At 33.6% G+C, this 60,948-nt stretch overlaps 6 protein-coding genes across 7 annotated transcripts; 2 read left to right on the plus strand and 4 right to left on the minus strand.

Moving 5' to 3' along the window:
* Window positions 1-3,906: 3,906 nt before the first annotated feature.
* Window positions 3,907-9,012, minus strand: LOC132266681 (gamma carbonic anhydrase 1, mitochondrial). The gene is made up of 5 exons (XM_059767641.1): window positions 8,750-9,012; window positions 7,074-7,217; window positions 5,440-5,565; window positions 5,188-5,339; window positions 3,907-4,538 (listed from the first exon to the last, which is right to left on the minus strand). The coding sequence occupies exons 1-5, from the start codon at window positions 8,862-8,864 to the stop codon at window positions 4,260-4,262; spliced, it is 816 nt and encodes a 271-aa protein (XP_059623624.1). The 5' UTR covers window positions 8,865-9,012; the 3' UTR covers window positions 3,907-4,259.
* A 7,382-nt stretch (window positions 9,013-16,394) lies between these two features.
* LOC132316347 (F-box protein At5g07610-like) lies at window positions 16,395-17,651 on the plus strand. Its single transcript, XM_059814840.1, has one exon. The coding sequence runs from the start codon at window positions 16,395-16,397 to the stop codon at window positions 17,649-17,651; it is 1,257 nt and encodes a 418-aa protein (XP_059670823.1).
* A 3,324-nt stretch (window positions 17,652-20,975) lies between these two features.
* On the minus strand, window positions 20,976-30,238 carry LOC132266682 (uncharacterized). The gene is made up of 11 exons (XM_059767642.1): window positions 27,444-30,238; window positions 27,056-27,166; window positions 26,921-26,953; window positions 25,370-25,547; window positions 25,104-25,285; window positions 22,852-22,988; window positions 22,674-22,769; window positions 21,873-21,942; window positions 21,709-21,783; window positions 21,575-21,620; window positions 20,976-21,417 (listed from the first exon to the last, which is right to left on the minus strand). The coding sequence occupies exons 1-11, from the start codon at window positions 28,875-28,877 to the stop codon at window positions 21,353-21,355; spliced, it is 2,427 nt and encodes an 808-aa protein (XP_059623625.1). The 5' UTR covers window positions 28,878-30,238; the 3' UTR covers window positions 20,976-21,352.
* Window positions 30,239-30,429: 191 nt separating this feature from the next.
* On the minus strand, window positions 30,430-37,941 carry LOC132266683 (pheophytinase, chloroplastic). Of its 2 annotated transcripts, XM_059767643.1 has the most exons (7): window positions 37,739-37,940; window positions 37,546-37,647; window positions 35,864-36,002; window positions 35,290-35,460; window positions 32,537-32,777; window positions 31,553-31,644; window positions 30,430-30,903 (listed from the first exon to the last, which is right to left on the minus strand). In XM_059767643.1, exons 1-7 carry the CDS (start codon window positions 37,839-37,841, stop codon window positions 30,630-30,632), a joined length of 1,122 nt encoding a protein of 373 aa, XP_059623626.1. In that variant the 5' UTR covers window positions 37,842-37,940; the 3' UTR covers window positions 30,430-30,629. The 2 variants fall into 2 exon arrangements, with proteins under 2 accessions (XP_059623626.1, XP_059623628.1); XM_059767645.1 differs by lacking the exon at window positions 35,290-35,460 and having other exon boundaries at window positions 37,739-37,941.
* Window positions 37,942-42,308: 4,367 nt separating this feature from the next.
* Window positions 42,309-46,176, plus strand: LOC132266684 (uncharacterized). The gene is made up of 4 exons (XM_059767646.1): window positions 42,309-43,082; window positions 43,525-43,627; window positions 45,311-45,513; window positions 45,724-46,176. Exons 1-4 carry the CDS (start codon window positions 42,436-42,438, stop codon window positions 45,986-45,988), a joined length of 1,218 nt encoding a protein of 405 aa, XP_059623629.1. The 5' UTR covers window positions 42,309-42,435; the 3' UTR covers window positions 45,989-46,176.
* A 5,186-nt stretch (window positions 46,177-51,362) lies between these two features.
* On the minus strand, window positions 51,363-54,666 carry LOC132316348 (WAT1-related protein At1g25270-like). The gene is made up of 6 exons (XM_059814841.1): window positions 54,509-54,666; window positions 52,955-53,071; window positions 52,593-52,833; window positions 52,071-52,253; window positions 51,826-51,977; window positions 51,363-51,486 (listed from the first exon to the last, which is right to left on the minus strand). The coding sequence occupies exons 1-6, from the start codon at window positions 54,664-54,666 to the stop codon at window positions 51,363-51,365; spliced, it is 975 nt and encodes a 324-aa protein (XP_059670824.1).
* Between the last annotated feature and the right edge of the window lie 6,282 nt (window positions 54,667-60,948).

A 60,948-nucleotide genomic window follows, 5' to 3' on the forward strand; every position in this document is an offset into this window, starting at 1 on the left:
AGAGAAAGAAATGATAGCCCAACAGATAGCACTACAGACAGAAATTTGTCCAATATGCAAGAATTCTACAGAAAAAACAGATTCGCCACAATGTACAGATAAAGGCAGCCCCAGCATCCAAGAAAAACAGATTCTCAATAGTGTATAGATAAAAACAAATCCACCGAAAGCAGATTCTCAACAATAAAAGTTGATAAGACTCGTCAGAAGTAGACCTCAATAGTTCAGCAATAATTCAAGCTATCTTATCTCTAAAACATACATCTTGCATCTCAATCGTCTATGTAGCATCTTCAATCTCAGCCAAAAATTCATCCCTCTCTTCTTCTATAAAAGGAGCCTCTCTGCTCAAGAAAAGATTATCAAGTTTTAGAGCAATCAAGCTAAGAGCCCTCAAGCATTCCAGCCTTTATAGTTTCCCAGTGTATTTTCTTTATTTTAGAGTGTTCTCTTTTTGTAAAATATTGTGTGAGAGTGTATCCATGTACAAACAGTGTGTATCTATGTATATATTTCTTATGAAATAAATCATCCAGTTTGCTTTTATTCCAAAAATTTCTTTATCCCTATTTAGTATTTTAAGTACTTTCGGGCAAAAGACTTCTATCGACAAAAAGATCAAATATATAGGTTTTATTTAGCCAGACAGTGTAGATCCTAAAATTTTCTTGAATTCAACCAATACAAGCAGCCTTAGTTTTAATTTAACAATTTCTTCTGTGAGTTAACTCGAACTGTTGGCTTGTTGGCCCGTTCTTTGCCGGTGTTCAGGCGTTTCTACGGGGCGTTATCAAAGCGTTATCAGGTTCGACAGTCATTTATGTGATTTAATTCTTATTTTATCTCTATATTATTTGCATGCTTCTATCCGGTTAGCTTCAACTTAATTTTGGTATTAGAGCTATACTGTTTGGTTAAATTTAATTTATATATAAGATCTTTTGTCTAAAGGAATCTCTAAGTCTATATTAATCTACTGTGAAATTTTAATTACATATTTAATAGTTTGTTCACAAAGCTTTTGCAAGTTTATTTCAAACTCTAAGGTCAATATAAAATAAAAGTATTACTTTGGGTCTTTAATTATAATATAGTTTGTTGTGTGGTACAAAGCATAAAGTGGAATTTATTTTAGAGAAATATTTTGGTGGTCCATCCAATTATTGAAACTTTAAGACCTTGTCCCCATTATATTGTAGTATTTGGGCCTTAAGCCCATGTATTGGTAAAAATCCCTATTTTTTATATCAACCCATGAACAGAAAAATAATAACACTAGATTGAACTCAAATCTCTTTCATGTTAATTGAACTCAAATCTCCCCTAAAATCAAGTATGTAATCAACGATACTGTTGATGTTCATCCCAAAAGTATTTTATTTGCATAAGCAAAAAGTATGGCAATTAACATGCAAAAAAAGCATGATAGGTCATCGGCATATGGATTTCTCTAACAACTAAGTATTTTCTACCATTTGAATGCTGCAACAGCACACCAAAGATTCGCTTGGAAGGATTACAATTTAGATGGAAATTTTAGTTACTAAACAAATTGAACTAGTTCAACTTTTTCTTCAATGAGTTGGACATGATTGTAACCCCAATTAAACCGGTTCAAGTTTTTTCTTGAACTAATTGGACGTGATTGTAATCTCAATTAAATTGATTCAAGTTTTTTATAAACAAGTTTATCTGTGCTAGAGATTTGCAAAAATTAGTTCCTGATTAATTTTTGACTCTCCAAAAGGTTAGACTTGTGAGACAAGTTAGGTTCCTTTGTGTGCCAACCCTAATAAGACTTTAGGGTGTGTGATGGTGTGAGTCACAAGGTAATCGGTGTGCAAAACCATGTAAGATTGACAATGGTATGAGAATTGTGAGTGTCTTAATTGTTGATTGATTTTGTGTCTACACAATAGATGGTAAGTTGAGAGTTTGAAAGGAAATCTCCATTATATTCCTTTATATTGGAATTTATTTGAGTGAATCATATACATCTTGTCTTCTTGTGATTAATGTTTTTCCCTTTTGATTGTGATTATTTCTGTCATCCATTTTTTTTGGAATTCCACCTGTCTGGCACATTTGAAATGCCTCAAAAGAATATTCTATGGAGATTGATATGAACTGCCGACCAGCCTAAAATTTGGAAGTGTTCTCCCCAGAACTTTTGATCCGACTTGTTTCACAGAGTTGTGCCAAAATTTACTGTCATCCCCTACTCCTATTATTCAATTTTTTAATGATTTTATCAATATTTATGAACTGATCAATATTGTTGAACTGACCAAATTGCTACTCTAGGCCTCAAATACTGTTAAAATTAAGACGTGAGAGAGAAATAAATCTATATATAAATGTATAGGCAAAAGACTCTTCAGATTAGTTAAACTAGTGTTCAATTCTCTTAAATTCAAAGAGATCCCAACGGCCTGTTTGAATTTGATTTTTTGCCCCAATTATCAGCATTTGCTAACTACTCTTTGCTTTCTTCCCATATCTCAACAATATTGTCACACTTAACGTTTCACTTCAATTTACACTATAAAATTTTATCATTTTCATCTCATCAAAGAAAAGTATAGTACATTAAATATATAAAGTTGATGGTCATCCTAACACTGTGTTATTTGAATATGCGAAAAAAAACATGACAATTAACCGAACAAACTTTTAGATATATACTTCTTGCTAAAAATGGAGAAATTATGAAACTTGCATTTTGAAATTTGGTTATGACCACTTTGACCATCAATTCATAGTTGATTTGGTGTGATATTCCCTTCAAGTATGTGTTTTGAGTGAGATGAATTTTAAATGAACAGTGTTGTCACAAATTTGGTACAGTTGTGACGATACTGTCCATTTCAAATTTGTGACGGCATTTGCACTTTAACAATTAATAAACATCTGGCAAAGTACACGTGGTCTTGGCCGTGTAGCTGATTTGAACGCTCGACCTTTCTAGAAGGTGGAAGAGATCTCTCTTAGAGATACTTCTACATGAGTATTTTTTTCATGTCAACAGACTCAACTGTTAGTATGTTATATCATCACAGTTGAGACAATTATCATTTCATCTATCATCATCACACTCGAACCCTTGTGTCCTGCAGGCACTATTTTGTTATATGGAGAACAGCATCATGTCCACTCTGCTGCTGCGCCATTAGAGCCTAGAGGAGACAAGTCCCAAGCACACCTTCGACTGTTCGCAACTGTCGATAGCAATTCTTTTAAATTTCAATCATAACAGGTACCCTAAATGTTCCTGGCAATTGCCAAGGCCTATTCCTTTCATGAGTGAAGGGCATTGTTGCAGAACAGCATCTACTGCAGCCATGTTGAATAGAACCTAAATCAATTTGTGTCTAGCTAGAATGCATAGTATATACGTTTCGCTATTATATCTATAAGTTAATGCAAAACACAAACGAAATATAATCAATATGATTGTCGATCTTCTGTAGGTTTAAACTGAGAAAGACCCATCCATTACATTCACAGTAGGCTGTGTTGTAAGAACAAAAAATGAGAGCAGACCGGCAATTAAAGGTTTTCCTTAAAACAGAAGCGTTAGCAAGAAAATCAATCAGTAACATAATCGGAGCAGTGGATAATGTACTATCAAGTAAAGGGTTACCTTATACTTGAGTCCAGTCTGTCAGCAGTATATTTCTTCACTGTTTTTATCCTTAGAAGAGAGACATCCACAACCATGACAAACCTCGGTCAGCTATCTATCTTTTTGAAATACCATTCGGGAGTCTCTTTACATTTTAATTTTTACTCTTAAATGATTACAAAAATTAGTTTGTTTCAGCGAGAAGCCAATCCACCATAAACTGGTGGCCAAGCAGGGACATAGGAGTGAATAGATTAAAGCTGTTCGTAAGGAAATAGAAATGCTCCGAAAAAACTCTGATTTCACATTCTTATTTCTGGTCATACATATCAAAGCACTTGAGCTGTAGTACAGATCTATTAGACCTTTCTGGATGACTAAAACATGCAAATATGTGTTCTACTCTTAACATAAAATTACCTCAAGAAACGAGATGGAAGTGTCTGACAACGAAAGAGGAGCCAAGCCATATGCCAGAAATGCATACAATAATTAGATCTTTTATATTTTGTCCTGGCCCCCCCATATATTATTAGAAACGGATAGCAGCCGTTCTCCATAAATCAAAACATAGCAACAAATATCCATTATCATCAGATCCGAAGAGGAAATACCTAACATGGAAACTCTCCCTTTAAGAAGCCTTTGGTGCTTTATCTCGTAGGACATTATCAGGAAGTATAAGCTCCGGAGGTGTTTCACGGACAACACCCAGCATTGAATCGTAGTCCTCATCTCGCCGCGCAAACTTCTTGCGGAGCACCTTCTCGAACTCGATCTCATCAAAACTCTTGGCATTTTCAGCTGCATGAACCTGAGCTAAGTTGGTATAATTTGTGGCTGACTGGGAGATGAAGGCCAACTCTTCTTCTGTGAGCTTCCTCAGGAACTTTGCTGGATTGCCTCCCCACACCTGTGTTTAAAAATCACTTATTAGACAACTAAATATAATCCATTTGCCCATTTCAAGTCAGATACAAACACACATCCACATTTAATAAGACTTTGTTCGACCCAAATCCCAACAGTCATTTTACTAGGATATTAACTTCAGCAACTATGCCATCAAAGACCAGTAATAAACTAGCAAGGTGGCCAAAAATGAAGTCTTGGATTTTTCAAAACCCTAGAAAATACTCAAATCTCCAAGAAGTTATTCACCCTGGCCAAAGATATTTGTAATTTGGTTCTGAATTTCTTCAATGGAAGGGATGCAGAAGACACAAACAGAAAGTAGTAGTACAAATTTTTGAAGCCTAACACTTGAATAAATCTATTCAATGAGAACCTTTTCAGCACAATACCTTCATGAATGACATAAAAAAGAGTAAAAACCATTAAATAAGAAAACCCATATATCACATAGTTTGCTATGCTTTAGCAATATGGCCCGAATATATCACATTATATATATGTGTATGTATACCATATCTGTATATATCAAAACCAAATTTCATTTTGATTCATGTGAAAACAAGATACTGAAAATATTTGTAACTCTCTAAATATAGAGGCATGCGGGTAAAATGAACACCCAAAAGTCATGTATGTGTTTTATAAACCTCTCCGCAGGGGATCCTGGTATTCTGCCTCACAAGGGCTCCAGCAGCAACCATAGCATGTTTCTCAACAAAAACCCCATCAAGCAAGGTTGCTCCCATACCAACAAATGCCTCATCCTCAACAGTGCATCCATGCAAAACGGCACTATGACCTGTGCAGTTCAACTTAAAGATTGTAATGCAAGATGCATACTAAAAATTCACTCAAAGACCAAATCAACGTCAGTTAAAACTCGACTGAGAGTCACTCACCCACAGTAACATTGTCACCAATAATAGTTGGCAAAACCTTCCCAGCTAGATTAGATTTGGCTACATGAACAAGAGAATTGTCTTGTATATTTGTTCCAGATCCGATACTGATGCTGTTAACATCACCTGCATCGCAGCAGTCACATTCAGACAAAGAACAATATATGAAAGCACATGCATGTAGCAGCAATTTTTTTGTTTTCTCCTATGTTGTTCAAGGTGTTTTAGGGGGAAGGAGGGGGGAGAGGTGACATATAGTTGCAATCATCTGGAGAAAGAATTTGAGGGAAAAAGAAAAAAAAATTGCAAATACTGGGTGCAGCATCATTTCATTTGAACAGCTAATTTATTTTATTTTATTTTATTTTATTTTCCAGAAGCAAATAATTCAATTAAATAGTGAGTATACCACAATCCATATGTATCAAATCCAAAACCAAACAGGCCACATATCAGCCTCAGCTAAACAAAGAAAATAAGATTAGAATAATGCAAGCGTTCTGCATAGTGGCCATCACTGCAACCTCTGCCCCCAACATAGTACTATTTTCATGGTTTTGCCACATTTTCGGCATCCAGCACATAACTATAACTTCAAGAGTCTTCAACCATCTTCTTTTGTTGTTTATGACATTCCATCTCCTCTCTCTTTGTTACTGTTAAAATACCAGGACCATTCGGGATAATTTAAATACCCACTCCTTTTTCTTATTCATAGCTCCAGGCCCTCTCTCTAATCATATAGCAAGCTCCCCTTCATATTGAATTCTCTTGGCATCATTTTGCCATCACCAATTAAATGTCTAAACTATAGAAGAGGATGGTCAGGTTTCATAGATTCTCATCTATGATACCTTCCGAAAATACACACACAGATTGAGATCTTTCAGTTCACAACTTCAGAATATGCAATTGCACGTAGAATTCCTTGCAGAAGGTTATATGCAGAAAAAATTAAGAATATTGCTGTCTAGGTTGCGTTATAGACTGTAGTGAAGTAATCAATTACTAGAACCAAACTAAGCTTCTTATTGCGATTGAAGCATAATTGACTGTCTGTTTCACCATTACCAGGGACAGCAGCACGCTGCATTATATAAACTGGGTTTAAAGAGAAGATTACATTTTGCAGAAGGTTCTAGTTGCAGGAGTTAATCAAAATTGTGTAGCATAATTTGAAGAAGTATCCCCAAACCATGAACTAAGGCCTCTTAAAAACAACTTTAATCATCACCCTGCCCAAAGCCCACCTATCCTGCCCCCTGCCTACAACAAAAAGTTTCCCACTTCATTTCCATGACAAATCCTTGATTCAAAATTTACAGTTCTAGAACCCAATTCATACACTTTGATTCTTAGAATCTCAGTGAGCTCTGAAGTTTGACGCCCAATTGTCATCCTACAATTTCTAAAACCATCATGCTTATATTTTTCATGTCATGGAAATAAGAAACTCATAATCCGCATAATATTATAAATAAGTGATTCAAAGATTTGAGATTGCACTTCAGTCATTTAAAAACATCATTGTGAAAAATAAAAAATAAACTCAAAAGCTGAACTGCTGCTGATGGGCTGGAAGTTAAATAGGAGTTCTAAAAGACATTACCAAGCTTGACTTTGGTGCAGTTTACCTCTCAAAACACATCCATACCAAATAGAAGAACCTCGTCCCACCAAAACATCCCCAATGATAGAAGCACTAGGAGCCACAAATGCATCCTTATCAACAACAGGAGCTTTATCAAATATGTTCATGAGTGTCCGATGCCTTGACACTAAATAAAAGAAATAATAGTTAGAAGAATAATACATTAAAATAGATTCCCAGCATGTTATAAAACAAATTAACAAGTGTGATCAATAAACAAGAAACAACATAATATCCAATTCAACATAAAGAACATTAACAGGAAAATTATGATTAATGATGCAAAAGTAGATTTAAGAAAAAAGGTTGGCACAAAAGAGGATGCAATTATATATATATATATACACACACACACACATATATATTTGGTTACACCAGTGTTCCTAACCATCTTGAGGAATCCGGCAGCTTAATTGAGAATACTAAGAACTTTCATTCAATAAATGAAAAATTTGTTGATAGAATTGGTTCATGTAGAAATTTTTGCATAACACAAAATTTAAATCTCTTAGTGAAGAAAAAAAATATGAATCACCCAGTGTCCAGATTTTTCACCAAAATTGCCAGTAGTCTTGCTCCATAAAGATTCTTTGGTTACAACATAGCTTTTAAGAAACATACCAACAAAATCAAAGTCCAATAGTACAAAATTAGAAAATCCCTTTTTGAAGAATCCTACAAGCATATTGAGAATACAAACAACCTTTAACGCAATAAAAGAAAAACTTTAGACAATATATTCCATTGACATACAGTATATTTTTCCATAAAAGAAAATATCATTCTACCAGTGGTCTGCTTCTTCACAACAATCACCAGGCAATCTAGCTCCCTATTAGTTCCTCTAACTATGATCTTTATATAAACAAATAAACACAATTCGAAGTTCAGAAATCCTGAAGTAGTGAAACTCCAAATTTTTTTTCTATTCAATCAAATGGAGACTTTAAAAAATAATAATAATAATAGTCAGTAAATCCTAGCTTAAGCAATGCTAAGGTACAACAATGTAAGGTCACTGATATTTGTCAAGATTTAACAGCTCTGAAATTTCTATGAACAATCAAGTTGCGTATGTAAATTAAAATACTTTCTCAATATGATGACAAACTCCAAAAGCAATGATTTTTACCAATAAAGCATTCGTCCATTCCATAGTTGAAACTACACATTCACAGTATCTCTCATTATCGGTGCATTAACCACCAGAAAAAGATGCATACACAAAAACATGTTTTCATTCTAGTCCTCTTGTAACTAGCAAGATTAAGGATTAATAACAAAATTAGCAAGATTAAGGATTAATAACAACACTCCAATACCATTGCCTGGTAAATATATAAAAAATGACTCATCTTCCCAAACTATGAAACTAATACATACATAAACACACACACACACACATATATATATATGCATATATGGAGTGCATACAATGAAACAACAGGAATATGAGATTTTATCGAAGACCAATTCAAAATGTTTCGCATTAATGTGTATAAGACTTAATTACTGAACCCTAAAATGTTAATAATATATGATGTTTTGATGTGGAAAAACTGAAAAATCAGAATATGTATTTCTAGGGTTGAAAATGATGGGGATCATTGCGAGGATCTATGAAGGTTTAGACATAGAGGAAGAAGGTTGCTAACATACGCTGTTCTTGGAAGTAGTAGTTGCCTTGGAAGCGGCAGCCGAGACGATCAAGGGCTTGGCCGGTTTCGCGGATCCAGAATCCGACGGTGTAGATTGCTCTTCCCAACGTTCCCATCTTTTGAGCTTCAATTCCACAAACTGTTTCTTCCGAAATCGAACTGTGATTTTAGAGAGAGAAAGTGAGAGAGAGAGAGAGAGAGAGGTGTTCAGTTTATAGCTGCGAAGGTAAAGCAATAGGGGGAGAAGAGAGTGTGGAGACCACAGCATAGAGAGAGAGAGAGAGCGAGGAGAGAGAGAAATGGCCAGGTGTAAAACGAATGGGTTGTACAGTGGTAACTCTATACTGTGAAAGTAGTTCTCTACAGTAACTTTTACCATGATACCTGAAGAAATAACAAATCACTTCTTAACACGTGTCTAGTAGTTTTTTTTTTTTTTTTTTCAAAAATAGAAATGATACAAAATTGTCAGGGATTTCAATTTGGGGGACACGAAATCCAACTCAAGTCCAACGTAGTGTTTGAAGAAATTTGCATAGTTTCCAATTTTTGTTTGAAGAAAATAATGAATGCCTGAGGTTTTTGTCAATTTTCTTTTTTATTTAGAAAAAAAAAAGAAGAAAAATCAATTTAGGGTACATCCATTTTTTACTCAATTTAAGAAAAATATTTCTCAATTAAACTCAAAAATAACTTGTAAACTTGAATTTGTGTAAAGAGATTTAAACATATGACATTTGTCGTAATACATAGACATTCACCATTCATTAATTGTGTAAATACGTTTTGATCCGAAAAAAAAAAAAAAAAAAAACATAAACATTGACACGAGAATGTGTAAAGTTGACAAAATCTATACTCATGTATAGATTAAATTTTTTTTTTTTAAAGTACAAGCTCCTTGTATTTGAATTCATACCCATGTATGATTAATTTGGCAAATACTAAATATTTCTCACTATTTCAAAATTATGAAAGGAAGATGTTCAAAAATTAATTTCTCCTAGAAAATTTTCCACCCTGTGGACAAATTCTCACCAATAAAGCAAGAAAATCAAAATTATGAATCTCAACCCAACAAAAAGGGAATTTTGAACATCTTTTAGCTGCAATTCTAGTTCAAGTGTTTAGAGCAGTCACTTTGTTCTACAGTACTAGTAATATAGATCAACTATATATCAAGTCCACTCTTCCTAGCTTTTGCCATGTAATGAATGACTTTTATAAATGTCTAAAGTTTATCCAGAGTAATTTAAGTCACGTCAAACAAATGTATTAACTTTTTAAATTTTTTTTTTTTTGCAAATCAAGGGATTCGAATACAGGCACACCCGCTTGGAGAGCTGGACGTCTCTATCAACTACGTCACTGGATAATGCTTAATGCATTAACTACTGTAACAACATTTTCTTCCAGCTTATCATTTCAAAACTTCCAAATGCATCAGATGTTGTTCAGACAGGCTACAATTACTAATTGGTCACAGCAACATTCAAATTAAGGGTTAAACTGAGTCACTGCCTCAAGCTTTTTAACAACATAAGAAGCATAGAAATTCCTGCAACAGGAAACATTCCCAACAACTTGCGACAGGTTTGATGACACTTGTATGTTGCGGACACCCCTTTAATCATGTATCCACGTGTTGAACAAAACTGTGAGCATCGAAAGAGTGTACAGAGCAAACAACATCTAGACAGTGCATGGACTTATTCTATAGCAGCTGCAACGGACTTGTTCTCAATCTTTTTCACTGAGAGAACAAATAAATATATAAGGTTATGTGTGTACCTCTAGTAAGCTCCACGCACCCCAAAATGAGGGGAACAAATCTGGGTAAATTAGCTTTTTTATTTACTGAGACTGTTCATGTGTATGAAAAAAAGTAATGAACATTTAAGGATGTTAAGGGATACAATCCAGGAAGAAGCGGCGGATCTCAGCAAGGCGGTGTGGAGGAAGATCTTTGATGTCCTTGTAATGGCGGAAAGCAGGGTCATCAGCACACACTGCTATTATTTTGTCATCCTTTTCACCCTACAAAATAATTCAGTATACCAGTTAGTAAATAACAATTCCTATTCCAGAGGGTATTAAATCGAACATTGAACGAAAAATGGGAGAAATTTGATCATAGACTAAAATAGCCTGTTAGTGAATTTCAAAAGATCAAATATCAGAAACTTCACATTTCTTTTTACTGTGCAGATTCATGAAGTTAATTATAATGTCACTGACCTCTGATCAACCGTCATCAGCTACTTCGCTTCCGTATTTTTCTGTTTCTCTATTTACTTTTTGATGGAGAACGAGCTATGATTTTTCGAGGTTCCTATATTTGATACAATATAGGAACCTCGAGGAAGAAAAAAAAAAAAAAAAAAAAAAAAAAAAAAAAAAGTCACCTAACCTTTCTGTTTCTCTATTTACTTTTTGATGGAGAACGAGTTATGATTTTCGGAGGTTCCACCTAACCCTAGCTTGCCTGAGTTTTCCATTCCCACATCGGCCCCTAAACACTAATATTTCTTCAAAGAGGTAAAGAAATGTCGACTGACACAAAATTTAAGCAGCAGAATTAAATGCCTTTAGCTGATCAATCATAGGCATCGAATCCAATGGCACAAGCACGGAGGAAAGAACCAGGTAATACAGGTTCCTATTGCAAGATGGACAATCCAAATGTCAACATCATAAATTTAGCTGAAATGAGATCTAATATTACTTTCATTATGGTGAGATTTAGTGCACTAAAAGGAAGCTACCTGCATCAGTAATAACACGAAATACATTCCCAATTCTATGAACATTGTGTAAACAATATAGAGAAAGTGAGAAACAAGTGCAGAGGAAAATTACAGGACGTCCGGGTTAATCTTATGTCGTTTTCATGTCATGCCAGCGATGAGCACTAACATGTCAATGTGACATAGACGAAAGTGGATTCTGTCGTTGAGGAGCATAATTTTATGAGCAAATCCCCATAATCTTAACGAAGTCGGAGTACTAATTTTAGAGGAAAATCATAAGAAGGCATTTGAAAGACAATCTACAATTCTACATGTGCAGACTAGTTGATGATTAAATGGATTACAAGAGCCTTGCGGGAAAAATTTAAAAAAAAAATAGAAAAAAAATATCAGATCAACTCTATCTATCCTCGGTCAAATATAGAATTAAATGTTATCTATGATTTTCAAATCAATAAGGAAGAATCTATATAAAGCAAAAACCCAGTATAGAAGAAAAAGCCTTACATGGAAGAATTTATATGAATAAAGATTACTATATAGAAAAAAAGTCTTGTATGGAACATAATGATAATGGTGAATAAAACGTGACGGACAAGAAATTTCTCTTGAATATTTACTGTGCATTGTTTTTATTATTTTTATCGACTGTTCTGCTTTTATTCTTCAATTTATTATAATTGTCGAATTTTTGAACCTACAATATGAGTGCATAAGTGTGTGTGAGAGAGCGAGTTTGCGCATATTTGGGCGTAGAATGACCATATAACAATGGGTTTACAAACAAATTTAGCAAAAGCATTATAAACACACACACACGTATATATATATACACACACACACACAAAAGTCATCAGCAGCAACTTTGTATTGAAATGGAAGAATATGGGGGACTACCAGACATGAACATCTAGGGTTTAACATTTCAAAATCGAATAAATTGAATAAAACGAAACAGAGTTCGCATATAACTTGCCTTCAAAGAATAGACAATAACTCAGCAGTTTCGCTGTGATGCAGGCTCTAGCTAATAGGATTGAACATATATAAAACTGTATGCATAAATGGATGTATATCAGTATATCATGTATATATAAGAAAGTTGGCTATGGCTGTATTTTGGTCGTCATTTTTTGTTTAGTTTGCTTCGTTACTTAGTAGCACCGGCACAAGAGCTGCTTATGTCTTCTCTCAAGCGGCACAGATAGTTGGGAGCTGCTCTTTAGAAGCATCTCGGATCTGTATACTAATTCACACTCACAGTTTTACCTTTGCATTTTTCTTTTTTTATTTTCTTTTTATTAATTAAGGCTGTGTTGTGTGCCATTAATTGTTGAAATTTTCATTTACTTTAGTGGAATCTTTTAATTCAAAAAAAATTCATTTCGATTTTCTGTTGGAAAAAATTTGAAGTATTGTAAATGGTTTTGAGAGAAACAAAATGAGAATTTTTTAAAAAGCAATTCGTTTTTATTGTTTTTGTTTCTCGATGTGAAACAAAATGAGATTGTAGAAATGAAATCACGGCAAAACTTTTAAATGTACTATTTTTAAATAAAATAATGACATAAATAGATTTATTTATTTATTATTGCCTTATGGTATATAGGGATATTGCTTTTGGTACGCGAAATTATGTTCATATTACTTTTATTATTCTGAAATAATTTAGATGGGAAATGATTCTGGTACCGAATAGTTAAAATAGTTAAAGTGAATTGCTATTTATTTTTTTAAGGACAATGCTTGGGTATCCACAAGGATGAATTTCATCCTCCGTCTGATGTGGTCCAATGTCATTAAAATATGGGTTTAAAAAACAAAGAACAGAGTTAAAGATGGGCATTACCTATTTTTTAAACTGTATTTATTTATTTTTATTTTTATTTTTATTTTTTCCTTTTGCAACACAATCATCTGTCTTCATCTCTCTTTTCATGGCAAAGCAAATCTCTCTCTATCACCAAATCCAACATTAATATTCTAAATTTTTTTATCTTTTTTTTTTTCATAACTTTAATTCGATTGCTTATGGAATTTTATCAATTCATAGGACAGTGTGCCTAGCAATCCACTATTCCTTTTTTTTCTATGTTTAGTTAATTGAGATTTGCATTGATGTGAGACCAAAAGAAGAGAGAGAGTTGTTTTGCTGTACGTGGAAAGAGAAGGGAAGATAGAAGAAAATCGTGTTTAAGAAGGAAAGAATAAATAAATTAAAAAAAAAAAGGAAAGTAAAACGGTTTAACCTATAAAGAGTGGGTAATGCCCATCTTTAATTTATTTTTTATATTTAGACACATGTTTTAGTGTCATTGGACCACATCAGATGATGAACTCCATCCTCTTAGATGGAGGACTCAAGCATTATCTCTTTTTTAATTAGTCAATTATGTAACAAATAAAGAAGTGGAATCCCCCTTAGTTATATTTAGTATAAATAGACAATTAAAAACTACTCGGTTAGACAATTCATGCAAGTATTCGGTATGGGTATCACTACTCAATTTAGATTGAACATCCGGGCGTTGTAGAATCTATTAGGAAATTAATTTCCATTATATTAACAAGGATTAGGGGCTAGGGTTGCTATATTTTTATTTCTTCGAGATGACTGCCTTTGAAGATCTGTTGGCTCAAGTTTGGTAAGACCGCTCAAATCTTGCCTTTGTTAAAATGAATGTTTGGCCTTTGTATATATAGGCCGTTGTGCTCCTCCGATCTTCACCTTCATATGTGTAGTGAATCGGGTTGTTCCATATTAATTGTTATCTAATCTCTAATTCGTATGTATGCGTGTTTGTTTATTTATTTGTTGATTTGTTCACATCATGAAGGGTGTGACAAAAGCTAGGGAAGCTAAAATGAAAGAGCAGGAAAAAGGGCGAAATCGGAAGAATGGGCCGTTGAATAATGAATAGATTTGAAAAGAAGTTATCTGAGTTAAAACAAATATTACTGATTAATGAGGCTGGATCTCAAATTTAAGAACTATTAATCAAAGGTATGAGTGATATATATTATAACAATTATGATGCAGTTATTTTGGGCATAGATTTCAAATAACTCTTTTCTACTTTGTACTTGAAATTCATACATTTAGCAGTCTTATAATCAGAATGTGCAATTTCCTATTCTTATTTTTTTAAAAAAAAACAAACGCGAACTGAACATTCAAAGGTCTTCTTTGGAGAGAGCTCGTAGGATCGCTAAATGTCCTTTTGTTTTTATTTATTTTTTTTTTTTTTAATTCATTTTTGAGACATATGTACATATCAAATTAATCCACTAACTCAAAGCATAAAGTTTCCAAGAATATTATTAAGAGAATCACAATAGACCTTTTATCAGAGTCAAAAATTTTCTTAAGAAGGTACAAAATAATGACAAACCTTGTAATGTAATTTACCCTAGTTTTTATTTAAAATTAAAATAAAATTGATATAATAAGAATAAAGTTTGTATTTTAAAATCTTAAGTTATTGACATTAAAAAAAAACAAAAGTAAAGTTGCTCCGCTGAAACACAATATAAATTTATCTCAATAAATTTTATTTATAGAGTTTATGGGTGATAAATTTGTATTCGTGTCACTTGAAATAAAAATAGTATCAGTTAACTCAAATATGATCTATTTATTAAATAATTAACCTAACAGGATCCATTTAACAATTTATTTAATATTTTTTATTAATACAAAATGCAAATATAAAAATAAGAAATTGGTTATTCTCATGAAATTGGTCACGGCTATCATATTCGAAGGCCTTAACATGTTAGAGTCAGTTTTTGAATGATTCACATCAACTTCGTTATTTTCACGGTGTAATCTAATTGTGCGACGTGATTTATTTATGGAGTGTTGAATTACTATGGAGTACCCATAATTACTTTCGGAGTACCCAATAACTTTCTTGTTCTTATGACATTTTTATTTTTATTTTTTTTATTTATTCTTTTTGACCTTGGATGAGATGATTCATAACTGAAGGGGGCAATAATAAATTTTTTTAGTAATTTCAGGAGAGAACAATAGTAATTTATGAGTTTATAATCACAGTGTATAAACATATTGATTTAAAAATTGTGAAATAACTAAAAAAAATTATTTATTATCAATCAATCAGCCGGAAGACCAATCATCCAAAATCACATCCATAAATCTAGAAGGATTAGCGGAAGCAAAAGGCCAAGTATGAAGTGTTTCAAGCAGGTAAACTTTTATCTCATGGGAGTTCATTTGTTAAATACCAAAAGTTAATTCTTGCTATTTTTTTTTGTTTAATAATTGCTTGACTACTACAAAATTCTCATTTCATTCATTTATTTCAGAATTACAGAACCATGGCTTCAATCTTAAACAATGGAAGTTGCATCTTAACTGTATCATAGTAGGTGTGTAAATATACATGTATATTGAAAATATATAATCCAAAAAAATAGTTGAGGGAGGTTGGCAATGGCGGGATGGAGGAGATTGAGAGGTTAGAGAGAGAAAGTAGGAAAAAAAAAAAAAAAAAAAAAAAAAACTGTTTATCAAGAGGTAACTGGTTAAAGGGTATTTTCGTCTAAAATATAACTCCTTAAACAGATAGCAGTTGAAAATTTAAAATACCCCTCATGATAATTGAGGGGAGTTTTTTTGTTAAAATAATTCAAAAAGGAGATTTTTTTACTAACAAGTGAAAGTCGAGGGAGATTTTTTTTTTTTTACAATTCGTCCCAATTTTTATTGCAAGTTCAATATTAGGTAATTTTTTTTATCCTTTTTTGTTTAGTTTCCTTTATGTAATAAATTTTCTTAACTTTTTATGTTTCTTAATGACTAAATTTTTATTTATTAAATACGTGTATGGTGCGCCAAACGATTCAAATCCCAAGAAAAATTTTGATTGAATGGCTTCCACCGCTGCTGCGGAAATCATTGGTGGCAACGAGGAACTGGCGGTGGAGATCCTTCAATATCTGTCAGCAAAATCCCTCATTCGGTTTAAGTCAGTCTCTAAAGCATGGCTCTCTTTCGTCTCCACTCCTCGTTTCTCTCTCCTCTGGCAATCACATCATCATCCCAAAGTCTCTGGCATTTTCTTCAACCCTAGATCCCGAACTGAAACCATTAAATACGTTCCTCTCACTCGCTCCAACGACTTGAGGAATCAATGTGATATTGCAACCGTTATTAATGGTGGAGGAGAAAACAATTCACCACCTTTCTTTATGTATGCTAGAATCATAGACTCTCGTAATGGTTTTCTACTCGTCTTTTTTAATAAGAAGCAGAGCAGTAGTTCCGAATGGAGTCGGTCGTACCACGTTTATAATCCTACTACCAAGCAATTCTCTACTCTTCCGTGGCCTTTTCCGGCCACTTTTGCTGGCTTTATTGCTGACCATGTATATTTGGTTTTCGATCCTTTAAAATCACTTCACCACAAAGTTGTTTTGGTTCAGGCTTCAGAGCCTGGTAGTGCCTGCTCGATTCAAATACATATTTATTCGTCGGAAACCAATGATTGGCGGAGATCACCACTGGATGATGATATTGGTGATCATTTTCATCCTTTCCCAAAATCATTATATAAATCATTAAATAGTTTGAACTTGAATGGAGGAGTCTGTTGCAATGGTTCCATCCATTGGCTTTCTTACCACCCAGAAAAAACTTCCTTGTACTTTGATGTCGATCAAGAAAGGTTTCGCCCAATGCCATCTCCACCATATAACGGTGCAGGTTTTAAATTCGGGCATTTTGGGGAGTTCGGAGGTCATTTGCATTATATTACATTTTACAGGGGATTCAAGGTCAACATCTCCAAGATAGAAAGTGATTACTCCAAGTGGACAACAACGACGATGGTTGTTGATCTTGCATTAGAGGAGAAGAAGATGGTCGTCCGCAACAATACAATGCTTAGTTTAATCCATGGTGAAGATGAAGGGGATGTGTTTTTGGTACGTGCTGTACGCACCGAGATGAATTATATGATCATCTCCTACAATATTAAGGAGAACACCTTTAGGAAGCTTGGTGATGTACCACGCCGTCATGTTACGTCTTGGTATGATGGTCCTGTTTCGTCTTCGTATGATGGTGGTCCGTGGCCTACACACCGTTGTATCCATGGTTACATTGAGACACTCTTTCCTGTTTGATTGATAGTGGTGGTATATTATAATCACTTGGGGTTTGGGTGGTTTCTATTTCAGTGTTCTAATTGTAGATTCAACTCCAATCTTATTTTAGTTGTTTTATGTCCATCAATTTTATTATATCAATATTATTTTGTTTTATGGTATTCATTGATCACTTGGGCGGTATCTATTTCACAGAGTTTTAGTTGTCCTTTTTCTGCTTAGAAAAATACTCTTATTCCTACAATTCTCAGGTGTTTACTTGGTTGTGTTGCTATTATACTACTTTACTATCGGTATCTTACTGAAATTAAGTATTTGAAAATTTTTATTTATTTATATTTTAACACTTCATTGTGAATTGATTAATCCTCTGTAAAGTACTGATGTGTTCAATTTAATTTAATTGACATTTGTTCTTACAATGTAAATAAGATTAACAAAAACAAGAAAATTTTCTTTCAAAAACAGATACAGCAAGATAAGAATTCGTTAACCCACATCTCCAATTCAAAAGAGCTCTTTAATTTTTTTTTTTTTAAAACACACACACACACACACACACAAGTTATCAAGAACAGTTCTATTGATGCCAACTGGTTATAAAAAAAAAATAAAAATAAAAAAATCTCATCACGCCCACTCATGGCTGCACTATGCATTCTTGTTACCACAGTATTAAGTATAATAAAGTAACTAGTAATTTTTTATTTTTTTTATTTTTTATTTTTCTAGTTGCAACTAATAATATTTCAAATTTCTTTTTGAAAAAATATTCCATTTTGAGCAAAAAAAATTTCTATTTATTTATTATTATTTTAAACTTCCCCAAACGAGCTGCTTTTGAGAAATACTTAACTCTCCTAAATATAAAATATTATATGCAATAAAATATGAGGGTGTTTAATTTACCATTTTCAAAAAATAAACAAAATAATAATAAAAATGTTTCGGTGCTATTAAATTAAAAATAAATTGTAACTTGGAACTAATTGGATCTTGGGTATACATAATCAGACTCCCACTGAATCTGACCCACTAAAAATGGATTCCAGATAGTTAATTGAAACCTTTGCACATAATAAGAGATAAATATATCCTCTTTGGATGGAGAGATTTTTTCAAGATTAAAATCCAAAGTTGGACATAGGGTTATGTTTTTTAAGCAATCAAACATCAACGTGATCATCATCATCCATGAATACTAATGTGTATTCTGGGTACACATGCACAAAATCTTAGAGAGAGATCTAAATTGGTTTAACCCACTAGACAGCTCTAAAGATATCATAACATCCTCTTGAAATTTTTTTTTTTAACCAACTGCTGCAGCATTTGCTCAACTATTTTAAACAAATCGCAACAATAATATTCTCACGTATGCAGACGGCGTCAACGTGTCTAAAATTGTTTTTTACAGATGTTATATTGCCCACGTATGCAGACGGCATCATCGTGTCTAAAAACGTCGTTTCCAGTATTCACCGACGTCTTTGTTATTGATAGGGCAAAATCGCCTCCATCTTTGTCATGGTGCTAAAGTTTTTCAACTAAAATTTCTTTTTTTGAACCAATTTCTCAATTTAAACTTCTTAAACGAGATTCCAACCCTCGACGCATTTCATCCTTGATGTACAACACTCCATGGTCTCGTGTGTTAAGAGTGTTTTTCAATTTATCATGGTGCTTAATTTGAAGTGAAGTTATGAAGAGATCATTGTTCAATGTGGAGTTATGGTGGAGCACGTACGTGAAGACATAATTTTTTTCTCGAATGTTATAAATGAAGACATATTTTGATTACGTGTTAATTACTTGAAGAATTGAGATGTTCGAAATTGCTGATTTTGACTTACCTTTGCCACTGCCAAAATTAAACTGGTTCAAACTGGACGTGTAGTTTTTTGGCTTTGGACTACTGCCAAAGTTGAACTGGTTTAAATGGGGCTGAACTGGTTCAACTTGGACAGTAAGTTATTAGAAACATGAAAAAACAGTTTCCTAATTGGTTTTGGAAGCCAGAAGACTTGAAAAAAACTGAGAAGAAGTTGTACCTGCTATTTTATAGTTGAAACTGATATGTTAACTCCTTATAAGCAAGTTGAAAATACTTGTCTAGCAAGGAATTGGATTTTTAGACTCTATAAATAGAGGTGGGTACGAGAGATTTAGAAGAAAATTGTAGAGAGGAAAAGGGAGTTGAGATTGTAAGAAGGAAAAAAAGTGTGTAATCAAGTTTTTTTTTTTAAAGTAAATTTAGTAGTTCTTCGCCCGTGGAGACAATTTGCCAAATCACGTAAATCCCGTTTTGTTTGTATATGTTTTTCTGTCTGTTATATTTATTGTGATACCGACGACAGCGATTGTGTCATGATGGGCCAATTGCAAGGATGTCAGGACGCCACATGGTCAGAGAAGGAACAGGAAATGCACATGTTGCTGCCTGATGATGTCTTATGTGAGTTATGCAATATCAACGGTTGTTTAGGTTGCAACCTTTTCCAGCCAACCGCTACTAGTATTGCCGTTGCTACTAGTATTCCCGTTGAAGGGGGAGAAAAGGAGAGTAACACCAACAATGGTTGCAACTTTTTCCCGCCAACTATTACTAGTTTTGCCATTGAAGGGGTTGAGAAGGAGGGTAACACCAACAATAGCTGCAACTTTTTCCCGCCAACTACTACTAGTATTGCTGTTGGAGGGGGAGAGAAGGAGACGAACACGAACACAAACATGAACACGAAGAATGAGTACAGGGGAATTCGACGGAGGGAAAAGTGGAAGTGGGGGGCTACCATTGGAGACCCGCAGCAAGAGTTCTACGAGTGGCTCGACGCTTTATATACCGCAGAGGAAGCAGCCGAGTGTAGCAGTACTCATTTGGAAAAAAGTGATGAATTATTTTGGGAAATGCTAGAAGATGATGGCTTTCAAGAATGGTTGAAAATGAATTTTAATTTCCAACATGAAAGCTTCAAATCCCATAGAGAGGGTGGTTGTCTGCGTGTAACATGCTGATTATATATAGCATGTTTTGTCACAGTGCTTAAACGTGTTTGCGGTTGTTAGAAGGAAGAGGTAGTGAATAATAGAGACTAAAACAATTTTAGATTACCTGTTAATATATACTGTGTGTGTATATGCTTTATTATAAATTTGTTATATGTCTCAAGCAAATTTCTACAACAATTAAAAAGTTGGGGCTGGTCATCACTTTTATATGGGAGGTTGAGTGTTCGAGTCTGGTATAACAAAATATGAATGTGTTTAATTTACCATTTTCAAAAAATAAACATAAAAATAAATAATAGTAAAAAAAATGTCTTAGTACTATCCAATTGGAAATAAATTGGAACTTGGGTATTCATAATCAGACTCCTGCTGAATCTGACCCACTGAAAATGGATATAATAGATAAATATACCCTCTGGAGGGAGAGATCTTTTCAAGCTTAAAATCCAAAGTTGGACATATATCAGCAATCAAACATCAACATGATCATCATCATCCATGAATAGTAATGTGTATATTCTGGGTACACATGCACAAAATCTTAGAGAGAGAGAGATCTAAATTGCTTTAACCCACTAGATGGCTCTAAAGATATCATACCATCCTGCTGATTTGTTTTTTAACACCAACAGCTGCAGCCACACTATATCAACAGAAATCTTGGAGATGCATGGCAATAGGGTGTAAATCCCGCGTTCGCCCTGTGAAAACTATGAGCACTGGCGATTGTTGGAAGAACTCTTCCTGTATATGCTCATAAACTTGGCCACAAATTCTGTAACAGTGCAAGGCAATGGAATTAGTAAACGTCTTTATAATTTGAATCAAACATGTTAATTAATCTATCTTCGAATGTCTTCCATTTTTTTTTTCAGATTGCGAGTGATTGTGCCCATAAAGTAATGATATACTTGAATAATTTTCTATATTACCTTCTAATTTTAATAAAGCACTTGTTCCTGTTGGGAGTCTCTTTTCCTGCAGATGAACCTTGAGTTACTCTCCTTCTCATCAAGAAAACATAAACAAGATAAGAGGCCGGAGAAGAAAAAAAAAAAAAACTTACATAATAAGCATGCCAATAATATAGTTCTCTCTTCAAACTGCCCTCAACTCCCTTGAGAAACTGTTCAACGAGCTTCTGCATGTTGGAAACATAACTACATTAAATAATAAAATTTTGGCAATTAACTATGCGAACCATTCTAATTAAACTATAATATGCATTACCTGGAGAATCAGTTTGGGTTGAACAAAATCCAGAAGAAGTTTTTGGATCTTTCCACGTATAAGAAATAATCTGATAAAAGCATACATGTGGAGTGTTAAATTTCATTTTCATAACAAACAAATCAGGAATGTCCATTAAGAAACATCACCATCATCATCCTTGCCTTTTTCCCAAATGAATGGGTTGGCCACATGAAAAATATATATTTATATTATATTGTATATTTGTGCAATGGTTTTTCATCATAGTTCATATATCCTGGTCATTTCCGACATCCTAAATTTCTAACAAGCACAAGCTCCTCAATAAGGCTTGATGCTGGGCCTTCCAGCTGTTACTTGTAATGCACAAAATACTCTGAAGGTCCAACTTACTACTTGGGTACCTACAAGTTCAGCTAGATCACCAAACATCTCCATTGTACGAAATTGGTTGTTTGCCAGATGAGGCATTCCTATAGTTATGTCACCTTCTTGATAGGGAGAAAACAAGGCAAGAGACCAAAATTAGTATTTGAGATTATCCTTCAGTTCACAAGTGAACTGCATTAGATCAACTTGTCATCTATTGCAGTGGAATGCCAACGAGTCTCAAGGTTCACAAGATAAGCAAAAGCTCGTTGAGAGGTTAATACTTCAATATTGTCATTTTCAGTTATCAAACACATTTTTTTTTTAGTAATTACATATATCTTACTTCTGGGGTCAGTAAGCAGAAACTGAAGCTTCAGTGTACCAAAAGTTACCTGTTATCGACAAAGGCAAGACTTTATATATATATATATATAGCTAAAGAAATACCTCTTAGGTAATGGATTAGCTAGGATGTCAGCAGCAAGTTCATCCACAACATCGTCCCATCCAAGTGGAATTGGTTGGTCTTCGACAAAAGGATAGCTATGAGGGCATTACACCCAAGTAAGTAGAGAAAAACTTATAAAATATACAAACACAATATATCTGTTGTTTAAGATCTCACTTGTGTGCTTTGCATGCTTCAAGAGCCATAATTGCTTTCCTTAGATTTTGCTTTGACTTGGAAGCAATCCTATCAGCAAAGCTCATGGATATGTCAAAGTTTTCCTTCCTTGCTATCTGAATAAGAACCTCCATGACCTGAGAAATATGGGGTAGGGGGTGGGGCCAGGGAGAAGAATTAGGAGATAAATTACTTACTAAAAAACAATAGAAGAGAATTTATAGAATTTAGAGTGCAGTAGGACACTGAGAAGACTCTTCAGTGGCAACAGTGAGTCTCAGTCCCTTATTCTATACCATTTGAACATCAAGAGGTTTCTTGACCATTATATATCTAGGAAGCGCGGACACTTCTCTTGGAGTGCCGTGGCAATATCGGACACTTCTCTTGGAGTGCCGTGGCAATATCGGACACTCGGACACGGCTAGAAGTGTCTTGGAATTTGAAGATTTTATTTTCTGGTTGGACACGGCTTAGACACGTTTTGAACACATTCATGACATGGCGGGATGGTTTTTTAATTATTAATTTTTTTTTAAGAAGCCAAATTAGTGATTTTATTCATGATTATATGGATAAAATAACCAAAAAGATTTATTTTATATACATATATTATTATTTTTTACGTATCCAAGCCATATCCATGTCCTACTTTTTTTTAGATTTGTTGTATTGATGTATCCATATCGTGTCGTACCCATGTCCAGTGTCCGTATCTTGCTTCCTAGATATATATCATTATAGTGACCGACTATAGTTGAGTTTCCATTTTGGATATTCCATATTTTTCTTTCAAGATTGGAATACAATCAATGATATTTATACCATATGTTATACGATGTCGTTACAGAAATACAGATTCCATACTGAGATAGAGGGATTGCTATTTAAAGTAGCAGAACATATATTATGAAATACCTACAACCCTTTTCTTTCTTTTAAAATGTTGTTTAAAGTGTGATACAGTTATTCCTTATTTTGGTTAAGTCGGGAACGCCAAATAGACTACCTGCATTTACTGTACCAATTGCAAGAATCTGGGGATCAGGGAGAACTCTTTTTAGACTGAATAAAAAGCTACCATCAAGCCTATTAAATCCTTATTGGATGATTAGAGAAAATAAGGTGTTGTAATGGATTCATAGAAAATAGTGTTTGCAGATTTGATATTTGGGACTTGTTACTTCTTTGAGATCTATTTTATAGAGTAAATCAAGTTATCAATCTCAACCATGTTCTTAACCATAGATGACATTGAAATCTGAAAGCATTAATTGATCATTCATATTATCACCAACTTAACAGATCCTTTCACTGGGATTGTGCTTTTAAAGTTGATAGCTATGCATAGATTTAAATGTGTGTGTTGAGTGCATGTGTGTATCTAGATGTCAGATTCATCCAAGTGTCCAATTTTACTTATTCACCTCTCGGGTGAAATGAAGAGTCGGTGTAACATTAATACCTAATTCATTTGAAACTACAGAGGAACTTATTAAAAGAGCAGCATCTAAGGAACGTCTATTGAATTGGGAACATATTCCTTCTTCCATTACAATCTTAATTGTTCCAAACAGATAACCTACTCTCACTTACTTTTGTGTCTAGCAAGAAAGTTTACTGAAAATTTTCAGTGTCTTTCTAGGTATTATTAGCATGATTCCAGTAAAAGCTTTGTTGAAGTCATGATAACATTCATCATACCAGTTTGTAACCTTAATTTACTGTAGCCACCACCATGATCATCTGACTACAGTCATTTGATGTGACTACTGTTGAATAACCATTTTCAGACTTATATATATAATAAATAATAAATAATAAATAAAAAACATTTTCAGATTTCAAAATAGACAGTGCTAAATATATTATCAACTAATCATTCTAGTTAACCCAATTAAATGGCCATCTCCTCGACTGGACAACAGATCACCAACAAATATAATTCTCTGAAAATAAAAATCTGTCCCTTTGATAGAATGGGTGGGGTTCAAGTCCCCATAAAGGACAAATGGGTGCTTGAGTTTCTTGCCAAGGAAAAAAATTATTATTGGCCCTAAGAAATTACTATTGTATGTGGTGGTTACGCTACTGTTCATACCAACTTTAGATAGCTTGGAATTCCAGATGCTTTAATTCCCTAGCTCCGTGGTCATGCAGTGTAAAGAAACAATAGCATAATGGTATAATTTAATGAATGTGACATAACCAATAAACAACTACACTACAAGATTAATGATTGACACACTTACTTCATGAGTTACGGGGGGATCAACGTTAATAACTTTGCAGCGGTTTTTCACCGGTTCAAGGATGTCTACATCATCTTCACAGCAGAGTATCAATTTACAAGAATCTTTGTAACAGTCCATGATCCATTTTATCAAGTGCTGAATGTTCTCTGCAGCTTTGTCAACCTCATAAAGAACCATTACTGTAATTAACAAGATGGAATCATGTAAAATTTGCATGATTGGATCTTCTTAGAGGAAATCTAACATTCTTAATAGAAATAAACCTTTGTAATCTGCCTTGAAATTAGCATTGCTGATTTCAGGGGTAACTGCATAGTTGCTGTTTATTTCTCTGACTAAACCCATTATTGCATATCTAGCATTAGGTTCCAAGTATACATTCAGCTCAACGTGGTGAGCACTAAAGGCTACTGGAACAGCTACTTGCATCGGTCTTGTTTCCTGTAAATAGAATGGACAGGGTAATAAAAGGCAAATTCATTTAAAATTCGGCATATTGCCCTTAAATTAAATTCATAATGACCTCCACTAGTTTTCTCTTTCACCAATACACAATACTGGAAAGCAATCGTCTCCTATCCTGTTACCAATCTTCAGACAAAAATGTTGCTCCACTTATATGAAAACCCAAAACTTGTTTAAAAACAAATTGGAAGCCAATCCATCACTAGAAACAATTAGCAAGTGATTTTTTGTTTCACCTGACTAGGTTAATAACGAAACTCTAGCAAGACTTATGTGAAGAACTAAATTGAAACATAAGAAAACATAAAATGGATCAGAGAAAGAAACAAATTATGCGGAAAAAATCAAATACAGTTTCTCAGAAAAGATTTCAGGCTTTTGTATTCTCTCTGGTAGTAGCTCCAATTGGAAGTTCCCAACCATAAAATCTTCTACAATCAGAATGAGTATTATCCTGGTAAAAAGAACATTGCAATCGTAGCATTATTTCTCCATGTCAGATACAATAGGACATAAGTGTGTTGGCCCAGAACTCATGTCGCAAATTGCTCTCTTGTCATCTCAGTCCTAAACAATTCTTATTAAGAGCCACTTCGCTGTTTTTGACATGGACACTAGTGCCACATTTTTAAGTTTATTAAGGTATGTGTCTGAATACGCATACATATTATCAAAACGATGCTGAATATTTCAGATTTTATTACTTGCGACCAAATATCAGAATTCTACCAAGGGCCTTGTAACCTAGTGGTATCTCCTTTACCTCCCAAAGTGGATGGTGAGGGTTCGAGTCCCCATAGGGGCAAATGGGTGCATGAGTTTCTTGCCAATGAATATATATATATATATCAGAATTCTGATTCTGGGGAGTTTACAGAGCAATATAAGTTGCTGATATGGTTTTTATTATGTGCAAAGTGAAGGTTGTACAGTAAGAAGAGGTAAGGGAAACTGAAGAAGGCAATAACATATATTGGCAGATACGGGAAGAGAAAAGTTGACCCCTACAGGGGCAGTGGAAAGGCAAACAAGATGTCCTTGTCAGAGAAAAATATAATATTTGATGGTCAACTACATTATGAAAAAAATGTCGAAGAGAGAAAAAAAAATGCTGAAAAGGGATTACTTAACTGACCCTATATAGTTGGGAAGATGCATGTTAAGTTCAGTACAACCTAAATCAAAATACTACAACCTTGTAAAATAATTGTTCACATCTATTTATTAATATTAATAGAAATCAATCTGGAGGTTTGACAAATTCAGCAGACATGTTCTTTTGATAAAATCATCTTGATCTTTCATTGATGGGGACATAAATATGCTGATAAATCTGTCAGAGTCCTTACCTGAATATGGAAGTATCTTAGGTCATGCGATATCTGCCAAAACAAATTACGGAAGTATGGTAAGGCATCCAAAAAGTTATTATTTCAAGGGAAGAATTCTTCAACATTATCGCATTAGATGACCAAGAAACATACATTACGAGCAGAAGTTCCAAAGATCTCACATAGAAAAGCCATTGACAGTGCTTTTTTACCAGAACCAGGAGGTCCCTTGAGGAGAATGTGTGGGCAGACTTCACTGGCCACCTAGAAGACAATGGATTTAAAAATCATATATAAACTATTTATACATAGGAAAAGAACTGCTTATAATGAATTGAGTGAGAAATCAAACTATAGCCATAGATCAATAATGTTAAAACTGCTTATGAACTTTTGTCTCCATCCAAACCCACAGACATGTAAAGCATAAAACTGCAATCATTAAGCTCAACGAATTTAACAGGATAATATTTGCAGAATGCAAAGAAAAATAAGAGCTCAATACTGAATTTAGTGAGAAATCATGGATGAGGTCACTCACAAGTTGCTTGAGTAGTTGAGCTTCTGGTTTGTGGCAGGTGAATCCATTCAATGAACCAGGTCGATACTTGTCAGCCCAGAATTGTCTCAAGTTTTCAACCACAAATGCCTTCTCAATAAATGAGGATTCATCGATATCTCTATTCTTTTCAGGGGATTTTGAGGTCCTGCAAGAACCCTTCCTGATGCAAGAAAACCATGCTTCTTTTTGGCTCTTCTGTCTGTTGACTGTGAATTTTCTCGAGCTTCCAGTCGTCCTGTCACTAGCGTCACTCATCTTACTACCAATACTCTGCCTGCTTACAGCAAAGCTGGAGGCTGTAGTTGTTTGTGTTAGAATAGTGCTAGAAGAAATCCCTTGGGCATTATGATCAAAACTGCCACTTGCTTTGCTTCCTTGAGGCGGAGCAGAATCTCTTTCGGTGAACATTTTAGGCTTTGAGCTAAATCTGTTTTCTCCACCTCCATCTTTTGGAAAGATAATCTTCTGCATGGTCAAGGGTGCATAGGTTCGAGAAAAGAAAATATCACCTGGTGAAATGGAGTCTGTGCTTTCAAAAGTTGGAGGATCAGTGACTGGAAATCTAGCAACCTTTGCGTTAGCAACCATTTCGTTGATTTCACCGACTGAAGGAGCATTTGTATGAGAAGTTTCCCTCTCTTTCAGAGACACACCCCTAGCCAATGGGGAGGGTGCCCTATCCCCTTTTTTCATCTGCTGGTCCTTTTCCCTTGCTTTCGGTCTAGAAGCCGATAATGATCTATGGCTATAGTTCAATTTCTCACTCACTTTACTAATCTCATTAGGCTGGGAATGACCTTCCTTTTCCTCAGTACCAAGAGGTTTATTAGGTTGTCTGTGGTTTTGCTTTCTATTCGAACCCAAAATCTCTTTGTCATCCAAAACATGATTCTCTCTCACTGGTTTATGTGGAGACACATGTGGTCTCCGACGCTCAGATTTTGAAAAGGGACTGATATTTTTACGATCAGACCCTGGTTTGGACGAAAAGGGACTAACATTTCTAATGGGTATAGGTGAATGGACATTACCATCATCTCTAGTTGGCTTGTATGGGGACTTACTGTGGCTCCTTCGAGCCAGGCGGGTCGCTGCAGCCTCAGTAGGAGAACGAACTTCACGTTCAAACTTGGCAGGCCTCCAGCTGGGTTTCAAAGGACTGACATTTCTGTCTCCATCCAAAGCCATATTTGTGGACTTCAAAGGGCTGACATTTCTGTCTCCATCCAAAGACATCTTCAGCCCTTCAAAACCCAAATCTCCATTCCTTTTATTCGGGTTGTGCCATGGAGTTTCGATCTCATTCCATTCAGTCTCCGTATCAGATGGTTCATACCCACTCCGCCTCTGCTTCAAGGCCGACAACAAGGATTGAGGCCGAGATGTTCTGCTATTTCTCAATGAATTCTCCATCTCTCCCAACAATGATCAATCTTCGGAAAAAGTATAAATCGAATCAAAATTCGAATATCAGCACATAGTCTGACTCTAAATTGAATCAAACACTTGGTGGGCAGTTTGAAGACATGGGTAAGAAGGTATTCGATGTTCTGTATAGTTGTGCCTCGAAGTGCATGAATGTTGATGATGACGAGAACAAGGGCATATAGGGTGACAAACATTCTTAAATTTAAAGAATTGATGTTTACAAAGTAGAGACATTGGTGAAGACGATGTCGATGCCGTTTGTCCAGAAGATATGAGCTTTTCAACAGCGAATGTCCAACAATGAAGACACGTCTGTCCTGTAACTTCCAAGTTCACCATCGACAACATCTCTCTCTGTATATTCATGTATGTGTGGCTGTGTGTGTATTATATATATATATATTGTTTGTTGCTGTGAATAAGGTACTAAGTGGCATTCCAATATTGGATAATTTTGGATCTCTGGAGCCGAATATGTTCCTCGTACTCCATCAAAGAAATTTACTTGTCTTATTGTTGACAATTAACTTTGTGACGGACAAATGGATTTATATTTTTCCTTCAATGCAGACGGTTCTCGGTAGCAGCAAGGCTCTCTTATATCAGGGCATGTTTTGGATATATGTACCTTACTACACCAACAGTATGTGGACCCCACATGATTAATTTTGAGTCGGAATCCTTTGAAGTACAGGTATTATGTATGTCTGCAGCATCAGACAATTTACATCATTTACTGATTACAAGTGTCAGTCATGTGAATCGTCCTATGCATTACAGAACTTATTGTGCTCTATTGCACCTGATTCACTCATTTAATACTAACATGGCAAAGCAAGGGTTATGTTGTAAAAATGAGAGCTAAGATCATTTGTGGTACTATATTGTTTTGGATGGCTCATATCACTTCACTGGGTAGCATATGAAATGATTTACACCAACAAATTGAATCTCACATACTCCAAGTTAATGACGTATGTCTTTAACAATGTGAAAGTATTATTCTTTCTATAAAAACAATGTGTTTGGAGGTGTGAAGAAAAGGGGATGTGATTATAAAAGACTGAAATCGGATCTTTTGCTAATTGCAGAAATTAGTTTGGGCGAAAAGTATGAGATCAGAGGACGTTTGAAACAAGGCAATTTCAGCTGGCAGAATTCAATTCACCAAAGGGTCTTAACTACCCAAGTCAGCTGAGCAACTGAAGTCACTTCCAACCTTGCTTTAATGTAACCCAAATTTCATATGATTGGATCTCCATGAATGAATATGAGATCAAATTTCTTGGTGTTGTAGTTCTTGGGATTCAATCATTCAACCAGACGAATGAATATAAGCTCAAGTTCTTGCAGTTATGTTGATACAAGTCAACCAATGACAGCAATGAGCATTTTAGTTACCCTAATTTGGATCTTGAGCTGATGACTACATTATAGCACAATGCATGATATCAGAAATACAAATTCAATTTTGCATTAGAGATTTAAATTTTCCTTCTCGGTTCTACACGCACCACAAGTTTCGAAACCTCAATCAAAGGTGAAAACAAATGCTTCACATTCAAAAAGATGATTATTGTTCCTCATACAACGTGGGATGATGAAACTTCCTCCTAGTCATCATCAGCCAAATAATTTTCTTGTCATGACCGAACTTCTTATCTATGAGTATACAATTTGTTAAAAGTAAAACCTTAACGCAGAGGTGAGCAGTGTGCGCGTAGAACTGGGGTGTGTTCACTGTGCTTGAAGAGAGAATTTAGATGTGAAAGTCGACAACCAGTCCACTAAAGCATTATTGACAAGCTCTGGGACTTCATCATGTGGACAATGCCCGGCCTGTAGGTTAACAACGGTCGTGTTTGGGTAGAACTCTTTGATTCGAATAGCCTTGGCAGGACCCACCCAAGGATCTAAGTCGCCCCAAAGCAACAACAGTGGGCAAGATAATTTGCTTAAGAGGCTATCTAATGTGTACTTGGTCTGATTCGACATAAACCGCGACATTAGTCTGCAGATAAACAGGAAGAACATCAAAAATCATGAACAGAGAAATGGAAAAGCATTGAAGGAGCACGTTGCCCATACCATGTTTAAGGGGCTGACTAGAAAACACAAAAAGGGGCAAATCAAGTTTATAGTCAGTCCCGGCAAGCAAGTTTTTTTTTTTTTGATAAGTAAAATTTTATAAAGAAAGCGCTCGGAAGGGGAGCAAAACCCAAAGACAAACAAAAGGCCAAGAAGCGCCTCAAGCCTTCAAAGAGGCCAAAAAAAACAACAATCTCCTCTATAGATCTATAACAAGTATAACGGGACCAACAATAGGTTTTGAAAACTAGCCGAAATACCAAAGATTCTATGCTGTTTTAAACTAGTGTACACAATGCTGATGCCAACCACTAACTTTCAGATTGAGTTCATTGTTAGTTGTATCAATCTAGCTCAACCAATCAGCGACTTCCTAAAACAACTCCCAATGATCAATAACCATTCAAAGGATTGATATTGTAAATAATGATACCATCAGGAGGATGGATATGCTTCAAACTAAATCATCACATCCATAGCATTCTCCTCCTAACTGTGAAGTTTCTAGAGAAAAATTAAATTTTCATTTAAAATCCAAATGGATGAAATCGCTTGGTCTCTTACACCCATACCTGTAATAAACTTCTCCTGCATTCGGATCAGCAGCTGGTCTTGTTATTGATTCCACAAGATAGTCGTCCACATTGGCGTTATTAACATAAACCTGCAACAAAGAAAAGCATGCTCTTGTCTCATGTACAAAGACATGGAGATTAACATTGAAAAATGCAATAAAATGTTAAATTCACAATAGGATGGTGTATGATGGGAAGAGTCCAACTCCCTCCCTGTAGCATCGCATGTTTCACATGGAGGGTTAATGATTCACCACTCGAAGAGCTTTGCTGCGGTTAATTCCCAGAAGGAAAATGGTTCCTCAACAAAAAAGCTATCCTATTTATCATTCACAAAGAATGATGAGATCATAGAGAACCAATATAAGGATGAAAGAACCTCAATCAATCATCCAAATAGAAACACTGCCAAGATGCTTCTACAGAGTGCAGTATCAGCATCTAAGTTTGACGTGTAGGATTCTTGAAGCAAGGATAGTCACCTTAACCCAATTTATAGTGTGCATGTACATCTGGTGAAGATCCACAAAGAATCCTTCTTCCCAGCAGAGAGGATGACCACAAATCTTTAGTAGTGTTTACAGAAACTATTTGCAAGTCCTTTTTTTTTTTTTTTTGGGTTAGGTAAGTACTCGCGCGCTCACTTCACAAATTGCCCACTACAGGGCTAGAACGCCTCACCTCCCCTTTGAGGGAGGAGAGGTTAATACCATTGGGCTAACAGCACATTGGTTTTGCACTCATATTCTTACTAAGCTTTCAAAAAAGAAGAAGAAGAATCAAATTTGATTAGGAAGTACCCCCATGTAGATGAGTAGACATCTCTGGTCATTTTGTGTTCAGCTCTCGAGGGCATCGAACCTCCACCCCCGACTTACCCGATACTCATGGTCTGGGATGATTACAGGAATCCAAAAGAGGGTTTATTTGGGGGAAAAATAAATAAATAAATAAAATTGAATTAGGAAGGAATTGACATACACTCTTCAAGACAGATTCAATACGAGATGGTTGCTTTGCTTGCCAGAACAAAAATCCAAGAACTACCCGCTGAAAAATTTCCTTCAATGGCTTCAGGATAAACTTCTGTAAGACTGTTTCTTCAGATTCATTGGTTTCAGCGTTTGCATTTTGAAACTGTCCTGCAGAGTTTAGTAGTGCTACTCCTACAACTTGCTCAGGCAGCCCTGCTGCACCCGCCAAAGCAGTAAATCCTCCAAGGCTGAAAATTATCATTGGTAACATGGTCATCAATTTCAAATCATTATAATATAGAATTTCACAAAAATAACTCTCAGGACACACAGATAATTAGCAACATGAAAATGGAGATATTCAGAAAGGAGTCAAAATCTTAAACACCCTATAGCACGCAATTGGAAATCTTATTTTGAAGTGAAATAGAAAATAAAACGGCGACTTTGATGTGCAAGTAAAATTGTCATATATGTACATGATATGGAGAATGTAGAAAAGGTGAAAGAAAGCTAAGGTTTAGTCTCAGGCATAAGCATCAATGGCCAATGATTTTGTCAGGAAAGGCTGGTAATCAGACTGATGCTGCTGCAAATAAAAGGGAAGACCAGATGGACAGAAAATGAGGTGGTGAAATAGATGTGTCAGCCAATGGCTAAAATTTTAAAAAACCATGGACCTAGACAGGTGCAGCAGTGAATAGGGTATCCATAGCTGAACAAGATCCCTTGGGTAAGGCTTTATTGACTTGAATATGAGTATGGTTCAGGTGCTTGCTTATTTGACAACCACCACATAATCACAGGCCAAACCGGCTTCAAAATATTTTAACTGCTTCCTTCAGCAATATCTTTGATCAGCAAATGATAAGCTGATAGTGAGAGCAATCAATCCTGGAGGTTCCTAGTGCAAGATACTATAAATTCACCCCACTAGTGGTTTCGATTATCCCCTACAGAATAATATTAGTTGCACATAAATTCCATTCATATACTTCTCAGCAGTAGCCCGGCAATGTAGTTATTGAAACTCTAGGAGAATGTTAGGGGCTGGAAAGGATTAGTCGCTTTAAAACCCTAGCTTTTCAGGCTGAGATATTTAGCATGAAAGAATCGCCGAAAGAATGTGCTTTAAGACCTAAGATCATTTGAATATTCTAATAGAACCAGGGCAAAAATATTGGCATTGTGTCTTTTAGGAAGAGGACCTGGGTCCATGTGAATGGATAGAGATACACCACTCACTTGAAAAAATAACATTATTAATATAAAATAATTGAATGGAACATAAACTTTCAAATGAGACAGAAACTAGCTGGCATTATTTATAGCCCAGCAAAGAGAATTTGATCATAATTGAAGCAATAACATACTTTAATCATGGACCAAAAAAGAAGAAGAAGAAGAAGTACTCATTCTAGCCATTTTATTTAACAACTTATTCTTCCCCATTCTTTTATGGACAAGAAACACTATATGACCTATTCTTCAAAATAATCTTCTTTCAATTTAAGAGACCCATATTGCTAGTGGTCGTAATAGTGTTTCTATAGGCATGTAAGCTATAAATCTCGAGTAGTCCAGAAGAGGGACTTTTAAGATTAAGATTGTAAGAAGGGGTGTGCAACTAATGTAGCCATCCCTCAGGCGAATAATATCACACTTACTTCAAAGTTCAAACAAGGTGCATGTCTCGGGATAATGGAATAAAAATGGGGTAGTTGGTGGAAACTGAATTTGGTTACTTTTTAGTTTCAGTTATGGCTTCAATAACCCAAACAAAACCCATAGAAATTGTCATTACATAAATTTAATTTTAATTACATTGTCACCTTTAATTACAAATATATAATATTCGTTAACATAAAAACATTGGCTCAGAGTTCTTTGATGTCCCAATTCTAACAAGAATGCTATTATAATAATCGGCATCGATTTGATTAGATGGACAGAAATAGCATATATTCGTAACTATAGCTACTGAGAAATGCTGCTAAAGTTTATATTTTCCCTTCTTCATGGGGATTCAAACTATTTAGTATGAGAATACATCAAGATTGGAGTCTACTTAAAACATTAGTCATACTTAGACATGGAAACGTGGCAAGAATTGATAGCCAAACTGTGGAGTGTGGTCTATCGGCATATTCACACATTTGAAAACTTTATGCACAATTATCCTTACATACTTAATAGGTATATTTGCCAGAAAAAGGACGAAATTAAAAGTAAATGCTTAGTTGAATGACTCTAAGGGGGTCCTCAAATTTACTTCTTTAACCTCAAAGATAGATGTCTAAGTTGTTCTGGTGGCAATCTATGATTCTATGTTACATGGACTTGGGTATGTGAGTTGGGTGCGGGTATATATCCACGCGTTGGATGTTTCAAATCTCTAAACAAAAAGACACATGGACACTGCTAATAATTATTTTATTTAACAATTTTATTTTGTTTTATAGGTAAAATAATGTCTTTATGTAACATAGTGTGCAATATTGGAATTTCACTCATTTTGAAACAATAATATAATAAAATTGAATTACTGGACATGGTTTTTAGGTGCATGTCCAGCCAAAGTGTCGTATACATATTCCATACCCAAAGTCCGAGCAATATGCATTGGACACAGTACTTCACCTACTATTGAAAAGTCCATGTAACATAGGTGGCAATCACCCATGCAAATAAAATTTGGAAAGTCCAAGGAAAGATAAATCTTGATCACACAAGAAGGTAAAATCAATATGCATCTTTTACCTGTTTCCAACTAAAACTGCAGGTTTTTTCACTATCTCTTTCAAGAAATCCACGACCTGGTCTCTCCACACCAAGGCATCATACTCAATAATTGCTTTCTCACTCCAGCCAAACCCTAATAAGTCGATGGCATAAACCTTATAGTTTTTAGCCAATTCTGGTATGTTGTACCTAAACATAAATACGAGAAAAAACCTCATCATAAAATTTTCGAGCACAATGCTGTATCTTTCCAATGCGATTAAAGAAATTTTTTAACACCAACTTGAAATTTTCAGTGGAAGTATAAAATTTATGTGAATTCAGTCTAAAAAAAGGCATATTATACATGATACAGTCACAAATCCTCTAATCCCTCAAATTCTGCAGCAAAATTATAGCTGCCTAGATTGGAGGCAATGAATCATCTACTTATTTCCAGATGATTCAGAACAGTAAGTCATGGAAAATAAGTTTTCTTAACTTTTTAATCACTAATTTTACAAGAATAAATGCACTAACCGTCCACTGAAAGTTCTTGTTACATGTTAATTTATATGATGAAAACTGGATTTATGGATGAAAAGCAGCAAACCTCCAATGAAATGCAGAAGCACCAAAGCCATGAATGAGCACAATAGGAAAACCTTCTCCTTCTTCTACGTAATGTATTTTGTGACCTCGCCATGTCCAGAAATTGTAGCCCTCCGTCTTGAATGGTAATCTCTCCAAACCTAAAGAGTATAATTTAACCGATATCTACATATGTAAGCACATCAACTTCAGATATAATCTAAAAGCAAAATACAAGTAAAAAAATGAATACACTATCCAAAAATATTATGAGAGTTGAAAGAGAAAACTACAAAAACCGAATGCATTTGTATAATTCTAGGAAATTCAAAATGGCACAGAATTTCAGATCTCGATAAAACAGTTTTAAAAAGAAATAAATGATTTGTGGACATATATAAATATTTTGCAGATCTCAATGTGGGTAATAAGGGGTCATTGCACCAAGCAATTGTGAGAAGTTTGGGTATAAAATGTAAAAAAAGTGATTAGAGGATAAGAACAAACACCTTGTGCAGATTATGTTCGAATGTTAGGGCTGTTTCTTGTTTAATTCTCCCATACCCCGCGTTGAGTGAAGGAACATCCAGGTAATGTCCCGTTACATTACTAAATGCCTAATATATGCATGAGAAAAACCCTATAGAAATTAAAATTAAAATTATCAATTTATTGACTTGTGAACCGTACACATATTGGCAAAGGCACAGCAGTTATATACCATGTAGTGAACTGCTATGTAATTGAGCTGCATCCATATTTTCATTGCAGAATGTTTTCCATATCAATTAGTTCTCAAATAAAAGAATTAAAGAACCCTCAGTTTATGTCAGAATCTTTGTCTCTAATGAGAACAGTAGATGATAGAAATGACTCTCCATCCTAAGTCACATTTTATCATTCTACAACGGCCTAAAACCCCATCATATTGAATCCATTTGTACATCAATGCCTGCAGTATCAATTAAATCCTAAATAACCATAGAATCAACTTGTTTCATCATATTCTAATTTTTCTTAAAGTACACAAATAAATGCAGAACTCATGATTCTCCTCTAACAAAAACAAAAAAAAAAAATTATGTAACACCAATCTAATAAACTTAGCAAATTATATTCATAATTCCCCCATAACTACATTGGAACAAATTCTTTTAACAATTTAATGAGTATTTCCAGTGCTCTTTTGATTGCTTCCACAGCCATTTGAACCTTTTGAATGCCATTTTCAGTTGAAAGTGTTGAAGAAACCAAATACATTTCCAGACTAAGACTTCCTGATGCATCAACTTCGCACAATTTTTAAGCAAAAAATAAGCAAGAGTACATTGACAAACCTATTTCCATATCATGTAACACTATCTATAATGACTAAGGCGCTGTTTCATAAAATCGAAAATTAAGTCCTGAAAAATTTAAGAGCTGAATTTCAAGTGATTAAGTTTTTAGGTGGTAGTTAAAAATTGAGATATATATATATATATATAATAGTGTGTGTGTGTTTAAGTGTTGAACATTCATCAAGTGAATTACTGTCACCTAAAATTTTACTTCATTTTAAGTGGTGCTTAAGTCAAATTGGTTTATCTAGGTTATCAAACAACACTTAAGTGTGATATATGTGCCTGCGCCCCTATAAACACAAACACACACACACTATATATATATATAGATATAGATATAGAAATAGAGAGAGAGACTGGCCTTGAGTGGGTTCAGCAACCAAAGTCGAACCCATAACTGAAGCTCCAGCAGCGACAATTCCTCTCATAGCGAAACTCCTCCTATTTAATTCGCATTTGCTTCCTTCAAGCACAGATAGAGAGATGTTGAAGATTAGCATCATATCATCCAATAAATAGATAAATTAAGGAAAACATTAGAGTTCAAAACTTACTGTGATGATAAATTCTAGAAGGCACAGTAAATCTGTCGCCGATTGGGTTGAACACCCCTGTTCTGACTGTATGCGGTACAGTGAAACATGAAGAAGACGACATCGAATCACCAAATTAGCTAAAACCCTAGTCCAAGAAGCCCCAGATTGAGCTCGAGAAGAGAAATATAGGGATAAGAACAGACATTTATATGAGTAACAACGAAGAAGAGAAGATTTTTTAACGTTGCAATTTGAAGTTACGTTTATGTATTGTGTGGTCGGCATGTCGTTTGAAGTAGTGGCGGACTTGAGGCCAAGTCGTTTGTTTCCCGGGAAAATTATGTACATGAGTCTTAAAAAAAAAAAAAAAACACACACACACACACGATTCCAAAATATAAGTAATATAATTAAATATATTTAAGAGTATTAGGCAAATATTCCTTAATTTTATTGCTAGAAATCTAAATAATTATTAGTAATATATATATTTAAGCTGGAGTAGTTTGGACTCATCTCCTTAAACTTTTACATTTCACCATTAACCTCATTCCAGTTTGGTAAGAAATAAATCATAAAAGTAAGTAAATTTCTAATCTTAGTTCGTTATTGCTTTTTCCTTTAGAAAGTCTCTACTTAACTGAATTTTTTTTTTTTTAATACAAAAATTGTTCTTGGTCTATTGGAGTCAATAGAAGGTAGATACTGTCTAACACTCCAACAAAATAAAAATATTGTGAATTTTGTGGGGGGGGAGAGAATGGGTGTGAGACAATCACTTTACTAACATTGTCCTTTGAATACACATAAAGGTACTTTTTAATATTTTTTAAATATTTAAATGTACGAAATGTAAACAATTTTTTTTTTTTTTCAAAATATGAAAGGTAAACAGTGAATAGTGTATGAAGTTGGTATTTTTTTTTTTTCGGTAATTTGCATGCTCAAACAATAGAAAAGTATTGTTGGGTAAGTTTGTCTTCTTGTAAATTGGAGGTAATTTTATTTTTATCAGGGTTGAATAACAAAAAGGTATTATTGGCTAGTCATGGAATCCATGCTATTCTGTACCAGCTTGCCGTCGACTGTCAGCGACAAATTCTTGGATGGCATTGAAAATGTCATGGTGTGCCACATTAATGGCAGTTTGGTTCCTCTTCTCAAGAATGCTGGTGTTGTCTGGCTCCGAGTCCTCATTCGCCGGAATATCTGACCCACTCCGCCAGAATATTTTTGACATTGCAGTGGTTTGTGTCTTTGTGGATTGGATGATAGTATTGTCTTTGCCCATTCTTTTATTTAAATGACATGAAAACGTTGATAGCTTGAAAGCAATTTGCTTCCTTATTGCATGCTAATTTCTTTTTGGAAATGAAAAATATACTCGTTACTACTCTTTAGTTTGCTCCCATGTCTCAACAATGTTTCACTCAAATTATTATAAAATTTTAATATTTTCATTTTCTTACATCATAAAAATTTGAGCATTTTCAATTTCTTTTTTCATGGAAAAAAAGTAATGGATACATATATAATGGTGATGTTCATCTTAAAAATGCATTATTTGAATATGCAAAAGTATGACAATCGAGGTCACGCAAAAGACATTTGGGATTGATTGCACAAAAGTCAAATTTTATTTTATTTTTTGCTTCTTTTAAAATTCATGCAAAAATGTCTTGATTGTTGTATTTTGGAGACTTATTTCTACGAAAAATAACAAAAATGACATTAAAAGTAGGGATGCCAACGGGGCGGGTTTGGAGCGGGTTTCCCTAAATCCCACCCCGCCCCTTTTAATTTTTGTCAAGTCCATGCCCGCCCCGAGACCCGCGACGGGTTAAATTTTCATATCCAACCCCGCCCCGTTAGGAAATACTGTGCCCCCGTGCCCGCCCCACTAACAAATTTTTTTCTCCCACTTTTTGGAACTTAAACTCCTGCTATTTAAATGTGCAAAGCCTAGAAATGACACAACATAAATAAAATTATGTATTCTAACAAAAATAAAAAAAATAACATGCACATAACATAATTCAAAGAATATAATAAACAAAAATAAAAATTTAATACAACCAAATCACAAGAAGTTCTAAGCTCCAACTTCCACCATAACCAAAACAAAAGCAAATTTAATACCAAATTTACATCCCAAATTAGGATTGTAAGAGATGGGTTGGGTAAGCCGCTAAAATAACTTATTAATATATATATATATATATATATATATATATATATATAGTTATATGCGGGGCGGGGCGGGGCCCCTAGGATATGTATATTGAACCCTTACCCGCCCCGTGACCCTCGACGGGTACAAAATTTGTATCCATGTCCGCCCCAACGGTATAATAAGTGTTCCCATATCCGTTATTAACGGGGCGGAACGAGGCAGGGCCCCGGCGGGGCGGTAAAAATTGACATCCCTAATTAAAAGGCTGCAAATACAAACAAATCATATGAAAAATGAAAAAGGTTGATGGGTTTTTAGGAATGGCTTTTGTGATTTTGTATAAAATGTTGTCTACTTTATATTCAAATCCAATAATTAAGAGTTGTAATTTGCCATCAAGATGCCAACAATGAAACAAATGACTTGTGAAAAGAGACTTTGCTACCTTCATACAAAATGTTATTTATTTTAGGGTTAATTATAACGACACCCCCTGAGGTTTGACATATTGACAACCATATACAATTTAGCTCTTTTTTGGACAAAGACACCCCCTGTGATAATTTTGATCCAAACAAGCCCATAAAATGTTTGAAAAGACGAAATTGCCCTTTAATATTTAATTCATTTTATGGTAAAATATCAAAACTCATGAAAAGTCAAATTTGCCCTTATATATATACATTATATACATTATTGCCCTTATATATATACATTATATACATTATTGCCCTTATATATAGATATGTATATGTATATGTATATGCATATGTATATGGAAGAGCAGTGGGGAAGATAGAGCACCAGCCGCCACCACCCTCATCGATGCCGCCACACCCAATTCCCTAACCTCCTCCCGCCACCTAATTGAAGACAACCCAAGAAAAAACCCACCCCTTCGATTTCACCCCACCACCACTCACCACTACTTAGGTTTCCAATCAAACCCCAATTGATTAGTGGCCATCTGAGACTCTTGGTCCGCCGCCGGCGACAATAGACCCTTCTGTCCTTCCTCTCAACGACCACAAAAGCTTTCACATCTCCAATCAAAATCAACCGAATCACCACTCACCACCATCGACACCGCTATTGTCATCAATTTCGCCGCCGTGGATCGTCAATGGAGATGATCCATCTTGGCCACTGGCAAGGTAGATGAAGGCATGTGAATCCGTTTGTCCAACGGATTTCTTGAGACAATAAAATGTTTTCAACAACAAGTGGAAGCTTCGACTTGCACCATCTCTCGTCAACCACGGTGCCGTCACCGCCATCATCTCTCTGCACCCACTGCCATAACCACAGCCACCACCACCGTCCACAACTAGGGCTACAAACCAACCACAAATTTTTCTTCTTCCCTTTCTTGCACACACACACAAACATATATACGTATACATAGAGAATTGAAATTGCTTCTTCCCTTTCTTGCGCGCATACACACATAGATACATATATACACAAACAAATTGTGTTTCTTCCCTCTCTTGCACACACACATACATAGATACATATACACAGACACACACATATAAAGAAACCCACCCGAAATTGCACAGAAATTGGGGATTTGTAATTTCTCCATCAAAACGAAGACAAATAATTGAAATCGCCACCACTGCAACCACATATCTAAGCGCAAACGAGCCGCCACCGCTGAGGACGATGACGACGACTCAACCTTCCTCGACCTTTCCCTCATCAAAGTTATTGACAAATCCCAAAATGGCATCGTAGGGCTGTGATATCTCTCTTTCCATTTTGTATTTTGTGATATTTGGTAGGTCTATTTCGAGCACCATGGTGGTGGGTCTGGTGGCGACTATGGTATGGCTGTGAAATGGGTGGTGGCGGGTGTGAACTGGTCGTGGTGGCTGTTGGTTAAGTTACTAAGGTATTTTGGTCAATTAAAAAGAATTGTATTGGATAAATTGGTAATTGCATATGTCAAAGGACAATAATGTCAATTTACCATGTGTAATGACCATTGGGGTGTTTTTGTTAATTTTATTAAACTTAAGGGAATGTCTTTGTTCAAAAAATGACTAACTTATATATGGTTGTCATTATAGCAAACTTCATGGGGTGTCATTGTAATTAATCCTTTATTTTATATTGCTAACACTATTATATTATTTTTCTTTCCTTTCCGTTAATTATTATTATCTTTTCTTTCATACTTTATCAAACATAATCATGAAATGAAAAAGCGAGGAAATGAATCACCAAATCAAGGAAAAAGATAACTCTTGAAAATGAAGCAATAACGTGTTCATTTGAGAACCTCCTAACCTAATATTATAAAGTCATGAATGTGATAAAAAGAAATTGGTATTAGGTTGACCTAATATTAAAAATGAATTGGTATTAAATTGATCATCTGTCGCATTAGTGAAATTAGTTGGGAAGTGTCACATAGCCCATAAAGTAAATGAAATGAATAATTTGGCATTCACAACAGCGAGACTGTGACTGTGAGTGGGCCATAGTTACCATCTTCATCTTCCTCTTCCTCTTCCTCATCGACGAATCTTCCGCCATGGAAGCTTCTGTCAGACTCTTCAATCCCTCCACCCTCACTCGCAATCTCTCGTCTCCAATCCTTCTCAGAAGACACCCTTTGAATCTCACTCTTCGCCACACTTTGATCTGTCCGTACAGTCGTCAAACCACTCTCCGACTAAACCCTATTTGTTCCAAACCCATTCAATCTTCGTTCCCACGTTCATCAATCTCCATTAACTCAAACCGGTTTGGGTTTTTCCAGTCTCTCTCTGTATCACAGAAGTCTGATTTTGCCGTCTCAATCGACGATTCAAACCCGGTCGTACCCAATTCGGAGGACAAATTGTTTGATTCGAATTCAGATCTGAAGAGCGTGAATGGTGAGAAATTAGGGTTTTTTGGGGACAAAGGGCCTGCTGTGACGGTGGTGTTGCTGGGTTGGCTCGGAGCGGAGCCGAAACACTTGAAGAGGTACGCCGAACTGTACAATTCGAGGGGCATTAACACTACAATATTTGTTGTCTCGGTGAAGGAGACGCTCTCGTTCGATTTGGGGAGGAGATTGGAGGAAAGGGTTTCGGTGTTTTCGCAAGAGCTTGCTTCGTGGTTGTCGGAATCGGAGAAGGATGACCGAGAACGGTCCTTGCTCTTCCACACCTTCAGCAACACCGGTTGGATTGCGTAGGTTGATCAATTGGGCTCTTCATTTGAACTTTTGCATCTCTTAGTTTAAAGCTCTTCATGAACTGAATCATTCAATTTGTTCTATTGGTCAACAAAAATTTATTGATCTGTTGCAACCATTTAGCTTGGGATTTGTTGGATAGAAGCAATCAAACATTAGAGAAAAATAAGTTACAGATATAGTGCACACCATTTTACTCATGTATTTATATGTGCATGCCTTTACAATAATGTTTTATAAAAAAATCTTCTTTTGGGTAGTATTTTTAGATGAAAAATTCCTGTTTATTCAGTATATCGTTCAGTTTCATAGTTCTAATTGCTTAGTTTAGATGGTAAGATATGGTGTGGCTGTGTTGAGTTTCTTTACTTGAACATGAGGTTTGTGATCTTGCTTTTGCCTTGGTTGAAATGTTCTGTTTTTTGGTTAAATTTGCAGCTATGGAGCCATTATTGACAATTTGCAAGGCAGAGAAGACCTACTGATGAAGATCAAGGGATGTGTTGTTGATTCTGGAGGGGACCCCGATTTAAATCCTCAGGTTTGGAAATCATGTTTAATTCTTCTGAAATTCAAAGATTGTTTGTTTGTTTGTTTTTCCTAGTTATATCTGAATTCAGCAACTATATTCATAGTCTATTTATATAGAGAACCAAATTCATTTGCTTTAGCTAGTGCGGTAAAATTCATTTTTATTTGTTACGTTCTGAAATTTTTATTTTACGTAGATGGTCTAACAATGTTGATTGATTATATGCTTATAAGTGGAGCTATAGCTTTGATTGATTTATACACTACTATATGGACCTATTGCTTCATTTGTTTCTTGGGAAAATGGGAAGAGCAAAGTGATATGTCAGGTACTTTTTAAAAACCATTTTTTTGTATTTTTCTCTCCATTCCTCCCTTTCCAAGAACTAGACCAGGAAATGCTCTTGTTTTCTTTCTAGTTTGGAAATATGGACCTATAATATGTTGCTGAGCTTTAAGTTGTGTGTTTTAGCAAACGAATTATGAAGCATCAACTATTATGACATTATTTATAAAATTTGGTTTTGACAGATTGTAATGTATGCAGTGCAGTGTTTTTTGGTATAATTAAGTATGGCTCCTGCACAGTGGGAAATTTATGAACTTGCACAATCCAGAGAAGAGAAAAATATTCTTTCTTAAGAAAATCAATACTCATTTGTTAGCTCTTCACCATCTTTTGAAATTCCTGTGTTTTCTCACATTGTGTATCAGATTTTAAAGATCTCTTTAGTCTCTAACCCATCGCCACTTTGTGTATCAGGTTTGTAAGATCTCTTTAATCTCTAACCTGTCGCCATCCTCTAATAACAAATAAATAAATAACCTATATAGTAGGGTTTGTATTATGTGGTATTTATCAATTTAATGCTTCTATTAGAACCATGTTACTTGATTTGATGAAAGGGCTGGTTTTTTGCTTGTTCAGTTGACTGTTGCAGAAAATTTTGTTTGAAATCTTGTGCATGTGCTGAATATTTGATGTAATCAGTAAATTCGTATTATCATAATACTATTATCAACAATGCATTTTTAGTGAATTTTTTTGTAACTTAAGCAAATATTCTATGCCATTTACTCCTTACAAGGATCATATCTTTTTACATTTTGTATGTTCTCCTTGTCCACTAACTCTAGATCCCTTTGTATGTTCTCCTCCCTTTCTAAAGGCTTTAAATAGCAAATATATCCTCACAGGTGCAGTGAAAATTTTATATATACCTGACCCGTCCTAATTGGAGCTTTGCTTATTTCACCATTCATATTTACTTGCACGGTTTCTTGAGAGCGATCGTTTCTACTTATAATCTTCATGATTATGACCGGACAATTGCTAAACTATATTCATCAACATGTTTGATTTTAGATCAGCAAACATTTTGATACAAAAATTAGATGATATAGCATGTGGTTTAACTGATGTTATGGCTTTAGAAGACTGGAGTGGCAAAAGATGATTAATGTACTTGATCCAAATAGTTGGGAAAATGTTCTATTGAGTTGAGTCAAGTATTTATTGAAATTTCCTATTATCCCCATTGGGATTTGTTGGTTTACTTGTGTTATTATGACGACAGACTTTTAAGTTTTGCTTGCACTCTCCATTTATAATTTATACTGTTGGCTTTCCAATTTTGACCACGTAAAATAAGGAGGGATACAAATTGATAAATTATCCGTCAACTTTTGGTAGGTCTGGGCAGCTGGATTTACTGCTGCCTTGCTGAAAAAACGCAGCTCCTTAGCAAACCCTTCAACTGAGACAGGAGAAGGAATAGAAGGTGGAGTGAGTTTATCAAAGATCCAACAAAAGGAACCTCCATTAACTGAAACCTTGCTTCTGCTGGTACTTGAGAAAGTCTTCTCTATTTTACTGAATTTGCCTTATGTGAATCAGTAAGTATCCTGTGTAACTACTAAACCTTTACTGCTTTCTAATAATCCAATTTTTTTTTTTTCCGGTAAATAATAATCCAATTTACTGATAACCAAGTACAGATTTCTGAGCCCTAATTAGAACAATTAGCTGTTTTCAAATATTATCAAGACATGTTAATGCTAACGAAAACAAATAACAATAGCTGTTATTTCTTGTTTGTTTCGCAGGAGGTTGGGGAAGGTTATCTCTACCCTCTGCAAGAACCAGCCTCCTTGTCCTCAGCTTTACCTCTATAGTACAGCTGATATGGTCATTCCATCTCATTCAATAGAGTTGTTTATTGAGGACCAAAGGAAGATGGGAAGAAAAGTAGTGTCTTTCAACTTCGGCTCGTCGCCTCACGTAGACCATTACAGGACTTTCACTACCATTTATACATCAGAGCTTCAAAATTTTCTGAAGATGTGCTTGTCCGTGTTGAAGCAAAGGTAAACTCTGCAGATTCAGATTATTTTTATAGAATTGTATTATTATTATTTTTTATCTCCTGAATTGCCAGTCGGCAAAAATGGAACTCATCGGTGCAAACTAATTTGAACTTAATTTGTTACCGAGTTGTTATTGTAATACTGTTTATTGAGTTTCAATATTTAATTCTTCGTCAATGTTAAAAATTTCAAGATAGAAGACCTGAATAGAGGGTATATTAAATTTTGCATAGAATTATTTCATCCAAGAAACTCCCAAAACAAAATCTTCTAAATAGATAGCCAAACTTTTACGTCCGAATGTTTCCTCATCATATATAGAATTGCTGAATTTATAATGAGGGATGCCGGACATCCTAAAAATATTTTCATGTTGCACACCATAAAAGAATTATTGTGGGTTTTTTTTTTTTAATTTTTTTTTTAAAAAAAACCTTATTATATTACATGAATTTGTGGATTGAAAGAACCCTAGATAAAAGTTTTTTCAGACATCATTTGATCTCATAATGTTTGGCTTTTTTATTAATAGTAAATATTTGATTTAATCATTAAATCATCATAAATTAAGGTACCACAAAAGAACTAAATCTAGATGAGTCCCTTTTTTTCCCCTTTATTATTTTTATTTTACATTATACGAGTGTGGAGTACCATAAAAAAAACTCAAAAGTTAAAGCTCGGGTGTAGGAACTCCCAGCACATCACTGCGAGATCTGAAAAGGAATAGATGTATACAACCTTAATTCTCTGGATGTGATGGGCTGTTTTTTTTTTTATTTCAAATTAATGATCTTAGGTCACAATGAAATAACAGTTTTAACTCAGGTATGTGAAAGGTTATTTTTCATTTCGAATTACCTTAGATCATAGTGAAATGATTTATTAACAGCTTTAACCCCAAGGGTTGGCTCAAGTGTAAGTCAAGCCCTAGGGCTTCATGAACTATTCTGGTCTAGGGTGCATATAATTTCTTGAAGAAGGGTGGTGAGTATAAAATTTTTTTTTTTTTTTTTAAGGCACACCTCATTAACATCTCTCTCCTTACTCCCCTGTCCCTCTCTCGTCGGGACCATCGTGTCACTCATTATCAATCTGTGTTTAGGCTCTGTATGTTTTTTTATTTTTTTGTGTTTGGTTGTATAAAGAAAAAAAAAATTAAAATCTAACAAAAGTAACGTAACTCGACTTCAATCTCGGTCAACACCTTTACCAAATACCAAAAAATAAAAATATATATATTTTACCCTGGAGCCTTAATGCAACAACTTTACATCGCTCGATGATTAGTATTATGGTGCCTTGCCCAAAATGATTAGTATTATTGCAGCTTAAGTATAACAAATGTCTCAGAACAATTATAATGTATTTTTGCGATCGCCGGACTTTATCCGCCGCGAAATACCCTGACTTTATTTTCTACCATATGTTCTGCTGGCGTGTGTAACCTATATATATAATATATATATATATATATATATACAATTTGGCTACTCCTATCCTTTAGTTCACTTCTCTTTTCGCGCCCCGCCATCGAAAGCCAATAAAAGTTCCCAAGTAGAGGTGATAATTCAGTGTTTTATTCTCAAATGAGACAAAGTAAAATAAATTAAAGGAAAATATGTAATCCATAAGTCTGTTTTTTCAGTTTTATCTCTACTTCATCAATTTTATAAATTAATTATAAAAATTAATAGCTAACTTGGATTATTGAATATTCAAATTTTTTCTATGTACACAGCATACACAAACACTCATAATACACTCTCGGATGAGTTTCTGTTTTGCTTGCTCAAACAAGGTTGCTTGACAAAGATTTCGAAGAACGCGTTCCTCTTGGCGACTGAGACTGGCTTGACGCACCTCTCTGCTTCCTAATTAGTTGCCTCTAATATAGATGTTTCAACAAATTAACATTATAAAATTTGAGCAATTTTGAACATTTTCACTTTGTCAAATAAAAGAATAGTTTATTAAATAACCAAAGTTTATGCTCTTTGGCAGTATCATGCAAATACCCATTAAACGTTGAGCCTATCATGCTTTTTTTGCTACTCCTATCCTTTAGTTCACTTCTCTTTTTGTAAAATAAATTAAAGGGAAATATGTAGTCCATGTCTGTTTTTTCAGTTTTCTCTATACTTTCATCAATTTTAATGATAAATTATGTGCTAAAAAAAAAATTGTAATAAATTAAATATATATATATATATTCTTAATCAAATAGAAATATGTAATTATGAAATAAATTAAGGGAAAACATTAAGCATGATCCAAACTAATTAAGATGTATATAGTGATCAATTTGTTCAGTCCTACTAGGGCCATTTGATTTAATGAAACATCGTCCATCTATCGTCAAATTATGAGTTTTGGAAATATTTGCTACTATTTTTAAAAATAAAAATAAGTGCAAGGGGTAGGACACAAGAAAAAATTGGAAGAAATTGAGGGAAGGGTATCCAAATTGTTTGATTCTTTTTTCTTTTCTTTTTTTCTCTCTTTAATGAATTGTCTAGTTTTGTCCATTCACTTTAATCATATTTATTGTTAACTAAAAAGTATGAGTAAGTTTATTAAAATAGAGATAAATAAAAAATAAAAAATTATTTGGACAAGACTTGTCTACTCACCTATCAGTCGTTCATTTCTACTAACAGTTGATGTGGTCCAATTACAAATATAGACATAGTCTTAATTGCAAAATTAAAAAAATGATAAATAAAGAAATTAGAGAATGTGTATTTCAAAAACTAAATACACATTTATCTCCTGAATACAGATCATTTCCTGAGGACATCTCTCTCCCACCCTCTCCAAAATTAATCTGAGGACTAATATTAAGACATGTCATTTGTTAAGACACGTCATTTGCCACATCTCTATCTCCTCAACCTCTCTCTCTCTCTCTCTCTCTAAATCGTAGATACAAGATCAAAATTTTCTCTTCCCTTTTTATTTCCTTTCATTCCCAAATTTTACTTACACCTACTAAAACGGGAGAGATATGTCATAAATAGAGGATCTGTATCCTTATTACCAACACCTTTCTTTTATCTCTCCTAAATCTCTTAAACTTATCCTTATTCTCTCTAAGTTCTTGCTTCACTCTCGCCAACAACGGAGGACAGGGCACTACTCTTCTTTCACAATCTTTTTTTTTTCTGTTCTTTTCAGAAAGTTAACCTCTATCATAGTCACCGTGTTTGATGCTTATTCTTTTGAAATCAAAACCCTATATATTTGGTCAGTCATTCACACACACCTTCTATACTATAATTGAAACCTCAGAGATTGACCAATCGAAAATCATAGATATATGTTGTTGGACACAAACAAAAAAAACCATAGACAGATGAATGATTGATACCTTAGAAATTGGGCAGTAAATATAAAATTACTTTTTTAGAATGTTCTCATTTATTTATTTATTTATTCTAGTTAAAGGCTTGAAAAAATTTAGAATAGTGGATTGGATCTTGATTACTTTGTGCAAACCAAACATGTTTTCGTGTCTTATTTTTTAAAAATTTCTCGTATCGCCATATCCATATTGTGTTATATCCATCTGCTTTTCTTTTTCTTTTCTTTTTTTGTTGAAATTGTTGTATTTGTATTGTGTCCCATAGCTGTATCAGTACTTCTTGAATCATACACAATCATCTTCAAAATAATGTTATAAACCACTTATATGTATCATTTTATTATTATCATAATAAGAATTTATATTATAAATACAAAATATGTTACATTAATGTTATTTCAATTTACTAACCAACTTAGCAATGGGCATTAGGTCATCCTTACTCACCGCTAATGTGATCCAATCACAAATGTGCATATAATCTTAATTACAAAATCAGAAAAATGATAAATAAAGACAATAACTTGGGAATTATTTGGTAACATTTCTGTTTATGTTTTCCTCATTTCTTATTTATATTTCTTGGTGTTTCGATTTTTGATGTTTCTTTCTAAACAAAATTATTATTTGGTAATAAAATACATTAAAAATTAAAATTTATCCTGCCAATAGAAGAAGGTTAGAGTGAGTTTTACCAAATCACTAGATGGAGGCTTGAAACAGTACTCATGAATTATACGTTAACCTGATTTGTATGATTGTATCCCTCAACAAACTCATTATCTGGGAGAGTTTTATTATGAAAACAACCCCATTTATTTTTGTAGATGACTAATTGTAATTTTACATAAACATTAGTATAATACCTGTACAAATAAACATTAGTATAATTTCAAATTAAAATTTCCATCTGCGTGTAAAAGCTGAAAAAGCAAAAACGTACAAGATAGGTGTACTGTACAAAGAGAATTGTTTTGCCAATCACTTTGAATTGGTTATTTGAATTACTGTAGATTCATCTTCGCGTCCTACAGCCCCTACTTGCTAACTCTCAAATTTATTTATTTGTTTGCATTTTCAAAAACCAATTGCTTCCTCCAACAATTCAATTCATTCTTTTGTCACTAAGTTGATGTATCAAAGACTATATTTTCATGTCTTTCGACACATATACAATGTAGTTGTCTTTTGACATATATATAATGTATTTTAGAAGGTTGAGAAAGGTGCAGTATCGAGTCTTGACTTGATGAATGACATAATTTTGTTCAGTTTGATAAATTCTCTTTCGACTCGAAAGGAGTGTTTTTTGGGTGGAAATGACCCATTCAGAATGACCCCACTAGCTTCAGCTTGTAAATCATATAAATTTTTGGTTGAAAACTCTTATTTAGGGCTCCCAAATCACATTTTCTTATCTTACCGAAAGTTTGTTAATTATTTCAGAATTTTTGTTCAATGTTTTACAAAAATTGGATTCATCTCAAATTTTATATTTAGTTGTTTTTATTGATTAAGTTTCTTATTCTATTTTTCAGAATTTTTAAAGAGAATTTTTTTAAAAAAAAATTACTTATTATTTATTTTTTATATTAAAGGTATTTTTAATTTACTTAGCTAATAAGTTTTCGTATAAGTATACATACACTGTAAGAGCTGATTTTAATATTTGATTAATAATATTTTAATTTTTGTTTAACTTTGTTGATTCAAAATTATAACTTTGTGAATTCAAAATTATAATTTTATGAATTCAATGTCTAAATTTTTTTTCTTCTCATTTATTGATAAAAAATATATTCACACACCTATATGTTCATATGAGAATTTGAACTCTCGACTTCTTCCTTGGAAGGCAAGAAAATACAACTAAACTATAACATTTAAAAGTATTTCTTACATAATGGTACACAATAGATAGTTCGCTTATTAACTAGTACAAACAGTGCATTCAAATTTTAATAAATACAGACAGTGGAATCAGATTTTGTATCTAATACAACTTCAAGTCCTTCTAACACTTGGCATCGGCATCGGCATCGGCATCGGTATCGGCATCGGCATCGGCATTGGCATTGACGGGCATTTCTCTGAGTTCGATGCCATCAACATTGGCATTGGCGTTGACGGGCATTTCTCTGATTTTTCCACAAAGTAGCATCGTTGTAGCAATTATTATTATCACTATCGCTATAAAGCTGTAATTTTCCAAATTACATGTTAGTTTTGAGGATATTTATTTTCACAGAACAATATAATGCATTTCACTGTAGCAATCCAATCTTATTGTCTAGTATACAAAACAGTATTCACAATTTGCTTTTTTTCAACAAAATATAAATGAAATAACAAAATTGTCCTTTTAAAAAATTCCAAAAATATTCTTACACTCCACAATGGAGTAAAGGATACTAAAATAATAATAATAATAAAAATAAAAATAAAGGTAGAGTAAAGTAAAGTAAAATTGTTTGTACCTTGTCAAATAAAGCTTCTCGTTCAGCAGCGAGGATCCAAATACTACCATTACTATGAGGCCCATCGGACTACATGCAGAAACAAATACTGGGCCCATTTTAGAAACGCAAAAAGTGATGATTGTTGTATTCAGCCCAGACCCGATGACTCCCTAAAAAACAAGAAGCCCTTATCTGTGGCTACACATTAAACAAATAAAAGATGTGTTTATTTATAACAATGATTATGTAAATATTAGTAGTACCACAAAAAGTGCAGCCCAAAGTTTGATATCCCATCCTAGCTTCCACTGGGCCCAATCCTTCTCCACACATAGGGCATATATAGTAGCCTGAATTGCACCCATTACATTGATCAAAGAGGGGATTAGTAAAATGCTTTCTCTATCATCCTCAATAATGCTCTCTCGATCATCCTCAATCTTCTTCTGCAATCAAAGTGAAGCAAGAAAACTATTATCGTTAGAATGGTATTACCAAAAAAGTCTAAGATCCTCCCCGCACTCGAGAGGGGTCGTGTACCGTACCAAGGGTTGATATTGGATCACAAGATGAGACCGACTCAAATTCTGACCTAATTTGAATTCGGCTCCAAAATTTAAAGCCATCAAAAAATGGGCTTTATACCTACTCCATTTCAACAAGCCCTATGCTCCTCAAGATTATGGAACTTGAGTGAGCCAACTTAAAACGAACCCAAGTCCAACCAAATCTTTGAATGGTCTCAAATTAAAATCATAATATTATTTAAACAAAGTAGTATGTACCTGAAGTATCAAGGATACTGCATTAGACAGAGTGGCCATTACAGCTAGACCTAATCCCAACACCAAATTGTGATTCTCTTCTGTCTCATGTATGATATGGGAGAGCAGGTTAAATTTGACCGACCCAATGTTGATCTCCATAAGGTGACAGAAAGTGAGGAGCGCAACACCTACTGGGCTCAATATGATCCAAATTATTTTTAATTTCCCAGCTAATGTTCTAAGTTCTAAGGTCTCAAACCTGCCAAAAAAATAAAATAATAATAATAATATTTTTTTTCCTGAATAAAATAATAATAATATATAATAATAAAATAAGAAAAAGAAAGACAATAAAGAATAAGTCTAAGATTATTAAGCACCCGAATTTTATTGCAAGGATGAATGTAACAACAGGAGTAAGGTTGACAATAACTGTGGTAAAAGTTGCAGACGTAAAACGCAAGCTCTCTAAGTACAAATTCTGATAAAGAGGACCCCTGGAATTAATATTAATTAAAAAAATTGTTAGTTTGATGAAAAGCTATAAAAATAAAAAAAATAAAAAATAAAAATAAAAAAAGAAGTAATGTTGACTAAAGAATAAAAACAAACATTAAATTTTACATAAAATTGATTGTAAAACCTATACAAGTCCAATGGAGAGTTGCAACCGTTGATATGATATGTTACAGGGACGGAGCCAATGAAGACCACGTGCCCCCCCTTCCCTGAGTTGGCCAACAACCTATAATATATGTGGTAATTTTTTTAAAAAAATTCATATATATGAAAAAATTTATATAGTGCCCCCCTCAAATTTATGGTTCTTAAAATTATATTCTTATTTTTTCTTTATTTTTTCTTTTACTCTTCATATTTCTTAAATTTCCTTAGTAGAAAAAGTCAAAAATCTTCTTCTTCAATTGAAACTTTTTAACTATTTCCTATTAAAGTTCTTTTATTTCTCTTTCCTTTTATATTTTAATAATTTTCTTCTTCTTTGTCTTTTTTAATTTTATAGTTGTTATATATATATATATATATATATATATGTATTCCGTATTGTTTTTTTTTTTTTTTTTTTTTTAAGGCAGTGTGCCCCCCTCACTTGAAATCCTGGCTCCGTCACTGGATATGTATGATTTTACCTACCCAAACAATCCACATAGAAATATAAGACATGTCCGTTTCCGTGTCAGATTCGGCTTGTTTCCCCTGCAATATTTAGACAAATATTTATTCGTCTAAGACTATATATCTAAATAATAAATTATTGTACGTTGTATTAAAAAATATTGAAGCCCTAAGTACTAGAAATACATGAGAAAAAGTTGAACAAAAAGAAAAAGATCTAGAATTAATATAGGATTAGAAAGTACACGAGTCGACTCAGTGTAAACTTGAACTCTGAGTCAACTCGGTATAAACATAATGACTGATCAGCAAAGAAGGGCTCATTTGCCCATTAAACCCCACTTGAAGCATATGAGCACAAGTCGACTCGGTGTAAACTTGATGAATGCAAAGCAAAGAAGAAGAGGGGGAAAAAGAGAGCAAAATAAATAATTTAACCCTGAGTAGACTCGGTGTAACCTTGATTACTGAAAAGCGAAGAAGCGTTTTGCCCATTAACGCCAACATGAAGCATGAGCATGACTCGACAAACCAAAGAAGAGCAAACTTGATGACTGAAAAGCAAAGAAGAGGTCGACGCCAAACCACATAGGAAAAGCAAGCAAAACAAACAGGAATTAGGAATCATAATTCATTGGATCTCTTCTGCTTTTCTTAGGAGTTTTCGGCATATGGCGTCCATGAGTGGACTCAGCAGTCAGCACTACTTGGAACAAAAGCGAAAAAATCCAATGAATTAATGGACATACGTATATGAGTTATTGTACACAATAAACTATAAAAGAAGGGTTAATATGTACCAGATGACGAGAGGAGCTAGTGAGTTTGTGGCGAAGATAAATCGATATGCAACAAGAACGGAGATGGGCATACCCTTGCTTATTGCGACTTCGTAGAATATATTAACTATTGGAATATCGATCTGTGCAAGCAACATAAGAAGAAATGGGAGCAGCATTTTCGCTACTGGTTGGAAATGGAATGCTTGGATTTATGAAACAATAGTTCCATGCATATAAAGGGCAGAAGTGACGTTGTGATTGTGTGTGTCTTTTTTTTTTCCATCATATTTTATTCCTTTGACCACATCTATAGATCTAGCGGCTAAGAGACGGTTGTGATTTTATTCCTGTGACCACATCTATACATCTAGCGGCTAACAGACATCTAGCCACCTTTTTTTTAATTATAGTGACTATTGGTAGTATCTGCCAAGTGTTTTTCATTAGAATCTGCCACTTTTTGTTTTTACTAAGTTTTTTTTCATTATAGTGACTATTGGCATTATCTGCCACTTTGTTTTTTGACAAGTTTTTTTTCATTATATTGACTATTCACATCATCTGCCACTTACCATTGGTATCGTCTGCCACTAGTTTTTTTGACAAGTATTTTTTATATTATATTGACTATTGGTATCATCTGCCACATTTTTTTTGACCAAGTTTTTTTTCATTATAGTGACTATTGGTATTATCTGCCACTTTTTTTTTTTTTTAACTGAGTTTTTTTTTTTCATTATATAGTGACTATTGGTATTATCTGACACTTTTTTTTTGACTTATTTTTTTTTTATTATAGTGACTATTGGTATTATCTGCCACTTTTTTTTTGACTAAGTTTTTTTTCATTACAGTGACTATTGGTATTATCTGCCACTTTTTTGCCACTTTTTTTTGAAAAAAAACTATTGACTAAGTTTTTTTCATTATAGTGACTATTGGTATTATCTGCCACTTTTTTTTTGACTAAGTTTTTTTTTTTATTATAGTGACTATTGGTATTATTTTTTTGACTAAGTTTTTTTTCATTATAGTGACTATTGGTAATATTTTTTTGACTAAGTTTTTTTTCATTATAGTGACTATTGGTAATATTTTTTTGACTAAGTTTTTTTTTTTTATTTGCCAAGTTTTTTCATTTGAGTTTTTTTGACAGGGACACTGAGTTTTTTTGACGGGGACACTGAGTTTTTTTTCATTATACAGGGATAATTTTTCATTATACAGGGACACTAAGTTTTTTTGACAGGATCACTGAGTTTTTTTGACGGGGACACTGATTTTTTTTGACGGGGACACTGATTTTTTTTTCATTATACAGGGATAATTTTTCATTATACAGGGACACTAAGTTTTTTTTGACAGGGACACTAAGTTTTTTTTCATTATAGTGACTATTTTCATTTGAATTTTTTTGAAAGGGACACTAAGTTTTTTTTCATTATAGTGACTATTTTCATTTGAATTTTTTTGACAGCACTTTGTGTGTGATATGTGACGTCAACCTCCTGAATGTTTTTTTTTAGAGACTTAAAAGTTATTAAGTTATGGTAACATTTAATTCATATATACTCAATACTTTTTCAGTCAATAATTGATGTGGGACAAAATTCTTCTTAGAATAATAGACTAAATGAGGAAGGTAGATCAACTTATCTAATTATTAAAATTAAAAAATTCAAGAATTTTAGGAAAGGAAGTAGTCATTTTACCTGCATCCTAACACCACCAAATATATATAAAGCCCAAACATAAACAATTCATGTCATATATTAGTTAAATTAAAAAATTTAAGAATTTTAGGAGAGCTAGTAGTCATTTTACCTGCATCCTAACACCACCAAATATATATAAAGCCCAAACATAAACAATTCATCATCATATATTAGCAAAATTTTATATTTCAAATTTAAAAATTAAACTAACCTTCCGGAGATAAAATCTCATATGCAAAGAAGGTACTGCTATCTTATCAACTTTAACTAATTTTAAGTGTTAATTAAAATTTTGTTAACTATTTCCACCTGATTATAATTCTTGAGTAGAGTTTTTATTTCAACTTTAACTAATTTAAATGTAAAGTGGAGAAAAAAAAATTCACTTGTTGCTTAACTAATTTAAACATAAAGTGGAGAAAAAAAATTCACTTGTTGCATTTGATGATAAATAGATTTGTTTCGATTTTCTTATTATTATTTTTAATAAGTTAATTAATTATTTTTTATTTTTCTTGTCAAATAATTATTAGTGTTGCATAAAAATAATTGGACTAATTGATTAAAAGAAAAAAATTGAATAATCAATTACCGAAAATAAAAATTAATTTGAATCCAATCCAATAATAACCTTATCAAATTCAGATTAGACTGATCCAACCCAAATCCTTTCAGCGGTCTAACACCTTATTACTTCTATTTTATTTTGAAAAGGTCAAAATGTTTAATGGACTGTTATTTTCAAGCTAACCAACCCCTTGATCGTTTCGCCGGGAAAGGATTGTAAGTGGATTATGATAGATGATTGATTTTACACATTGACTTCATCAGTTTTGAAGTACTTAATGAAAGGGAAGGCCTTTTTGTCTTGTGTTAGATAGGTTGCTTTAGGAGGAATTCCTGTCTACAGCTTGGATCAAGGGGTTGGTTAGCTTGAAAGCACCAGTGACTTGGGAATGATTGGGTTGTTGAAGAGCAAAGCTTCCCAGTGGTCCGAAAAGAATGCCTTATGCGGGCTATTGAAAATTTATCCATTTGATCATTGTTAAAAAATAATAATGCGGAGTATTAGGCTATTTAGGAGAAATTCAATACGTAGAAGTAGAATTGATTCGATGCAATTTGATATCTTACTGACCGGATTAAATCTTATCAGAGATTCGATAATGGTATTCATATTTTACCAATACGATGTAAGATTATTTATTAATTGTGTGGCCCACATGATTTGGACAAGTGATTTACTTATATTATTTGATGGTTAAATAAAATAGATATCAAATTAATATTATATTATTTGGTCAACTTATAAATTACATCTTTTCTTATTTATTTCTTACTTTGATGGAATTAAGGTTACTAAAAAGGAAAATCAGTCATCTCTCTACCTTTATAAAGTGCGTATTCCCCATCAATTATGTACACTAATGAAAATAACACATATAAGGTTTAAGTGTGCAAAAGGTCAAGAGAGAGAAATCAGTTTCCACACTTTGACTTGCAATTTATCACGTTATTCGTTCCGCAAAAAGGATTTCGATGTTTGGCTTGATCTCTCAATTACAGATCAATGTATTTATATTTAACTACTTTATTTATGTATTTTAGCAATGTGAAGATAATGAAGTTCTAAGATCTTATGATTCATATTTATTTGTGATTAATGATTTGCTCAGAGCTTATGGTTTAGGAACTCGTTATTTTCCACTAAAGTTTGCATAAATAATATATATATATATATATATATATATATATATATATATATATAAATTTAAATTTAAATTAAATAATTAAATTTGTTTTGGAATCATGGGTGCATAATGGGTTAGTATGATAGATCAGTTGATTAATTTATTTTGGTTTGCATGATCAATTTTTGAGCCTGTAAATTGATTTCCATAAATTGATTTCTTATCCTCATTGAATTGCCTGGTAGTTGAAGTATATGTATGAGTTTGTTTTTTTATTCCGTGCATAACTAGAATAGCAATTGGAATTGAAATAGTTGGTTTTGGTTTTTGCGTAAATCGAGGTGATGAATTTTAATGTTAACTACTGATTTTTGTACAAACTTATATATATACTTGTTATCATATATCATTAATTACATATATGATAAATTAATAGAGAATGATTTAGTTTATTGTAGAAAATTAAATTTCTAGAATAATGTGTGAGTTTAGAAATTTAATGTAATTTTGTTACACATACAAATAAATTATTGTTTTGTATCCAAACATACATACATATTGGAGAATCAATTTTAAATCGATTCAATTATGATCTTCAAGTCCGAAAATAAAAATAACATATTTTATTATGTATATAAAGTAAAAGGATATTTTTTATTGAATTTTTGGACTATTAAGTTTCTGGGATCGAACCTACCTAAATTTGGATCGATTAGTATGAGTATGTGTGTATAATGTTAAATGGGTAAATTAATGATTAATTAGTTACTATCTAATTTAATATTCATATTATGCAAGGGTAAGTAGCTACCAAAATGGTCTAACCATAATGGTCGATGAATATTAATTTTAGTAGTAAATATAATTTAATGATGAATTAATCACTATCTAATTTAATATTTATATTATGTGAATATTGGTAGCTACCAAAGTGGCCCAATCATAATGATTGATGAATATTAATTTTTTGTAGTAGACATAATTAATCATAAATTAGTTACTATCTAATTTAATATTCATATTATGTAAAGGTTTGTAGCTACCAAAATGGTCTAGCCATAATGGTTGATGAATATTAATTTTAGTGGTAAACATAATTGCAATATTTCATGAATTATGATACTTATAATTTTTTGTGATATTGATGAATATTGGGTTTATTTGACCATGAGAAATAATTCTCCAAAGGGAATTGATTTTCAAGTGATTAAATAAAAATTAAGGAGTTGTATGTATTTATTAATTAGGTAGATATAGGATATCCAAAGGTAACTTATTTATTTAATTAAATAATGTATCACCAATGAAGGTATACATATAAATACATGTAAGCATCATTATTAGTATTTTATAGTTGCCACCCAAAGGGGTACTATAGTTATACATTGTATTTATATTTTTAAGTTATATATACGTGTTGTTAACTCAAAGTATTATTATTGTGAACATTTTATCTTATTATGTTTGTTTTATTGAATCCCTTAATTCACATGCTACATCTGTTCTGATTCTCAATAGGACTAACTTCTCATAATGGAATGAATAAGTTGAGTTGAAAAATTTAGATGTCTTAAATCTTAATTTAGTATTTTAAATTGAGAAACCTACTGTTATTAATGATAAAGACAGTGAGGGAGAAAAGATTCTCCATAAAGTTTGGGAGAGATCGAACAAATTAAGCATTATAGTTATGCGAATAATTGTTTCACATAGTGATAGTGGTAAGGAATATTTGACTAGAAGAATGTTTTCATATTGTAGATAAATATTTAAAACGAAAATTATTAATTTATATCACTACTATGCATTTTTGTTGGTACTTTTACCATGTATGGGTATGTTCTTAAGATGACTAATTTTTTTTTTTTTTTTTGATGACCCAGAACTCCCCCGGGCAGGGCCTTTGGACCTACCCCAAAGGCACCAAACTGGGGATATTGTAGCACGGCCCCACAGCCACAACACCGGATGAGTCGAGGGTAATAAATGAGGTGGCAAGGCTCGAACCTGGGCCGATGGATAACCCAGGCTAACACCTTACCATCTCATCCAAGCCCCCGGGGGCTTAAGATGACTAATGTTGCTACAAAATTGAGAACCTTATGCATGATTGTGGATGAGAATTTTTTTATTCAATTTATTCTTAATTTTTTGTCCACTCAGTATGGCTCATTTTGAATCAAGACAAGTAGAAGTGAATGAATTGATCATTATGTTAATTTAGGATGAGAGAAGGCTTAAGAAGTAAGGTAATTATTATGTTCATCTGATGACTCAAGAAACCAGAAAGAAATTTGGGAATAAGCCTGAAAGGCCATTAAGTGAGTAACCCCCAAAATTAAAAAATTTAGGTCAATCTACTAAAAGAAAGGAATGCAATAATTTAAAAGTGTCATTTATGTATTGAACACTTTTAGAAAGATTACATGAAACATAAAGAATAATTCGAAAAGAAAGATATATCTTTTAACTTTTGTATATTTCGAATCCCTTATTGATATTTCTTCTAATATATGATAGGTCGACTTATGTACTAATGTTTATGTTTCTAATAGATGTAAGGATTTCTTATGGCCTAAATTACAAATTTAAATGAGAATTTCTTATTTATGAGAATTGGGAAAAAGTTTTGTTGAAACCATTTTAAAATCATTGAGGCATTTTGTTTAGTCTTAGATAATGGATTTTATTTAAATTATTTTAAACTACTTATATTTTTTCAATTTCTCTCAATTTGATTTTATTTCAAAACTTTATGTTAATGATTTTTCCTTTAAGTTTGATAATAATGTTTATTCAAGAAATTCTAATTTGTAAGTTGTGGCATTATTGTTGATGATTTTTGTAAATTCAAACTTGATAGTTTATTTATTAAAAATCCTTTTGACCTTACATCATAATGTTAGAATTAAGTGTTGCTCAATTAATGAAAATTCATTTATCTTGTGGCATAAGAGACTAGATAATATTCAGTGAAAGGTTAAGAAAAATTATTAAAGAATGTGATTTGATGCGACCCGAACGTGTGCACAAAATAATGCACAACACTTTA

The sequence above is a fragment of the Cornus florida genome, unplaced genomic scaffold, assembly GCF_030987335.1.
Source record: "Cornus florida cultivar Cherokee Brave unplaced genomic scaffold, ASM3098733v1 CherokeeBrave_3.0.0_Hap2_Chr07, whole genome shotgun sequence".
NCBI lineage: Eukaryota > Viridiplantae > Streptophyta > Magnoliopsida > Cornales > Cornaceae > Cornus > Cornus florida.

What these genes read in the sequence shown, in the direction of transcription:
- LOC132266681 (XM_059767641.1), bottom strand. Translation starts at nt 8,864, where the DNA reads ATGGGAACGTTGGGAAGAGCAATCTACACCGTCGGATTCTGGATCCGC. An exon ending in CTACTACTTCCAAGAACAGC is followed by an intron (nt 7,218 to 8,749) that starts GTATGTTAGCAA and finishes TCTTTTATTTAG; the next exon opens with TGTCAAGGCATCGGACACTC. An exon ending in CCAGGATCCCCTGCGGAGAG is followed by an intron (nt 4,539 to 5,187) that starts GTTTATAAAACA and finishes TTTTAAACACAG; the next exon opens with GTGTGGGGAGGCAATCCAGC.
- LOC132316347 (XM_059814840.1), top strand. Translation starts at nt 16,395, where the DNA reads ATGGCTTCCACCGCTGCTGCGGAAATCATTGGTGGCAACGAGGAACTG.
- LOC132266682 (XM_059767642.1), bottom strand. Translation starts at nt 28,877, where the DNA reads ATGGAGAATTCATTGAGAAATAGCAGAACATCTCGGCCTCAATCCTTG. An exon ending in TTGGAACTTCTGCTCGTAAT is followed by an intron (nt 26,954 to 27,055) that starts GTATGTTTCTTG and finishes TTGTTTTGGCAG; the next exon opens with ATATCGCATGACCTAAGATA. An exon ending in TAAGATACTTCCATATTCAG is followed by an intron (nt 25,548 to 26,920) that starts GTAAGGACTCTG and finishes TTCTATTTACAG; the next exon opens with GAAACAAGACCGATGCAAGT.
- LOC132266683 (XM_059767643.1), bottom strand. Translation starts at nt 37,841, where the DNA reads ATGTCGTCTTCTTCATGTTTCACTGTACCGCATACAGTCAGAACAGGG. An exon ending in GCTTCTGCATTTCATTGGAG is followed by an intron (nt 35,461 to 35,863) that starts GTTTGCTGCTTT and finishes ATTTATGTTTAG; the next exon opens with GTACAACATACCAGAATTGG. An exon ending in GCAGTTTTAGTTGGAAACAG is followed by an intron (nt 32,778 to 35,289) that starts GTAAAAGATGCA and finishes GATAATTTTCAG; the next exon opens with CCTTGGAGGATTTACTGCTT.
- LOC132266684 (XM_059767646.1), top strand. Translation starts at nt 42,436, where the DNA reads ATGGAAGCTTCTGTCAGACTCTTCAATCCCTCCACCCTCACTCGCAAT. An exon ending in AGCAACACCGGTTGGATTGC is followed by an intron (nt 43,083 to 43,524) that starts GTAGGTTGATCA and finishes TTAAATTTGCAG; the next exon opens with CTATGGAGCCATTATTGACA. An exon ending in ACCCCGATTTAAATCCTCAG is followed by an intron (nt 43,628 to 45,310) that starts GTTTGGAAATCA and finishes AACTTTTGGTAG; the next exon opens with GTCTGGGCAGCTGGATTTAC.
- LOC132316348 (XM_059814841.1), bottom strand. Translation starts at nt 54,666, where the DNA reads ATGCTGCTCCCATTTCTTCTTATGTTGCTTGCACAGATCGATATTCCA. An exon ending in CAGTATCCTTGATACTTCAG is followed by an intron (nt 52,254 to 52,592) that starts GTACATACTACT and finishes CTTTGATTGCAG; the next exon opens with AAGAAGATTGAGGATGATCG. An exon ending in GAGAAGCTTTATTTGACAAG is followed by an intron (nt 51,487 to 51,825) that starts GTACAAACAATT and finishes TGGAAAAATCAG; the next exon opens with AGAAATGCCCGTCAACGCCA.